The following is a 52,008-nucleotide window of genomic DNA, read 5'->3' as shown; positions in this document are numbered from 1 at the left end:
GCATTATTGAGGCACATTTAATTAGGTCAGAGACTGTTGAATTTGGTTGTTCACTGTTGAATGTGATTTTTATGGTGATGGTCGTTGGGTAGCTACTCTTCCTTATTAACTCCCAAGTACTTTCTTGTCTTATTATTTTTCTTGTTCTGTCGAAGGATATCATCAGACATGGGATCTTGATTTATTGCATATGTTTTTTTTTTTTTAATTCAAGACTAGAGTGGACATGGTATTTTAAAACCCCATTATAAAATACAATCTGAATTTAAATAATTGGATTAAAAACAAATTTAAATTCATCCTAACAATTACAAATTGGAACTAGACTTTGTTATATGCTTTGAAAATTATATGCAGACATGACCCCCTAATTCATAGATTTTTCTGTAGCAGTCTCAAAAGATAAGCAGTGTTATGTGGTGCTTGTAGTTTCTGAATTGAATCATAAAGTGCATTGGGTGCTATTCCTATATAGGAATCAATGAATGAGTTCATATATAAGAAAAACAACATAGTTTAGAAGAGTAATTTATTTTTTAAAGAATTTAAAATTTTAAAAAATTTACATTAAAATAATTTGTTTGAATAAAGTAATTAGAAATAAATTAAAATTTAAGAAATTTTGGAAGATATTTTAAATGAATAAAATAGAAGAATTTTACATACTCTAAAAAACTTAATTTTAAATGGATGAAATACAAGAATAAAATAAAATATTGTAGGCCGAGCCGATTCGGTTCAACCCAGACATAAGGTTAGTCTCAGTCAGTTCGAATCGAAGGTCAAGCCGACAAGTCAGTCCGAACTAAAGGTCGAGTTGAGTCCGTCCAGACCGAAGGTCAACTTAATTCAATCTGAGCCAAAAGTCGTGTCGTGACGAGTCGACTTGACCGAATGTTGAGATGAGTCGTCTTGGGTCAAAGATCGATATAGTTGACTTGTGTCAAAGGTTAAGACAAGATGTTAACGAAGCACACTTTCTTGAAGTCTTGTTAGGAAGACTTTCAATACATGGACCAGATTATACTTGTACGATATGGTCAAAAAGACTAATCACCAGTTCTGATACCATTGATGAGACTTTTTTAGGGAGGATACAACACAAAAATGAGATCTGAGTCCAACTACAAATGAAATTAACACTACTTCCAACCAAAAACCTTAAGACAATGAATTTATGAGTCTTCATCTTGATATAATACTCAACTTTTTCATTTTTACCTAATGTGGAATCTAGACTCATACTAGCATTCTCAACATCGACCGTGGTCAAAAACAAAAACGAGTCTTCTTAAGTCAAACGTGTTACTAAGTCAACTTAGACTTAAGGGTAGAGCCAGGTTATCCAAATATTTTAAAAATAAAATTTTCCCTCAACAAAAGTTAAATTGTTTTATATAAAAAAATTGAAATCAACCTAAATGAATAATTTATACTTGAAAAATGGTAAATCTTCCCAATTTATCACAATAAAAAATTACAACATCTCTAGCATAAGAGTGTGTGGTAAGTTTCGGCTGTTGTTCTACATTTATTTTATGATAATCTAATTTGTTTTTCAGCATCTTATCTATGGATTTATGTCTTCAAACTAACTAACTAAGATTATACATGCAAAAATTACAAAATAAATTGGAAATTCAATGAAGAATTTCTCCCAACGGTGCTATAATAGTAGTTCGAGTTCGGATGATAATCCGAGTAGGCGGAAGACACAAAAAAAATTTAGATTTTTAATAAACCAAACTTCTCAAAACTTTGGATTCTATGTATTTTCGGGAGTCTATGCGTTTTTGGTAGACCGAGATTATATTGGTGAACAATGATTTTAACATCTTGATACCTTAAAGTAATATGCATTAGGTAAACAATTAAATGATTAAGTATTAATAATGTATTAGGACAACATAGACACACTTAAACAAAGTGTATTAGTTAAACAATTAAATGATTAAATATTAATAATGTATTGGAATGGGACAATTTAGACACTTACTATGTATTTGGTCATATGTTAGAAAATCGATTTTAGCTTAATCGGAAAAACTAATATTACTTGCACGTAAATTTTTTAGTTCTAAATTGATTTTAAAAACAAACATACACCAATTATCACTACAACAAAAATAATTTTTATCGGAAGTTATTTATGACATTCTAAGGAGTTTTAATCCCCACTAAAGGAGTTACCAGAGGTTTCTTTTTTTCCTAGAAAAACTAGCGTAGTTAATAGATTATCAGCGGTTTTGATTAACCCCTGGTAAAGTAGCACTTACCGGTGGTTTTGAAACCCCTGGTATTTACCGGCGGTTTTGAAACCCCTGGTAATTACCGGCGGTTTTGAAACCCCTGGTATTTATCAGCAGTTTGAAATCCCTGGTAATTATCGGCAGTTTTGAAATTCCTTGTATTTACATGCGATTTTGAAATTATTGGTAATTATCGACGATTTTAAATCCTTTATACTGTATAATAGTACTGAAAGTTCCTTTTTCACCCATGCAATGCAATTCATTATACATTCATGTTTTTACTTATTTTTCAAATTCCCTTAATTTTATTTGTTACACTTTTTTAATGCATATAATTCATAAAACATATGATAAGCAAAATTTCTAACATTTTTACATTTGTTTATAACTAGATATAACATTCATAAAACAAGGAACATTTCTATAAGTTTAAGGTAAATAATAAAATTCAAACATTCAAACTAGTAAAATATTACAATATCAATTCAAACATAATGAAAGTTTAATAAAATTCTTCAACTATCAATCTTGAGTTGAATATTTTATTTCTTGATTAGGAATACTCCCTTGATCAGATACCTAACATAAAAAATAATCATAATTAGTAACATCCTTTACCGTATAAAAAATAACATTTACACACAAAAAATACTCTTTTGTTATATGTAGAATTTTCTCAAGTGGAAGTGAAAAGAGAGAATTACAGCAAATATTAGTAATGATTGTCGAGAATTTCAACTAATATATCTAATACTTTATAGTATTGTAACGTTAAAAAAGAAGTACCTCTTATATGGCCTTGTCCTTGAGAGCCTCAATTGCCCTTAAAGCTTTGATTTCACCCTGAGAAGTCGCTACTTCCTTATCTTTCTCTGCAATGATGATCAAACACGATTATTAAAATATAAATTTAAGAGAACCAAATATATCCAAAACAAATTTAATCACATGACCTTTCATATGATACCTTATACGTAACTTACTTTTTCATATATATATATATATATATATATATATATATATATATATATATATATATATATATATATATATATATATATATATATATATATATATATATATACCAAGCACGTTTATTTAAGTTTTATATTTGTAAAATTGATACTTGAAAGTTTTCCAAGTTTATCACTTTCAAACAAGTAGTTTTCAGAGTAGAATTTATAATGCAAACGTGTTTGGCATACTATTACAATCAGACACCAGATAAGTTAATTCTGAAGCTCTAAAATTTTACATTATACATTTGTAGATCATATTATAGTCCTGATTCTTTCTTGAAGTTACCTGTGACAAGTCATCAAACACACTCTTAATTTAGGAATATTTGTAATACTTGTTTAAAAATTATAAATAAAATACAAAATCATGTTTCACTGAATATTTATGGTTAAATTTGAATCTCAATATTTAACGTCAACAAATTTTGATAAAGCATACTTATTCGCTTAACATACATCAAAAGGGTAAATATAAGATAACAGAAAAAACAAAAAAAGAGAGAGCATCTCAATTAATAATTTAGAGGTAAGGAGGAAGACACTATTCTTTTAAAGTCATATCCTTATAGGAATAGTTGGTGTAAGGAATTTATTATAATATGTGGAAATGATTACTAAAAATAGTGGAAAAAAGTTTGTTGGTAAAAAACACTTCTGGATGTGATACTTTTGAGTAAACCTTTTTTGAGGTTTAGAGATGTTGCCCTTAGTTGTATGGTTAAAATATCTTTTTGGTTCCAATTTTCGTCAATTTTTTTTAAATAGGTCTCAATTTTCATCAACTTTTTTCAAATAGGTCTCAATTTTCGTCAAATTTTTTCAAATAGGTCACAATTTTCGCGGGGTGCTCAAATAGGTCCTAATTTTGGTCAATTTGATTCAATTAGGTCCTAATTGGGTAACGCCGTTTAAATTGATAACGTTTCATTGTACAGTTGCCTTTTCCTTGCTACGTGTCCGTGTTTCTTTACAATGAGGTGGTTAATTAGTGGGTTAAACACATTAAGTTTTTAATTAAATGCAAATAATGAAAATTAAAAAATAAAGTCTTGGGGTTTATAAAAAGTCGAAGAAGCCATCTCGTATGTGACCTTGCTCATGGTTGGAACGTTGAAGCTTTGTTGCAGCTATGTCTCGGACCCAATCATCTTCTTCATACTGTAATAACTGCGTGCAGCGTAGTGTTCCCTCTTCTCGCACCCAAGCTTTAAGACCTATTTGTGATTGTGGGGAAGCTGCAGTTCTGAGGACAACAAGAACTCCGAGAAATGTGGGTAGAAAGTTTTGGGGTTGTGCTAACTACAAGGTAAGATTGATTTAATTGCTATTATTCTGGGTATGTCTGATTTAATGAATCTTTTATGTATTTTCTGTTCACCAACAACGCTAGAGTGAAGGTGGTGGTGTTTGCTGCAATTTTTTTAAATGGTGGTATGAAGACGTTGATGAAGAAAAAGAAGTTATTATTGTGAACCAAAACATGAAGATAGAAGATCTCGAAAATGTAGTTAGGGCTCTGAAAAAAATGGTTTATTGTATTAGCAGTAGTGGTTAGTATTGTTGGGTTGATAAACGTTGTGATGTTGGCGTTGATGCTGAAAGATTGACAGAAAAGGGTTGTAATTGTGAAGGTAATGATGTACGAAGTTTCCAAAATTATGAATGAATTAAGTTATTTATGTTCAATCAGGTCCTCAATTGTGTTAGTTTTGTTCAAATAGGTCCCTACTTTTGTAATTAATGTTCAAATAGGTCCCAAAAATTTGTAATTAATGTTCAAATAGGTTCCAAAATTCTAAAAAAATTGTTTAATTAGATTGTATACTGGATAAAATTTTCCTATTTAATAATGTTTTCAATAGAATAAATTGCATTGTAACTCGTATAAGAATGTCAGTACTAATAAAATTTTAATTGATAAATAACCAAAATCCTCATAATTGTGATTAAACAAGTTGTTCTCCTTCACCATAATCTTGAATTAACCAACTTACAAAATGAAAAAATCTGTGATCCAATTGATCCAAAAATGGCTAATGAATTTTACAAAATAACAGCCATCAAAATTCAAACTTAAAGACCAGATTACATAAACAGTAAAAGGTCGCTTAAACAAGTTTTTCAGACTGCACAATTGGTTAGTTCTTGACATGGCTGGATTGGTTGTGGAGGAGCAGAAGTTGGTTCCTGAGATGGCTGGGTTGGTTGTGGAGTAGCAGAAGTTGGTTCCTGAGATGGCTGGGTTGGTTATGGAGGACCATCAGTTGGCTGTGAGGACTGTCCTTGTGTAGGCAGTTGTGGGCAATGTCTTCTATTGTGCCCCAGTTCACGACAAACTCTGCATCTTTTTCTATGGCCACCTTTTCGTAATTACATGTCATCTTTCCTCAACTCCCATTGTTCCAACCTTCTCTTTTTCTTGGGTCGCCCAGGCATAATCCTTTTATGTGGAGGCATGACATCTGGGAAATCAGTGGTGGGCCACATGTTTTGTCCATTGATAGGGTAGATAATGGAGTTGTACATCTCTTCAAAACTTGATTTCCTGAAACATAGGGGGATATAATCTTCTGCATTCAAGTTCAAGAACCTGATGGCAGCAAGTGCATGGCAGCACGGGATGCCAGTTATCATCCACTTCCTGCAGCTGCAATCTTGGGTGTCTAGGTTTACAACATACTTGTCACCTACCACTGATAGGTGTGCAACTTCAAATACTTTCCCCCCAGCACAACTACATTACAATTCATATACACATATCATATTCTACAGTAGAAATCATCAACACAGATCAGGTTATACATCAACAACACTTAAATAAATCATACCTTGGGATCCAATATCTAGTTTTTTTGGATTCTTCTTGTAGTTTGCTGTTAATTTTAGGACAGATTTGCCCTTCCATTTTTTCCAGCTTTTGTCTTTTAGATTGCCATCTCTTCATCATGTATATTCGTATGTCTTCCAACATTGAGATAACATGCTTGCTTCTAGCATCAACAAGCACACTGTTAAATGCCTCTGTCATGTTATTTACTACTATGTCAGTGACAGCATTCCTAGTGAATCTTGATCTGGACCAAAACCTGTGTATTAACAAACATTAATTATGATAAGTCAGTTTTGATATTAAATAGTATAAAATAAATGAGATTTCAATACATACCTAGGTGGTATAGCAATGAGGTACTTGAAAGCATCCTTATTCTCCTTTTTTATATCTCTCATTACCCTTTTCCCAAGCCACAAGGTGTGTCACAGTTGATGCCTTCCACATTAAGTTCTTCAACTTCTGGCTACCAAACCGTTTTCTGAAATTAGAGTACAAATGCCTCATACAAAATCGTTGCTCTGCACCAGGTAATAACTCCTGAATTGCAGGCAACAAACCCTGTTTCACAGCAGTAATATGCATTAAAATTAATACAATAGATGGCTATAAAATGATAAATGTGAATAAAAATAATTGCATGAACATATACAAACCTTTTGTTGATCTGACATAAATGTACATGCCCCCACAGACTTCAGGTCCTCCTAGATCATCCACTAGGATTTCCAAAAACCATTTCCAAGTCTCTTTGTTCTCTACCTCCACAATGGCGTATGCTAGAGGAAGCATATGGTCGTTAGCATCCCTGGCCACTGTAGTTAGCAACTCGCCCCATATTTCCCTTTGAGGAAGCAACCATCTAACCCAATAAAGGTGCGACAAAGCACAAAAGCATCTTTGCATGCTTTGAAACATGTGTAAAACCTACCAAATACAGACTCACCTTGCATTTCATCCACTTTAACTTTGACTGTGCTACCTGGATTGCATCTCAAAATTTCATAAGCATAATCATGTATTCTTCGAAACTGTTCTTTGAATGACCCTTCCACTTGGTCTGAAGCTAAGGATTTTGCCCTACGAGCCATAGTCACTGAAATACTTGTATTCCACTTCCTCAACCCTTTTTCTCGCACATCCTTAATCTTGAATTTAGGATTTTCTATCAAAGATTTCTCTACCTTCTTACGCAGCCATTTTGCACTCATAATCTTAAGTTTAAACTCCCTAGAACAGTTATGCCTATCAACCACTTTTCTTAGTTGCCATGTCTTGCGTAATGGAATATATGCAGCAGATGCGGACCATTCACATTTTCCTTGTGCCCCCATACATTTCACCCTCACTCTTTGTTTATCATTTTTAACCCATCTTATGTTTCTACCAGAATGAACTGCATAAGTTATTATGGCTTCTTGGAAATGTTCCTTATCTATGAAATTTGTGCCCACATCCCACCTATAGTCAGCCATGGAATTGGGCATGACAAATGTCCCAAAAGGACCACAGCTGCCCCCTTCATCACCTGAACTTTCATCAACACAACCTTCATCATCACTTTCATTAAGACTAAGGAGGTCATCTGATTGCCATTCATCTCCTGTTGTCTCTCTATCCGAAATTACATAATTACCATCTTCCTCACTGTCACTGTATTCCTCTTCCTCACTTTCATTCTCTTTTTCAATATGTTCCACCTGGTTAGACTCTTGCTGATTATTCACCTCCACACTCCCTTCAAACAAATTATGATCACCATTGTCCAAACTGATCTAGACATCAACAAGTCCCTCATCCTCATGTTGAACTCCTTCCTCACCCCTTAAGTGAGATTGCACCTCACATTCACTTAAACCATCACCCCCCATCTGCACTTCAACCTGAACCTCATGAACCTCCTCCTCAACCTCCATATTAACCTCCTCATGAACCTCCTCATTAACCTCCTCCTCAACCTCATTTTCAACCTCCGCCTCAACCTCCTTTTGGACCTCCTCCTCAACCTCATGTACCTCCTTCTCAACCTCCTGTACCTTCGCATTTATGTGACTGTCCTCTCCACTCTCTAACTCAGCCCCACAAAGCAAACCCTGTCGATCCTCTAAGTCATTTTCCACAACTTCTGCTTCAGATATACCATGCACAACAAACATATGAACCTGGCCATAGTGTTTGGCAATGTGCATCATATTTATTGCACTTTTGTCATCCTCCAACTTATACATGGCATTCTCTATTGCATACCATAACTCCTTAATATTAACATACCCCATTTCCCTTATTTCCCCTACCACCTCAAAATAACTCCACCTGTTTGGGTCACAACCCCAAACAGTGGTTTCCCCACCTATGTAATTAATAGGACCAAACTGTTTAAAAAGTCCACCATGGTGGACCACAACTTCGAAAGTGTCATCACACATTACACACCACTTTTTCAAACAAGTGATATCTGGCAAATATAAAAAACATTTGTAAGCAGGGTCCACAAACACATTTAATATGGCATAAAACATTTGAAACAACACACCCAAGGTCCACGAACAAAAAAGGGACCACAACTTTCAAACAAACCGCATCGACACTGACAAAGCACGCACACAACCGCAATCCACTAACAAAGATGTTCAGGACAAACGAGTGGGACACTACAACGAAAATTAGAATGCCATACAATAGCAGACAATGACAATACAATAGCACAATAAAACAAACAGAACCGCTTTCGAAAAAAACACCAAGCCAATCGCAAACGACCAAAAACAAAATCGCAAACGACCAAAAACCAAAAACGAAATCGAAACCGCTAACGCAATAGAAAACCTAACCTAGTATCGATATCTGCGATGAATTGACGATGATCCCGTAGCAATTGCACACCACAAATGAAGTAAATTTCCTTTTCAATCTTTCCCCCAAATTTGAGCGCAGGTAACCTAAATCGCCAATTCCTTCAGCACAAACCTAAACATGTTTAACCTCTTTTACTTTTTAATCGCGCTGCAATTTCTTTTTTATTTACCTTTCTTTCATCTTTTTTTTTTCGTTAAATCCTCTTAATTAAAGACTTAATGTGTTTAACCCCCTAATTAACCATCTCATTATAAAGAAAAACTGACACGTAAGATTAGTAAATGGACACGTAGCAAAGGAAAGCCAATTGTACATTGAAACATTATCAATTTAAACGGCGTTAACCAATTAGGACCTAATTGAATCAAATTGACCAAAATTAGGACCTATTTGAGCACCCCACGAAAATTGGGACCTATTTGAAAAAAGTTGACGAAAACTGGAACCAAAAAAGTATTTTAACAAAAAAAATGAAAGTTTTTGCATGTTTCTCAACAATTAAAGGTGCAGGGTTTTATATATTCAATGGTTACAAGAGTTTAAAATGTTTGTTTCATTTTCTAATGGTTAAATACGAGGTAACAAATATGAATAGAGTTTCTGAAAAATTATGATTTCAATTCAAGTATTATATGAGTATATATATATATATATATATATATATATATATATATATATATATATATAATATTTTCCTTTTTTTATTTTTTCCATTAGTATTAGTAGAATTTGAAATGAAGAAATAGTTAACAAAGTTATTTAAATAATTTAAGTATTTACATAGAAAGAATTAGTTTATTTATAAATTGTTTTACAATTTTTTCTTATTTTTTATTTTAAATTTATGATTAAGTTAATTTTATTTATAAAAAATTCCATTCCATATTGTTTGTCTAAAAGCATTTATAAAAACGTGGTCAAATACTATCTAAATGTATCATAAAAAAATAATTTTATTTATATTTTGATATTTAAAATTAAAAAATATAATAGCAAATTATTATTTTTAAACATTCCATCCTTCTGAACTAAACAGGTAAAAGAGAGGATCTTCTCCATCCTTGTATTAAAATCCTCATCTTAAAATTCAACATAATATTATATTTAATTAAAATCTCTTTTAACTAAATAATTCCTCATAGCAATAAAGCAGTGCGAACTGTAAAAACTAAAATATTTTATTTATGTGTATCACAATAAAAAAATATTAAAATAGTCAACAGATGAAATACGTCAAGCCTATAATAATTCATTTTAAATAGCATCACATGGTTTGTGCATGTGAATATAAAATTATGAGTCCCATCATGATGCCGTGAGCAAACTAATCATTGATACATGTTGAAACTAGTAAAAATATTAAATTAAGTACAACGTTAAATATTTTAATAAAATACTATTATTATTAGGACTCATTTTATTAATCTCAAATAACAATTTAATATTTTTTTTCTTTTTTATGAATTTAATAGTTATTCATTATTTATTTAGTTAGTATACAAATAATTATTCATTCTATGAATTTGTACGTAACTTTATATAGATCACTATTTTTTTTATTCAATCAAATTTGTTAAACTATAAAATAATTTTTATAAAAGCAATTATAAAAGTATATAATTTGTATTATTTTTTATTATTAAATAATTTTTATTATAAATAATTTTTTAAATTTAATAAAATAATTATTAAAATAATAAAATAAATAAATTTTTATTGACATCATTAAAAACTACAAATAAAAATATAATTATCCCAGTTTAAAATAACATTTACTTGGAAGAAGTATAACTGAATAAATATATTATTTTATTTTGTTACCTTTATTTTAATGTTTAATTGATTGCAATGCAATAATATTTATATTTTAGGTTAAAATTTTTATTTTTATTTTAGTTGTGTCAATTCAGTTAATATTTTTCAGGTATTAATTTTTATCAATTTTATTCAATTTAGTCTTTTTTTTCTAGCTGTTCACATAATTAATCTTAATGAATAGTGATCATCACGTCACTTAGTGATTTTTTCTATTTTTTCTTTATTTTGTAGAGAATTTTTGCCTGTCAATTCATCACTGTGTCACGTGTTAGAGTCAATAGTGACCGTCACATGTCAATCATTAAACTGTGTCTACGCACAGGTTGATATTTATTTGTGTTTTTTATGTTAGTAAATATATATTGTATTAAGAAGAATTTAAAGGTCGAGAAAATAAATAAATAATTATTTTTAAATTTACAATTAAGTGTTGAATAAAATCATCGTAAAAAAATGATTTATATATTTAATTATTGTATGAAGAAACTCGTCTATTATATATTGTAAGACTTCTCGTCTAATCAATGTATAAATATACTTGTCTAATGAGTGTTTTTAGACTCATCTAATTAGTATATTAATAAAGTAGTCTTTTGTGTATTAGTATATTCTCTGTTGGATTTTTTTTTGTGTTGTTTCTCTAGTGTGTCTTCAAAATACACTAATGACCACTGATTTTAAAATTTTAAAATATATTAAAAAGGTTTTTTAAAGTACCAATACAATATAATTTCAATACAATATAATTTTAATGTTCAACAAAGGATAACATAAAAAAACTTAGAAGAGAATATGGATTTTGTATGAGCTGGCTCATTTAATTCTTTTTTATATCTCTAATCGTGTATGAGCAAACTCTTGTAATGCGTATTACTAAACTTGTATATTTAGTGTAAGGACAAACTTGTCTAATATGTATCACAAAAGTGGTTTAATCGTTTAGTTAACAAAGTCATATATTTTTATTAATAAAATTTTAAAATATATTAAAAAGGTTTTTTAAAGTACCAATACAATATAATTTTAATGTTCAACAAAGGATAACATCAAAAAATTTAGAAGAGAATATGGACTCTGTATGAACTGGCTCATTTAATTCTTTTTAATATCTCTAATCGTGTATGAGCAAACTCTGGTAATGCGTATTACTAAACTCATATATTTAGTGTAAGAACAAACTTGTCTAATATGTATCACAAAAATGGTTTAATGGTTTAGTAAACAAAGTCATATATTTTTATTAATAAACTCATCTAAATTGTGTATGAATAGGTTTATCTATATCTATTGTTAGACTCGTCTAATCACTGTATGAATATTCTTGTATAATGTGTGATGTTAGACTTTTATATTTAGTTTTTAATGATGTCAATAAAAACTAAAAATAAATATTCTTGTATAATAGTTTGTATTTGGATTGTATTAAAGTTTATTTAGATTTTAATTAGAATTACAATTTAGTTTTGATTGAAAGAAAAATAAAAAATAATATTTTTTTTAGTTAAGTGAACCCGTGAGCCAATCCGTTTGACTTGTCAACTGATTCGAATTTTTTTAACTCGCTAAAAAGTGAGTCGGATTGGATTGGCTCATTAAATCATCAACCCGTGGTGGGTCAAGTTAGGTCGGGCCGGATTACCCATTTTGACAGCTCTAATAAAAACGACAAAATGAAATCTTGCTTACTAATTTATTAAAACTTGTTCAATATATAAATTACAATTTCTCATCATATAAATGGAAACAACACAATATTTAATAATAATAAAAGAAAATGAAATATATGGTATTCTATTAATGTAAATAATAGTAAAAGATATATAATATCTTTATCATTAAATGATTTTTATCCAATAAGTACCAATGCTTTTCATTTATTTTAAATATTTTATTTTAAATTAAACAACTATTTTACATAATAAAATATTTATTAATTCTTGAAATATTTTTTTGAATAAATTAAACTATATAAAAAATAAACACAATGCAATAAATATTAAAAGCACTATAGTAATTAAATGTGTTTTTGATATTGAAATAAATAATAATAAATAAAAATAAAAATGGAATTTGTTTTTTTAAATAATTTTTTAAATTAAGCTACTTTTATAGTAACTTTTGGACATGAAGTTTTGAAATATTTATTAATTATTGAAATTAAATTTTGCTTAAATTAAACTATATAAAATCAAACATAATCTATTAAATATTAAAAATATTGTAGTAATAATATGTGTTTTCAATAAATAAAATAAAACTAAAACTAATCATATATTGTGAAACATTTTTTAATTATTGAAATGAAACTTTTTCTAAATTAAACTATATAAAAGTTAATCATAATTCAATAAATATTAAAAGTATTATAGTAATTATATGTTGTTTTAATAATAAAATAATTAGAAGAATTAAAATAAAACTACAAATAATTAAAATATAAAATAATAATAAAAAACACTTCTAATTAAAATAGTTATTTGGAAATATAATTTTTCACATAATAAAATAGTATATTACTAATTATTTTTATAGGTTTTTTGGATATATAATTTTCACATAATAAAATAGTTATCAATACTTATATAATAAAAAATATATTGAAATATAAAACAGAAATTAAAAAATACATATAATTAAAATACTAATCACTAATAAATTAGTTTATAAGGTATTATCGACGATATATATTTAAAAATAATTTAATTTTTTAGATAAAGAAATTAAAAGATTGTTACCATAAAGAAAAGTGAAGTAAATAGAAAAAAGAATCACAAGAAAATAAGAGAGTGTTTGTGTCACATAAAGAAAGTAGTTATTGGAGAAAGAAAAATGAAAAATGAAAATAAAAAATTTAGTTTTTTATTTTTAAAAAGTAAATAATATAAAAATGACCAAATAATTATAATTGTGTATATGTGTCAATAAAAACAAACAGATAGTGTAGTAATTTTGATAGTATCTTCTTTTCTCGTTTCTCAATATATAATAGATATAATATATATTTGGTCCCTATATTAATTATTTTTATTCAATTAATCCCAATTTTTTATTTTAAAATGGAGTAATTTTGTGTCCTCTCCAACATCCAACTTGGGACCAAATTTAATTTTTATATAAATGTTAGGTTAAATGACACAATTAGTCCATATTTTTGTTAAGTTTTATCAATTTAGTCCAAATATTGTTTTTTTGTTTAATCAGGTCCTAATTTTTATCAGTTTTGTTCAAATTTGGTCTTTTTTGCTGATTCCGTTTAAAGAATTAACAGTGATGAACAATGATTCTCATGTATCAATTTGTGTGTTTTTTTTATTTCTTTTTATTGTCCACGTGTCAGTCCAATAATGTGTCACATGTTAGAGTTCATATTTTATGTTTAATTTGGTCTTTATATTCGTTATTTTTGTTCTTTGTTCCCCTCCAAACTTAGACCAAATTTAATTTTTATATAAATGTTATAATGATGTTTTTATTAAAATTTAAATTTTTATTAAATATTTTTGGTGTAGGATTACAGTTAGTCAAAAATTTTAAATCAATGATATTAATCCTTTTCATTCTAATTTTAAACTAAATTGAATTTTCACCTTGAGCTCATTGAATTTTCACAAAAAAAAAAATCATCCAACTAGGGTCTCACTCACTTAGTGAATAAGGTCACAAGGAGCTTATTTAACAAACTCACCCAACAAACCCTTGTCACCCATTGAGTAAGACCACTCTTGCTCTTTATATTTCTTGAAAAACACTTTCGTCCAAGGATCAATGCTTGTATAGCGAGTCTACATAATCATTATAGACGGATTTGATATATCAACTTACCAAGGGAAATGGATAATTATACTTATTTATCATGTTAAAATACTTACCTTTTAACTCAAAAACCACCTTGGTTGTAACCACTTATCAAACTCGTAGATCAAATTCGAAAAATCATATTGCAAAATCCACATACAACTCAATTCAAAAATAACACTTGAAATTTAATATTTCTAGTAGTCATAATATAACAATGTAATCATCATAGCTACTCTACTCTCAATTACACATTTTAAGTATTATTTAATTTACTAGCTTCCCTTACCTTGTTATCAACAATCTAGCAGACAAGTGCTCCACAGAGTTCAACCTTCACATGGTACTCTGATAGTACAAAAAAAAATAGATCAATTATTTGAACACACTCCCATAACCAAAACAAACAAAGATTCACTTTGAGTTACCTAAAGTCACAAATAAGTACTAAAAGGTCACATGCAACGGAATCAAGATTGACTTAGAAAAAAGAGTAGACGGTGAACTTATTCTAATCACACTTTTGATATAATGATTGCGTTACTCTCTACACCAAGAATCTCGAGGTGAGTTTTGATCTTCAAAGAGACGAATAATGAAATCAACAATCTAGAAAGAGTGCAGAGGAAAATTGTAGAGTAAAAGTTGTAGAGATATGATGAGTTTTATAAAATGAACTAGATTAATATAAATTTATATTTAAAATAGTTAATTATTTTAAAATTATGTTGATAAAGTTAAGAAAGATATTTAAAACGTTGTAGGTTTATTTACAATATAAAATTTAAAATGTTTATTTAAATTATTATATAATGATTTAGAAATATAATAATAATTATTAAGTTACATGGTACTTGGTTTTTTTAATATTAATATAATGTTAATAATTTAAGTATATATGAATATAAATTTAGTTATAAATTCATAATTATATTTATTAATAGATTGTTAGAGGATTAATTTTTTATTTTTAATATAAAAATCTTATAGTTTATTTTTATGAATATTTTTATTTTTTATAAAAGGAGATTGTAAAGAAGTGGGAAATAAAGATTATTATTATATATTTGGTAAACTATACTAGGAAACCAGCTTGTAAAGTGAGGATAGGCTCTAACCTAATTCTGATACCGTGTTAGAAGCGAACTTTAAACCTAACTCAACCCTACAAAATCGACTTGTAAGATGAGATTTGCACCTTACTTATATATTTGAATTGGCCTATTTGATATGAGACTTCCAACAAACTAAACTAACTCTCTTAAATGAATTATAGTTTCGATTCAATTATCAATAAAATACATGTTATTTTATTTGTATTATGGTTTCATGGTATATTTTATTAGTTTTAGAGAAATTTTCATGACAGTTCTTAACATATATTTATATTGTAAATAATATCATTATATCAACATAAATATTACAGTATTAAGTAATATATATATATATATATATATATATATATATTTAATGGATTAAAAAATTCAAACAAACTCTTTTAATCAACAAATTTATTATAATCTAAGTAAGTTTTTTAACAAAATTCTATAAATATAAATTTATATTAAGATTGATATGTTTAAATTTGTTGTAAATCATTAAATTTAGGTTAAATATACATTTGATCTCTATTTTTGTTATTTTTATTCAATTTGGTCTTCATTTTCGTTTTATGTTCAATAAAGTCTTGATTTTCGTCAATTTTTGGTCAATTTGGTCACTTTGACTAACGGTGTTTAAATAGTTAACTTTTTAATAGTACATGTCACGTGTCAGTTCCTTGTTTTTCCCATTTTTTTAAAAATTTAAATTTTTTCTTAATTTCAAAAAAATTGTCCATGTGTCAAGTCATAATTGTGCCACGTGTTAATGCTAGTGTCACTTGTCAGTTTGTGTTTGTATTATTTCTTTTTGTTCAATTTAGTCTCGATATTCATTATTTTTGTTCAATTTAATACATATATTCGTTATTTTTATTTAATTTAGTCCTAATTTTTGTTAAAATAGAACAATTTAATTTTTAAAATTGTCATTATTATTAGTTATTTTTGAAATTCAATTATAAATTATTATATTTCATTATAATAAATTGAATATAATTCTTAAATTCAATTGTTAAATAGAATATAGTTATTTAAAATTTTATTAAAATATAATTATTAAAATTTTAAAAAATATATTAACATTTGTAAAATTGATATTTAAACTAAAATATTTAATATTTTTATTGCATTTTAGATATAAAATCTAAAATATTTTATATTTAAATTTTAATTTTACAAATATTAGTTTACTTTTCTAAAATATTTTGAATATTTAAATTTTTTTAAAATATCAATTTTAAAAGTATTTTAGAATATAAATATTAGAAAAAAATTTAATAATTATATTTTTATAATATTTTAAATAATTATATTCTATTTAGTAATTAAATATAAAATTTTTATTCAATTTATAATGAAGTTTAATTTATAATTGAATTTAAAAAATAATTAATAAAAATGTCAAATTTAGAAAAAATTAATATATAATTTATATAAAAGATATTAAATTTGGTGTTAATTTGAAATGGACGAAATTGATTTATTTTAAAAAAAATTGAAACTAAATTGAACAAAAATAACAAATATAGGGACTAAATGGATCAAAACAAATTAACACAAACACAAAGTGACAAGTGGCACTAGTATTGACACGTGACACAATTGTGACTTGACATATGGATAATTTTTTTAAAATTAAAAATTTTATAAAAATTTAATTATTTTAAAAAATTAAATTTATTTTAAAAAAATTAAAAAATCAGGAGTTGACATGTGACATGTATTGTTAAAAAACATTAACTATTTAAACATCGTTTGTGAGAAGAACCAAATTAACCAAAATTTGACGAAAATGAGAACTTAATTGAATGTAAAATAAAAATGATGATCAAATTAAATAAAAATAACGAAAATAAGAATAAATGTATATGTAAACCTTAAATTTATTAATATTAATAAGTGTGCATGTGTTATAAGCGTGCATGTGCCAGTTCAGGAGAAATGAGATTGGAGAATTATAAACCACTAAAAGAAATCTTTTGTAATTTTGAATATAAAGAAACATCATATTTATAGTAAGTGTTTTCTATTTAAAATAATCTGAAACAAATATTGAGTTACTCTGTGCAAAAGTATTTTGTTTTCTATATGTAAGATTTGAACAAATTAAGCATAGCGAAGTTTAAGGACGACCTTAGTAGATTCTATTTTAGGTTAAATATATTTTTTTGTTATTTAATATTTAACGAAAATTTAAATTAATCTTTCTTTAAAATTTTAATCTAATTTAATCTCAAATTTTAAAAATATTTAGATTTAGTTATTTTAACTTAATTTTGTTAAATTTATTTACGTTCCAAATATATCTCATGATAGTATTTGAGTTATTTTTACCGTTTGACATATTTTCAGCTAAGAAACATATCTGAAACATCAAATAAACTTAATAAAATTTGGTTAAAAATATTAAATACACACATTTTCTAAAATGGAACATTGGACAAAATTTTTGAAAATGAACTAATTCTAATTTTTACTAAAATTTAAGAGATAAAAAATATATTTAACTCTTCTTCTATCAGTTCAAGTATTAGAACTCCTCCAATGTAATTCTCGCCGCTTTTCTTTTTTGTAAGATTTAATAAAATTTTTAACTCGATATTAATTATAATAATGTAATATTTTTTGTTTATTTTTAATTTAATCTAACTTTTATATTTTTTAAAGGATTTAGTATGATTTTTTAATTAGATTATTTTTAATTTAGTTTAGAAATTATGAAATAATATTTGTTAGTATAATTATTTATCCTTTTTACGTATTTATTATCTATTTCTTTTTTAATTCTAAACACATAAAAAGAATAAGACTGATCTAAAAAGATCACATTAATTCTTTATATTAAATAAAGATAAGTAAAACATAAATAAATAAGCACTTCAAATAAAAATAAAAGTACTATTACTTTATTATTTTTGTAACATGGCATTATTTATACCTGGTAAAACTTTCACATCAAAATTATTTGACATAACGTAAAAACTTCATTAAAAGAAGAACGTGAGAACTTTATTTAAAGAAGAAGAAAAGAGTACTATAAAATTTGAAACCTAAACACATGCAAAAAAAGCAAACGCCAAAAATTAACAAACCCAAATTTTCAATTATTTGAATCCAACAAGCTTAGCACAGAACCTTTAAAAGTTTTAGAATGTTCAAGTTCTCTTCCTGATTATTATGTGAAATCCTCGGTGAAAACCGCAAACAAAAATGGTTCAAAATCAATTACAAGATTGTAAAAGTACCAACTTTCACAAAGAAATGGTCCTTGGGAGGGGTCATCAAAAGATGAGTTGTTCTTGTTGCAGACATAACGACAATGGCGAAAATGGTTGGCACCAGCTCCAGGGGAAAGTACCGACAGTGAACTGAGGAGAGAGGGAACGATGATGAGAGGTCACTGTCGAGAACAAACTAACAATTTTACCATTGGAACCAACTCACCCAACAAGTTAAATTTGCATATCGAGTCAAAGAAACATCTACTATAGCTTCTACACTTCTTCATCAATGGCTTCCAATGGAAAAAGCCAAAGCAATAATGGCCTCGAGCATGCAGAAAAGGAAGTGGTGGCTATTCTGGTACCTTTGCCAGCACAAGGCCATCTCAACCCGTTTCTCCACCTCGCACGCCTAATTGAATCACACAACATACCAGTTCATTTTGTTGGCACAATCACCCACATTCGTCAGGTCACACATCGTTACCACAGCTCCACTGCAAACTCAAACATTCATTTCCATCGCTTTGAAGTCCCTCCCATTGTTTCTCCTCCTCCCAACCTCAACGACAATGCAGAATCCAATGGTTTTCCCTCTCATCTGCTTCCTTTCTTTGACGCCACTTTCCAACTTAGGGAGCCTTTTCGGGAACTTCTTCAGTCTCTATCATCTCAAGCCAAAAGGGTCGTAGTCATACATGACGCCGTCATGGCTTATGTTGCACAAGATGCTACACACATGCCAAATGTTGAGAACTACACTTTTCACTCCTCGTGTGCCTTTTACACCGCCCTTCGCCTTTGGGAGGAAATAGGAAGGCCCAAAGGCTTGCATGTCCCAGAACCGATTCCTTCTCGGGAAGGATGCTTCCCACGTCGATTCGGGGACTTCATGAATGCTCAAAGTGAGTTCCACCAGTTCAGTGATGGCATCATCTTCAACACAAACAGGGCAATTGAAGGTGATTACATTGAGTTTGTGGAGGGTGTGAATGGTGGCAAGAAGGTTTGGGCTTTGTGGCCATTCAAGTCTTTAGCCGTTGAGAAGAAAGATTCAGAAGGAGTTAGGCACTCATGCGTGGAGTGGCTTGATAAACAAGAGGCAAATTCAGTTATATATGTGTCTTTCGGGTCGACAACAACTTTGACGGAGGAGCAAATCCAAGAGCTTGCAAGAGGGTTGGAACAAAGCAAGCAAAAGTTCATTTGGGTGCTGAGAGATGCTGATAAAGTAGACATCTTTGATTGTAATGCGGCAAAAAGGCATGATCTTCCAACTGGGTTTGAAGAGAGAGTTGAGGGCATGGGGCTTGTGGTGAGGGATTGGGCACCCCAATTGGAAATTCTGAGCCACTCTTCAACAGGAGGGTTTATGAGTCACTGTGGATGGAACTCTTGTTTAGAGAGCCTGACCATGGGGAAGCCAATAGCAGCATGGCCTGTGCATTGTGACCAGCCAAGAAACACTATTCTGATAACACAGGTGCTCAAGGTTGGTTTGGTTGTGAAGGATTGGGCCAAAAGGAATGTGGTTGTTAGTGCTTCGGTTGTTGAGAATGCTGTGAGAAGGTTGATGGAAACGAAGGAAGGTGATGAGATGAGAGAGAGAGCAGTGAGGCTTAAAAATGCCATTCATAGGTCCATGGATGAAGGTGCAGTTACTTCCACAGAAGTGGATGCTTTCATTGCTCACATCACAAAATAGTCCTATCAATTCATACTTGTTCCTAGTTGAATCTATCACAATTTTACAGTTCATCAAGTTATTTCAAAATAATGCACTCATCTTTCTGTTTCTTTAGACATTATAAAGATTTCGTATGAATGTGTGCTCTGCACTGCCCATTACCACTTCTGCATTAAGAATACTTATGACCTCAAAATCTTTGTAATTTAAAACAGCCTCATCTGGCTTCATTTTGCAATTTCTCAAACTGAGCCATGAGATGTTGTAATTGCTGTCGCTGGGCTCTATAGCTTTGCCCTAATACTTCTTTAGAGAATCTCAAATCTGACTTGATGTCTCCTAGTTCAAGATGATTTCAAACTATCAAATGCTTGAAATGGATAACTTTTGGCATTTAAATTCCTCAACTTCATGTTATCTACTCCATCTTTTGCCGTAACAATTCAATATCCCTTGCAGATAAGGTTATCTGCTAATAAAAATAAAATAAATAAAACTCCTAACAAAGTTTGATCCAATTTTAGCATGCTCCAAGGTTACATTTGTTGATAATATCACTTTAATAACCTCCAAATGCTTTGGAATCTCATGTAGGTGGTAAGATCCTACAAAATTTAATTCAGTAGAATGGGCAAAATTGCTTATATAGTTCATTTGGTTAGAGTAACACATAAAAGGTATCGGGTATTCCACTAGTAACATTTTTATTTTGAGGTTTTCTAAATTTAAAATTTGGAAGATTAATGATTTTGAGCTTTTTCTTTTGGGCTTAGAGAAGAGCAGCAAAGTGAAATAAGATAGGAAAATGATTTTTTGAATACTAGATTTTAACAACTTTCTCTTGAAATCTTAAATATCATTTTTTAAGTGATTTTATCAGTGAAGTTTTGGGGTGTGTTATTTTTAGATGGTGCTATTAGAGAGTTAATAGAGAAAAAGGTGAAAAAAGAAAAATATTAGATCTTGGGAGTTAAGCTAGGATGAGAACAGAGAAAAAGATGAAAAAAGAAAAATATTGGATTTTGGGAGTTAAGCTAGGGTGAGAATAACAATCTAAGTAGGAAAATTTACATTCTTCTTTTCTTTTCTTGCTTACATGTGTACATGATGAGTTAGGTTAAATTGTGATTCATTTTGGTTAATTATTATCTTGAGGTTTAAAATAGTTTACTTAAAATATATTAAAATTCCAAAAACTTGATAATTCATTTAGTTATAGGTTTTCGATGGATATTACGAGAAAAATGATATTTTGATAAAAAAATTAATTTCCATTAAAATTAAATGATGGTATAAGAGTTTTAAAATAAAGTTTTTTTAAAATTTACAAACTTTAATAGCATCCCACCAAGTTATTACATAAGTCGTATGAACAAACTTTAAATTCAAACCACAAAGTGGATAACATCACAAATTTATTACATGTGTTGTTAACTGAAAGCGTCATCTAACTTGTTCAGATTTCTTTAAATAATTTCACCTAATATTTAAGGACATACTTTAATCAAGATTATATTTAAGGCCATACTTGAATCAAAATTAGGGCTATCAGATGTGTCTAGTCTTTAACAATATTGAGGTATATGAAAAAAAATAAACATGAAAACTGTACAGTATGACTCGAGCCTAACTAATAGAAACATAATGGACAAAATCGGAAGCAAAACGCAAAATTTGTCTCCGCGTGAAACAAAGTGGCTGCAGACAGACTTCCATGTTTGCAAATTGAACTTGGGTAGTGGTTGGCAGATCATGCCAAGTATGCTCTCTGAGATTCATAAAACTCTTACGGATTCTCGCTACAAAATAGAGAAAAAATTTATAAGCTAAAACCAAAAAATGACGCCCAAGAATATACATTTATGAAATGTTTGAATATGATTCAAAATATAACACTTACATCTTGGATAGATTAAAAAAAAAAATAAAGAGATAAAAAAAATACCTATTTTAAGAAGTTCTTGTAACATTTTGAGCACCTCCTGTCTTCTGCCCATGAATCAAGCTGAATGCAGACAAAGAAGTAAAAAAGACTAATTAGCAAGTTTGAGTGTAAAAAAGACTAATTAGCAGTTCATCATACGAAGAAAGAATCTACAAGACCGAGGGAGGGAAGGAAAATAAAAAACAAGAACCAAAACAATAGTAGAAAAAATTGCAAATAAAATAACATTGTTCCAACCATAACAAACTTACTCGTACTATCCAATCTCTCCCCACGTAATATCCTTGACAAACGTTATCTTGATAGAATTTTCAGTCGATCAAGAGCACATATTATTTCATGTTCTTCAATTTTCATACTGATCTTTCCTGATGACTAAGAAAGAAATATAATTAAATAATACATCCATTGTATAATATGTTAACAGAGCAATAACATCTACAACAATAGTCTCATCAACAATAGTCTCATCCACTTATAAAAGAGGTAAACAAAAACTGAAAATAAGCCACAAAGTGAAGCATCCATTGAGAAACTAGTAACATTCCATTACCATATTTCAACCCAACCAAATCTATTAGCTTGACTATGTATGCAATAAGCCGTTTACTACTTTATGAAGCCAAAAAAGAGAAAAAAAAAAAATAACATATCAGATATTCATGCTAAATGAGCATATGTATATGTGCAGATTGTAACTATGCTCACTGCATAAGAAGTATACAGTGGATAGTAGACAATCACAAAAGTACTAAACTTTTACCCCACACACATAATTTTGATTCATTAATGAGATAAGTTATACTAATGAGGGTAGAACCTACTTGTAAAGAAATAACTTGCTCTAAGACGTTATCCAAATTTTCCTTGAATAGAGACAAAATCTGTCGTATTGTAACGTCCTTGTGCATGAACAAAACAACAGAAGTAGCAGCATTCACCTTATTCACGCAGTTCCTTACATCTTGATAAGATTTGTCAGAGTTTAGTAACAAGCTACAATCATATATAACGGATCCCATTTTCTTCAACACAAGATTCAAAATTTTATGGCACCGGTCAAACATGAAAAAACAAGGTAAAATATAAATAAACCGGAGGCTGAATTGATCGGGAGGAGGTCTTTGTTCATCATCTTCTGGAATGCACTGTGATCAAGTGAAATTTAGAATCAATGAAAGTACTCAAATCAATTCATATAAAAAAATTAAGATCCATTTCTTCAGAAAATAAAATAAAAGAAAACTCATAAATTACCAGAAGACTTACTAGTATCAGAAAACATACTAAGGAGTCTAGCAAACATTTAAACATGAAATTTTATATATATATATATATATATATATATATATATATATATATATATATATATATATATATATATATATACACACACACACACACACACATATACATAAAAAATATATAAATTAATCCAAGTTGTCAACAAAAATTAAAACCCATTTCTTTCATAAAGAAAAATATGGCAAAATACACTTACCTGCACAACATCTATCAGATATTCTGAAAGATGATGGCCTAGAGTGGCAATGCTTTGTTCAGAAAGTCTTGTGGGCTTGGAATCCACTGTAACAAGTATTCTCAGAAGAGAGTATCTATTATCCAAAGAAGGCTTTTGTGACTGTGGTACAAACTCGTATGAGAAATCATTCTTATAAGAAAATTCTAAATAGAAAAAATTGCAATGTAAAAGAAAATGTGTCAACTTACTATCTGATCAATAATCAATTTCTCTATCAACCGTAGAACAATTGCATTGTCCCCCATCTGTTGAATGTATGAGCAAACAACAGCTGTCATTGACATTAAAGTTTGGCGAAGTGGGTCACTCGTAAAACCAGATGAACCAAATTCTGCAAAATTAGAAGTAATAACATTTCTCAATCTCTGGTGTCTGAAGATTGCCAAAGTAGGTTTAGAAAGATAAAAAAATATAGATAATTTCGATCACCAAAGATTACTCAAGCAACTTCTTATTGCTAACATGTTATGCATACATACAATGTCAAATATTTTCTTCAATTAAGTAACTTTGCCAGCTAGAGCATGGGAAGAATTCCATATAAATATTGTTATTTACAAGTTACCAAGAAGCAAGATAAAGATGGCAGGAATGCAAAATTGGCTGATTACAGATAGCAATGTAGTAGTATCCCAACTACTGAGCATTATGGACAAAAGCACTTAATTGGAAAAGTGAAACAAGATATGGATAATATCAAATGTTATACAACAGGTAGTCCAAATAAATCTTTGTAAGCTACCAGGAGGAACTTTGAAACGCGAGACCAAGGTGATTAAAAAACTCAAGTAATCTGCAATTTCTACATGGCCCTCCCTATAGGCTGAATGGAGAATCTCTATGATCCTAAATAAGACATAGGAGTCTAGATCATCACCTGCAATAGTACCAAAAAAAATAATATTCAGAAGCTTTAACCCAGAAATTTTACAGCCTTTATATCATTAGTACATAAATCCTACTTATACTTAAAAGGCAATGGTTACACTGAACATTAAAAATGTTAGTACAGGAAGTGAGGGAAAATTGCTGTACAAAAAGTATGATCCATTGCTTTAAGCTATCAAAACACTTATTTCACAATAACATCACTAAGCTTTAGAATTAAAACAAAAATTATTACAAAATGGAAGAAAAAGGTTGGAAACTTATTCTGCTCAAACAAATGTAAATGATAAACCTTTCAATAACTTAAATTAATCAAATTATTCAACATTAGGTATGCAAATGATAGTAGGTATGAAGAAAAAATTACTAAAAAAAAAAAAAAATCGTGTTAGTGAAATTTTTAAACGAGTCTGAAGCTTACTTAGGCAACAATAGACTATTGACTTTAATATAGGCTGGTCCAAATGAGAGAAATAGTAAAGGGAACATAAAGAGAGAACTTGAGATTCTCTAGGAAGCCTGAGAAAAGGACCATAAGATATTTGTCCTGCAACGTGAAAAAAACAAAAAAATTAGAAGCCAAAAAAATAACTCACAGGTGTTGTATTATTAATAAGGATGTCAACATCATGTTCATGTTTACCTCCCTCTTGATATGTACAGTAAAAATCTTGCAACGACTGCTGCATGTTGTCATACATGCAAACAAGTGCTGGATTCCAAGCACGCTGCCCAATACGATGTAGGAGACGTAACACAGCCTATGATGAACATAAAATGTTTTAGGTAAAAGGAGATATTAAATTGCAGACTTAAGATAAATGCAAAGGCAGATTAATCTCTCAAAATGCAGTCAAACCACGAATTTAAAATAAGTCTTCCTTATCAAATCAAAATAATAACTACCTCGGAGCAGGCTGGGTGATTATCTCCAAGCTGGATAAGCAACAGAGGGAGATATCCAGTCCATGCACGTAAAGCCTCTTGAAGAACTATATATTCTGGATTGCTTGTCCATGTGGGAATCATGCTTTCCATCTATATTTGGACCAAAGACAAAAAAAACACACATTAATCTTGAAGGAAGGAAATAAATTGTTTTCAAATGATTATCCAAGATTCAAGAATTTCATTTCAATAGTGTTCTCAGAACGAGATGAATCCAAACTCACGTAAGTTAACACATCTTCAATGGCAGAAACACAGGCATTCAGCAAAGAACCTGGCTTGCTTTCCTTAAATGTCAGGGTAAAAGCCTGCAATGTCACAAACCTAGCAACATCAACACCTTTATAGGAAACAAAAAAACATCATAAACAAAACGTCGAGGAAGATGACAACCAGAAAATTAGCTCTTTCAATTTCTATTCTAATTTCAGTAGTTGATATATTTTTGCTTATAATAACAAAAAATAAAGTCACACTAGTTTATTGTTTTAAAGAATTAACAACTGATGATAAAATCTTGTTTTCACCATGTTTTTCCCAGTCTCTAGGATAAGAGAGAACAATTAGAAACAGAATTTTGTAATTATTGTGGGAAACAAAAAGGAAAAAAATGTCAGCAAATATAACAAGTCAATATCCAGAATTAATGGCATTCACGTTCTAAGAAAAATGAACTAGAATTCATTCAACAAGTCAGACCTGAAGAAGGCGTGATGTCCAATCACCTGTCCCTCGTGAAACAAATTTCGAAACAAATGGAAGGAGTTGAACTAAATGCTCTTCCCAGACAGTCTTAGCAGACTGCGTAGCCCAGGAGAACTGTATAATAAAATTCTAGCCCATTTCAGCCATAGAATGATCACAATTTTCAACTTAATGAAACTTCAAAAGTATAATATGAGCATATCTATCTAACCTTCCCAAGCAGAGCATTTTCAAAAAATTCAAGAAATCTCTCCAACAAATGTGGAGGAAGACTCGTCCATTCATTTAACTCAAAATATATTTTGGCAATGACCATGTTCAAGTCAAGCAACCTATCACAATCCTGCAATAAAAGAAAAAAGAAAAAAATCAGTTTTTTTGAAATTAAAGGAATATCACAATCCTGCTGCTCCCCACTCTCACAAATGGAACCAAATCACAATAACACAACAGAAAAAGGGTAATCCATCACAGGAAATTTACACGGGTAAACTATATTTATCTTTGGAATATAAACTTGACCTTAACCAAATTTGTCGGCTGGTGACCAAAGCAAACTCACAAATCAAGATCAACTCAAGAAAGGTTGCAACTTTTAATATTTCAATTACTACTCAAAATATTGATAGAAGCTTTTGGTTAAGATATAAATATATGTTCTTTAAAGTATACCAGTTGGAACACTAGACAAGCCTTTCCAAAAGTCACATTTCTTCAATCTAACAGTTCAATGGATACATGATACAATTGCCTCCCCTCAGAGAGGAAAAGAAAATATTTAAGAGAGAAAAGGGAACATAACAATGAGAATTATATATCCTCCTTGGACCTAATTAGAAAAAGAACATGACTTTTGTCGGGGAAACCTCCTCCTTCTGGGTACTTAGTGTTACCTTCTAATAAAATTCTTTTTTACAGATATCAACCAACAGCAGCAAAATAATGAACTTAGCAAATCAAATTTATGTTGATTGGGTTATCAAAGGGGAAAATAGCTAATCCGAACAGTTCCATATCCTCTTTAGACCACAAATTTACAATTAGTTTCTACTCACCAGTCCCCACTAAAGGGTTAAAAACAGACACATACCCTTGCTGAAAGATGATCAGTGGGATTGAGTGGAAAAAGAGAAAATAATTTCTTCAAGAGTGCAGAAGAGATGCTAACATCAGCTACATCAGGTCCACCTTGAGAACTTGGAGATTGTGATTTCTTGTCAGTCCCATAAGCAATAGACCTAACTATAAGATCTATGCTATGAAGGAGGGATGCCATACAAGCAAAAGACTTCCCTTCAAGACTTTCCATCGAATGAATCGATGGAATAAATTCCAGGAAAATATTTATTAACGGTGGAACTAGATCCTTCAAATTCTTTATGATAATAGAAAAACCTACACAAACAGATGAAGCATAAAATGGGACAGTCAAACGATCAGTGAGAACATCAAAAGCTTTACAAAGCATTTAGAATTATGCTTCAAAAATTGCATTGTTAGGTTATCATACCATTTGAGTTCGTAGACATTTCATCGTCAAAGGCATGCAATACCCTTCGGCCAGTATCATCCTATTAAAAATACAAAATATTAAAAAAAATTGATGAGTGAAAAAGATAAAATAACGTTAGCATTAACCGCAATGAGATATTTCACACAGCAGAAACTTATCAGGACTGAAAAGCAAAAAGTTTAGATCATAAATTATAACTCATAGATATGTACTTATCCAGATATGTAACGTGTTAGAATCTGTGCAAATTAGAAAGTACAAAATGTATCCTGAGAAAAAACTATGGGTTCCATATGCACATATTTCGTCAAATTTAAGCACGACACTGAGTATAAATGGAATGAAAAAAAAAATTGCTAAAATAAAAATGCAGAGTGGTTTAGGCATAAAAATACCAAAGCATAAATTAAAAAGATTGAACAGAGCATCTACAATTATACTTTTTATACATATCATGAAGCCTTAACAGCTAAATGGAAATAAAATACCTTATTGCGCAAATCAGTTTGTGCTTTATTCCATGGAAGGAGTGACAAGCATCGAACCAACCCAGAAAGAGCGTCCTTTAGTTTTCCTTTCTCTTGTAAATAGTACTGGTTCCTCTTTAGAATATGCTCATAATTCAGAAAAATCTGTTAACCACACAACCAGTAAAGTGAATTTTAAGCATCAAATACAAAAATACAACAATTACAATTCCAGTGGATATAGAACTCAATTTCAGGAACAATTAAAGAATAAAAGTACGCAGATGAAGAATAGAATAAAATGGTGGGCTGGGAAATATATAATAGAATGATGGCACAGAAACCAATCGGTAAAAAAAATGGGAAATAGAAATGCAATAAATCAGTGGGTTTTGCCAATACAACTAAGAAAAATACTACCACAGCAACTTGTGAACGACATTTCCTAAATTCCTCAAACAAGTGTTCAATCAATAGTGTTAAGAAGTGGACTTTAATCCTAACTAAACCCATGTTAAGAAGTGGACTTTAAACTTAACCCAACCCCACTACATTGGCTTGTAAGGTAATGTTTGTATTACATAGCCACTTATATACTCTAAATTGGCCTTATCTCTAGTCGATATGGCACTTCCAACACACCCTCTCCACACCGAGGTGTATACATCTTGTGTGTGGGATTAGACATTAATGGGTGGTCCGATAGAGACCCGATAGTAAGTGGAATAAACCCAACAAACAACAAATCTCCCGATAGCGAGTGACACAATAAGTCAAACAAATGACAAATCTTTCTAGAAAAGGATCTAATTATGGCTATGATACCATGTTAAGAAGTAAACTTTAAACCTAACTCAACCCATGCTAAAAAGTGAACTTAGCCTAACTCAACTCCATAAAACCGGCTTGTAAAATGAAGTTTGTACCCACTTATATACTCTAAATTGTAAAATGAAGTTTGCACCCACTTATATACTCTAAAGTGACCTTATCTTTAGTTAATGCTGGACTTCCAACAAGTATTATAATTAAGGTATCATCATAAAATTTCAGAATAATAAGAATCTTTAATTTATAGACATTTCCCTCAATTAAGTTTCAACCTATTGTCATATGTGGATCAAAGTTCTACAACATCCACATATATTGAAGCATTTACTCATTTCTCTTCCTAGTGTTGGGCAACATTTCAGACAGAAAATAACGTAAAATTCAAAAATCATTAGCATTATGACTAATGTTTTGACATTCGGTCAATAAATAAATATAAGCTTCTTGGCAGGGGTGGAAGTAAAATCCAATTACAAGAGCATCAGAATGTTTAACGAGCTCATAAATGCTACTAATGCAAGAGAAAAATCCCCTTCAGCCCCACCCTATTCTCCCACCCAAAAATACTCTAGACCAAAGAGTTGCATTTTAAAAAGAATTTAATTACAAGTATCGATCCTAACATACAGATAAAGAAATTTAGAATATGACAAATAATATCACCTTTTCTGCATACAACGGTGTGAAGGAAGGAGGATAGAACTCGAGCATGAGATCAAAAAAATCAAATGCCATCATCCGGACGTCAGCCGACAAATGAGTCATTGCATTAAAAATGTACGGCATCAATAAAGAAACGATCAACTCTTGATTGTCCTACAAAGTATAGGACGGGAGAACCGATTAACAGAATAAAGCAAATGAAGTCTCAAGAATCAACTTTAATGTAATGATGTAGTAATATAAAGATTACTGGATACGTCAAGCAAAAACAAATTATATCCTCATAATCAGAATTGAAGAACAATAAGGATAACAATAAGCCCCAGAGTATTACAGCCAGCCATCTTGATGCATGATAATATAGATTATTAACCAGAGGCCATATAACAAAGCATAAATCATGAAAAAGAATCAGCATCATTTACTTTTTCATAAGTGATGAAAAGATAAAAAAATTCATTGGGAATATGAGTGTATCATCCTAATGTGTTAGAGAAGTGATTCAAGCAAATAAAAAGAGAAGTACATCTTTACAGCAAGGTAAAATCACAACTTTGAAGAGATCATATAATGATTTCCGAACTACTTTATCATCATCACCAATGCGCTCACGAAGTTTTTCTACAGTAGCATACTTGTGCGACTTCTGTTCAGCTGGATGCCTGGCGAATAAATCCTTAATACCCATCAATGCATCTGTAGTTTAGGATGTGGAAAAGAGAGTATTAACATGAGGATGACCAAATTTAAATGAAAATTCAAATGCTTAAGTTCCTGGCATTAATTTAAATAAAGCAATGGCATTAATTTAGGGAATTACAATTCAAAAAGAATGAGTACAACAGAAATAGGAACCAAGCCAACACATTAAAGCAATCAAGATATGCCATTAGACTAACTTTCATACGATCCAAACAATGTGAATAATGGCTCCTTAATTTTATTTTTGACAGGTTTGCAAATTAATACAAATATTGGCAGTGTTCATGATCTTGATTTAATGGCTTCAGGCTTAAATTCAAACCAAAATGAGCTATCATTTCTAAAAATTTAAAACAAAAACAGAACCAAGGCTTTGCTTTGGTGTTTCAGCTCCAGATCAAAGCTCTGGCTATTTCAATCCATAATAATGTTCTGTTGATTATATTAAAACAAAACATATTGAAATTGTAATAAATAAGTAGAACTATCTAAGTTGTTCATACATCAATCATATTCCCTCCACATGTTAGTAGCAAGTGCACAAGCACAAACAGGCCTCTAACTAGGTTAATAGCTTAACAAGATAATCTCTATTGTACTAAAATTTTTTGTTCCACTCAGCTAATCAAGATTAATCTTTTTGAAAAATTTATTGGTTCTAAACATACAAAATTTGTTCTGTAGAGAACTAATGACACTAATATGCACATTGAAAAGCAATACATGATGACAATATACTAAAATAAAAATATACCTCTACGAACTTTTGGATTGTGATGAGATGTTTGCTGGAGAAGTTCTTTTAAGGTCAAACCTTTCTTGTTTACAGCCAAACCTGCCTTCTCTGCAGCCACACTCTGTTCCGGCAGAACAATTGCTGTTGGAGATATGTTGGTAAACTTATTATTTCATGACATTAAAGTCATTCATAAACAAAAGTTATAAAACAATTAAAAAGAAATTCCAATCCATGCATCTAGTTTTAATTTCATTTTGGTTTATAAAACCAAACAATTCATAAATAAACATGTCATGAACAGAAAATATTTTAATTTTGGAGAAGGGTACCTTTAGATTTAATCTCAGTATTTGTTGTATTCTTAGGTGGTGGCAGTTTCTTCCCAATCTTTCGCCTTATTTTCTGAAAATTTTGAACAAGTGATACGTTAAAAATGCTTCAACAAGAGTAAGAGTTACAGATAAAGAAAGGAATGTAATAAAGTTGTGCCAGAGCCATAGAGGAAACCTTAAAGTCAATGCCATGCTGTTTCTTCGAGTTGGCTTTAGAACGTGTCATCTTGCCCTAATAAGGAGACTAAAGAAGCAAAAACAATAGCTGAGTTAGATTTTATTGTCATTCACTTTAATTCAAAGAAAAGACAAGAAATATGAAAAAAAAAAAAAGCAGCTTCAATGTAACTGTAATTTGAGAGTGGATTGGAGGTGAGATAGTGATTTTTAATATATTCACAATGCTGTGCCTTTGCTCCTTGTAGTAGCACAGTGGCAAGAGTGAAATATATCCCAATCAAGTTTTATGGATATGGGAAAATATCGGAGACCCGAAATTCAATTCCTTTAAGAAAAATATATCGGAACCATAGCGATTTATGGCGATAACATCGCCACCGCCATGTTGTGGCAGCAAGGCATAACTCTGACACCGATTTCCGCCGAAAGTAAAGAATGAGAAGAATGGAATGTTACCAGAAGATAGGGTCTTCTTCTACGGTGACGACGCTGGTAAATTGACGAGAACCGCAGAGGCTCCGAACTTCAATGGCGGCCACTACGCTGTGAAGTTTTGTTTGATGCGGCGGCGGCAGCAACCAAGCAAAGGGTTTAAAAGAAAATAAGCTAAAAAATATTGAATGTTCATAAATATATGAAAAATATAAAAGAATAAATAAAAATATTTGTTAATATTCTCTTCTCCACTTTTAATTTTATTTTTAAGAGTTAAATATATTTTTTGTCCCTCGAGTTTCAGTAAATTTTGAAATTAGTCCCTTTTCGAAACTTATATCAATTTAGTCTTTTATTTTTAAAAATGTATGGATTTAGTCCTTCTTACCAAAGTTTAGTTTATTTGATTTCAAACGCATTTTATGATAGTATTTGAATTATTTACGACACACTTTCGTTTCAATGTTAACTTAAATATTATCATAAAATACATTTAAAATGTCAAATAAACTTAACAAAATTTGATAAAAATGACTAAATTCACACATTTCTAAAGATAAAAAACTAAATTGGTATAAGTTTCAAAGAGAGACTAATTCCAAATTTCGCTGGAACTTGAAGTCACTGAAACCTGAAGAACCAAAAGTATATTTACCCTATTTTTAATTATTATTTTAGAAATTAATTATTTTTTAAATAATTTATTTTTAACCGTTATTTTAAACTACTTTTCTATTCATTATCTTAAAAAAATTATTAATAATTATTTTAAAAATATTTTTCACATATATATATTTATAATTAATATCTAATAATTATTTTAAAAATTAATTATATATTTTTTTATTGATCTTAATTTAAATTTTTATAAAAATAAAAAAATCGAATACATAAACGCAGACGCGAAAGTACCGTATATTTGTTAGTATTTAATAAAAAGTATTTTAATATCTATCTCTAAATGTGTATTAGAAAAACCATTCTAAAAATTTCACTATTTATCATCAATTAAAATATAGTCTGTTTTAATTTATGATAATTAGTAATTGAAAAAGAAATCGACTTACAACACACAATGCACTCGATACTTATTATAATTTTTAGTATTATTTAGGATAAGGAGGCTAAATAAATACCGATAAAATATGCTTTTTTTCTGATTTTGTATATATTACTAATTTTACTGTGAATAACCTCTTGGAATAATTATTGACAAATGATATTGAAAATAATTTAAGAGATACTAATTGCACGTTCTTCCTTGTAATTCTTAACGTAAATAATATTTTTATCTTTATTGCATATAAAAATCTAGAGATTACCTTTTAAAGTAGAATTTTTATTTAAAATTATAATTAAAATATCTTTTTTATTATATAAATACATAACACATACCGAGCAGCCAAAAAATGTACATAGAATTTAGGATATATTAGGGTTAACCCTGTTTTCATTTTTATTTTGTATTTCTTTAGGATATATTAGTGCTTGGGTTTTGGGAAAAAATAGTATGTGAGTCCTTGAATTATCTATTAATGGGAAAAAATGAATTATTTTGTTTTCTATTTTACGATATTTAAAATAGAACTTTGAAATATAATTATCATTTTTCATCAAATTTAAACTGTTTAAAGTTTTTAATAAAGTTCAAATAGTAAAAGTTAGTTTTAAAAATATTTGGTTTAAAATATTTCTCAATTAAGTATTATGGCCAACATTCATTCAAAAAATATATAAATTCTAATTAACTAGGTATTTTGATGTTAAGATTTTTTTTTTACCGACCCATATTTCAATTGCATCAAGAAATATACCGTTTAAATTGCAGAAGGCAGTTAAAAAGAATAGTTTTGTCTTATTTGCATAATCTAATACATATTATAATATATATATATATATATATATATATACATATATATATATATATATATATATATATATAAAAGAACAAGAGATAATCTATTATCTATTATCTATTATATTATAATATATGTATTATAAAAAGAGATACTAGTGATAATATAAAAAAATAGAAAATTTATTTTATTATGTATTTATAATATAAGAATAGAAGATACTAAAGGATTTATTTTATTATCTATTTTTATTTTGTTAGACAAATATTTCAAAAAGTTAATTTTGTTAGTATATTATTACTTTATTTTTTTATTTATATTTATTTTGCTATCATATGTATATAGGAAGTTATTTTATTTTTAAATTAGTTTATCCTAGAAATATATTTTTTATACTATTTCTTTCGGTTTTAATTTTATGTTTTTATAATTTCTAATTACTTTATAATTTAATGATTATTAAAGAATAACTTATCTTTAAAGTATTATTTTATTTATACTTTTCTTATATTATATATTTATAATATACTTATATTATGTATTTATAATATACTTATATTATGTATTTATAATATACTTATATTATATATTTATAATATAAGAAAATAAGATACTAAAAAATTTATTTTATTATTTATTATTTTTTTTTTTACTGTTCTGACCCATCCAAGTCGGTTTTGCAATATCATTGGGAATAATCACGACCATATTCTTAAGGTATTGTATGTTTGAGAACGTGGAGTCCCGTCATAGTTTTATTCTTAGAATGCATATTAGAAGGTAAAGAAAGTAAGAAGTATTAAGATTGTACTTAACCCCGATTCTTAAACAAGATGAAATTTATTGAGTGTACTAAAACATTAACAAATATCTAAATGAAAAAGTTAAATTTTTTAGTATATTATTAATTTATTTTTTTTATTTATATTTATTTTAATATCGCATATGTACATAGAAAGTTAAATTTATTTCTTTATTCATTTATTTTATTTTTAAATTGATTTGTCCTAAATATAGAAATAAACATTTCTACTATTTTTTTCATTCTTAATTTTATTCTTTTATAATTTCTAATTACTTTATTTAATTAATTATTAAAGAATAACTTATTTTTTTAAGGTATTACTTCCTTTTTTATACTATTTTTCTATTTATCTTTTTATGATTTCTAATTACTTTATCCTTTAATAAAAATAAACTTAAAAAAAATTACTTCTATTTCTTAAAGTAATATTATATATATATATATATATATATATATATATATATATTACAAAAAAGTGAATATTTGTGACAATTAAAATTACAAGTTCTAGCAGTTAAAAATCTTTACAAATGACATTTTTTACGGTTTAAAAAATTGTCAGAATTATGAATGTCAAAAATAGTTTGTGACAAAAATATTCTAACTGTTGGTATTGTTGTCAGAAGAGAAAAAATAATAATAGCGGTTAAAAACCGTTACAAAATGTAGTATAATTTGAGTATATTTTATTATGTTTTGACGGTTCAAAATCGCTACAAAATATATCAAATTTTGACAATTAAAAACCGTCACAAAATATATCACATTATTGACGTAAAAAACCGTCACAAATAACATTTTGATAGTTAAAAATCGTCACAAAGGACATTTAAGCTTCTCTTTCAAGCATTCCCTTTAAAAAAAAATTAAATCTCTTTTCACTGTGTTACTATTTGCTTCAGATAAACCCATACAGAAAGGAATAACCAATCACATCATGACCATTTGAAATTCTCATTTTATAAAATTGTTGTTGCTATCAAATTTGGACAGTTCTTTCACAAAAATCACAATTTCCTTATATAAAAATAACAAAAAATTAAAGATAATCACATAAAGAGTAGTTTTGATATATATCTTATATAATGTGTACTTTCGAACTATTGTAAATTCAAAAATGTAGTTACTAAAATGATAAAATTTAAAAAGTTTTTTTTATTATGAATGATATTTAAATTTAGAAAATAATAATTAAGAGGATAAAATTAAAAAAAACAAAGAAATCTATATAGATTATAAATTTTATTTTATATTCGTTGAATTAATTTAATAAGACCAAATCAAAAAGTTAAAGATAACAAATATATTTATATTATAATTAGATGAGACTTGGAATAAATATTACATATACATTGAGAATATTTATAAAAATATATTTTCCTTTTATTTATTAAAATAATATTATATTTATTGATAATTCAAATTATTTACTCTAGCATATAAAAAAATATTATATAATAATTTTATCTTATAACAAAAATTTCAAAAATAATTTACAATTATCTTTTTTATATTCAATTATAATATAAATATTCTTATTTTTTTAGTATATAAAAATTAAACATGTATTATTTGACAAACAAACTAGCACTAATCATATACACACAAAAATTGGTATTAGGGTTGAACTTAACCAAATTTATTTTAAAAGAAATAAATTAAAGCAACTTTTAAGATGAAAAATTAAATTAGTTTAAAGTTTTGAACAAGGACTAATTCCATTTTTAATTAAAAGTTAAGAGAAAAAAAACATATTTAATTATTTAAATAATTATATTTATAACAAAATAAATTAAAACATTACACTTAATACTTCATTTCAAAGATTTATATTAGGGATGTCAATGGGACGAGTAGTAGCTCTCCCGTACCCTATCCGACTCGCTGGATAAATATTTGTCTCGTACCCATGTCCATATTTGTGTGAGTATCCCTTATACGGGTAATATTCACGGATATCTATGGGTACCACGGGTATTTTAAAAATAAATATATTTAACAAGATATTTTAATCATAAGTTCAAATAAAATATAATACATAACATTCATAAATTTCAAACAAAATCCAACTAACCTATCTAAATAGTGTTGAATGAAGGTTTACAAAAGAAATGGAATTTTTTTTAAACCAATTGACAAAACATAACCCATTGAAAATCAACGTGTTAATATTTTAATAATGTTTTTTTTTAACTTAAATTAGAGTATAACATGTACGAGTATGCACAGGTACACATACTATGATACTAGTATTCGCTTCGTTAATATGAAGGTATAAAAAATACGTGTACCCGTTATCCACGAATATTCATTTTTAATATTCATTTTCTACTCGTTGCAGGTTTTATCCGCAAATATCTTTGGGTACAGTTTTTTTTACATCCCTAGTTTAAATTATATATTTGTAAGAAAAAACACTTCTTAATATTATAAATTTTTATTTATATTCTTTGAATTCACATTTTAATATTTTCAACTTGAAAATGTAGACCTTATAAGATAATAGTAAGAATGAAATGAAAAGTAAAAGTAAATAAACTAATTGTTTTAAAATATACCACAAATATATTAATATTATTAGATGAGTATATATATATATATATATATATATATATATATATATATATATATATATATATATATATATATATATATATATATATATATATATATATATATATATATATATATATTACACTACATTGATTAGACGAGTCTCGCAACACACACTAAACAAATATAACAAAACATTATATGAGTCTAACAATATAGACATTACATGAGTTTGTCCACACATTGATTAGACAAGTGTAACAGAAACAATTAGACGAGTCTAGTCATACACAATAAATGAGTTTGTCCACACATTAATTAACGAGTATAACAAAAATTATTAGATGAGTCATTTCATATATTGATTAAATAAGTCTAAAAGTGCATTGATTAGACAAGTATAACGAAAAATATTAAACGAGTTTGTCGATACACTAATTAGACAAGTTTAACAATACATATTATGTATAACAAAAAAAACAACTAATTAGATGAATCTATATAATCAATATAGACGAGCTTGTCCATATAGTCATTAGTGAAGTATAGAATAAACATTAGAGGAATCATTCCACACACTAACTACATGAGTCTAGGAATACCCATTAGATGAGTCAGTCTACACACTAATTAAATGAGTATAACAATAAATACCACTGAAAAGACAAGTTTAGTAATATTCATTACACAAGTTTGTCCATACACAAATTATACGAGTCTATGAAAACATTTGACGATTTTGTCCATTCATTGATTAGACGAGTCTTGCAATACACATTAAACGAGTATGCACATATATTGATTACATAATTGTCTCCATATACTAATTAAACGAATCTAGGAACAAACACTAGACGAGTATGTTTATACATTCATTAAACAAGTCTAGCAAAATACATTAGACAAGTCTGTCCATACACAAATTAGATGGGTTTATTAATACACATTAAACGATTTTTTCCACTCTTTGATTATACGAGTTTTCCAATAGACTTTACACTAGTCTGAATATACACTTACTAAATGAGTTTAACAATACATGTTATACAAGTGTGTCCCTTTATTGATTAGACAAGTCTAACAATACATATTAGATGAGTTAGTCAATGTATTGATTAAACGGGTAAAGCAATACACATCAGACGAGTCATTTATATATTGATTAGATGACTTTAGCAATATATATTAGACAAAATCTTTTCACACACAAATTAGATAAGTCTATTAATATACATTAGACAAGTTTGTTCATTCACTAATTATATGAATCTTATAATACACATTAAATGAGTTTGTCTATATATTGATTAGACGAGTATATAAAAGAAATATTAGATGAGTCATTTCATACATTGATTAGATGAGTCTAAAAGTACACATTAGATGAGTATGTCCATACACACTACTAAAAAATAGCATTTTAACGACCACCTATTTCGGTCACTAAAAGGCTTAAAATCGGTCGCAAATCATTTAGCGACCAAAATTATGTAGTTGCGAAAACCCTGGTGGCAAACTCATTAGCGACCGAATTAAGTATTAGTTGCTAAATAGCCACCGAAATTTCGGTCGCTAATCTGTCACTAGAATGATTGGTCACTTCTTATTGTAGAGACCAATTTAGCCACTAAAATTTCAGTGACTAATTCGGTCGCTAAAATGACAAAAATTATTAATTTTAAATATATAGCAACCTTTATTTTTCGGTCGCTAATGAAATAATTTTTTATCTTAATAAAAATATCTTTTGGTGACTAAATCGGTGGCAAAAGTAAAAATATTTAGCAACCAATACCACAAAAATTGGCAAAAAACAACAAATCAAATATTCAAACGACTAGAACAATTCATGAACAAATAAAGAAAGAATAATTGGAAAGAAACATCCAACTTGTATTAGAGAAATATGAAAACAACACTACAAAGTTTTTAGAATCTGGGAACTAGCCCATAGAAGACTTGAAACGTGCATAGAGCCATGGAAACATTCTGTGAAAACTAAACTAAATGACACATGGTTCAACTAAACTACCAACTAATTAATCCTACAAGTAAGTCAATTAGCAGGTAAATTGACCCTTCAAACTCCTTTATTCAACTCCAATCCAACTAGCAAGTGCATATGGCATTACTTGAAGTCAAAGTGTTTCTTTCTCTTTAACTTGGTAACAGCATGTTGTATGTGTGTTGATTCAGTAGGCTCTGAGTAAGTGCCGAAATATTGAAGTAATAGGTGTTGTTTTCCACATTAACTTGTTGAATAATCCACAAATAAAGCAAAGAAGGAATATTGGTATGTAAATCAACACTTGGAATTAGGAGAGGCAGTCATAACATAATATAAATTACAAAGATACAATAAATACTTATTAATGACCAAAGAATAAACAAAAAAATTACTCACGCCAAAGCAGTCCAGTTTTCTAGTTGTTGCAATCTGGACCAGAGGATTTTGTTTATAGCACTAGGTACAATCCACTCTAATGCAACACAGGCACCAAAGAAATGAAACTGCAAATCTGTCATTGTAGCCACAACAACACCAATGGATACTACCGTTAATGCTAAAGCCTGTAAAGTTTCAAACCAACTCAGTTGAGTTTCAATAATAATAAAGCAAAATAAAACAAATGAGATAAGTATGAAAATTCTAAAATCTAAAATTAACTGTGGAGAATAACACATCATTTACTTATGAAACATAGAATACAAGCAACATTGTAGCTTGTAATGGATATTTGAGAGGCATGATCTCAGACTCCATCCCTTGTGAAGCTACCAAACTACGCAATGTGGTTAATGCAGGGCAACCTTCATTAATAAAAGGAATAGGCTAACTAATCAAGGGATGCTAAAGCAGAAATGCTAGAGGCATGAACATTTCATAACTAAAGAATCAAGAATCATTAAGCAAAGACAATGTGAAAGATTTTAAGCTTTGACACAAAAAGAATATACCCCCAGTGATAAAATGAAAAAGTTAAACTAATGGAACATGGTGGATTCGTTTCATTTTAGTTTTCTCATTCAAAATGGTAAAAACTGATATTCCGATTTTTTGCAAGGGGAGATCAATTACACGGTACAACCATGAAAGTGAGGATCAAACAAGAAAAAATGAAGAAAATCAGTGAAAATATAAGGAACTAAAACAATCTTACGATGCTAAAATTCTTGATAACCAAGGATAAAACACGTACTGGGAAGCAAAAATGTATTGCATTCAACCTCGGAATTTCATCAAACACGTACTGAGCAGCAACAACATCCCCACGCCCCGTTATGAGTCGATCAAAATCTCCTGCACCATTAACAATCAGTGTGAGAAACAATTTTGAAAAGTTGAATTGGAAGTGAAATTAATAGGGAACTTGCTTCAGACGTTGCAACACCAAACGGCATCGATGTGGCCACGGTAAGTGCCGAGGTGTTCGCCGTTGTCGAAGAACCAGACAGTAAGTAGGGTTGTGGTCCTTGGCACAGGAGAAGAGGAGATTGTCGTCCCTATTGTAACTGAGGAACGTGAGTGGCCTCTGGTGGCCCTTCATCAAAATCGACCTCATCTTCGGTTAGGGTTTTATGCTGCCGCGAATTTGAGAACAATCGTGAAAAGGTGGAGCCACTGAAACATGAAACATGAAATGCGAAATCTAAAAGAGGTGTTTGAATCGAAAACCGAAAACCTAGAATCGAAATACATTTGGTACAGAGAAATGAACGTGCGTTTGGGAGAACAAAAGAAGGAATTTGTGTTTGGATACAAAGAAAGGAGTGAATGGAGGGAGCCCATGTACGAGCCTAGGTTGAAGGCTCCCTTTTGTAACTGTGAGCAGCAGAGTTGAGAGAGGAGTTCATGGTACATGCTTCAATGGAATGAAGTGGATTTCATGCTCGTAGTCACGGCAGCTGTAGTGGAGAACAAGGTAGGAGAGGTGACTTTGGGAATGAAAGGGAATTGAGGATTAGGATTTAGAGGATTTGGTGGCAAAGAAGGGTAATAGTTAAAAAATGAGAGGAATTTTATATAAGAAAGGGAGAGACTTAGAAAATTAGAAAGCGGGAAAAAAGATAAAGAGAAATTAAAACGTTACATAAGATGAAAAATATAAAAAAAAAGTGTTTTATAATAAAATAATACTTTCAAATGTCATATTTATAAATAATAATATAAGAATTAAAAATTGACAACGCAAAAATTTATAATGATAAATACGTATTAATTACTATGTATCTAAATTAAGTATTTATAAATTTGTTTTTAAGTGAATAAATATTCTTTATAGTCATTAATTATTAAAATTATAATTTCTAGTTATATTATAGTGAACCTATAATTTATAGTAGAGATAAAAAAATATTAACCTGGAATCTTATAAAATTTAGTTAATCCAAAATTAGTTTCTAAATTTAAATAATAGTAACTAAAATTAGGAATCCAAAAATTAGTTTTGTCAATAATAGTTAAAAAATATTACATCGTAATTATGTAATTACAAAATTATTTATTAATAAATAATTATTTTGTATGGTCATTAATTATTATAAATATAGTCTTTAATTATAATACAATTTCTATTAATAATATAAGTTATTTTATACATCAAGAATGGAGAAATTAAGATCTTGAAAAAAGTTATGTTATTATTCTTCTTTAAGGAACAACAAATTACAAAAATAACGTTATAATTTATATTAAATATTAATCTAAAATTTATCATCTATTAGTTTAAACTAAGTAAGTATTGATTTTTATTTTAAATAAAAAATAAACAACAACAAATTATAAAATTAAATAATTTAATTAATTATAATTTATGTTAAATATTATTATAAAATTTATTATATTCTTAATTTAGTCTGATTAAATAATTTATATTAATTTTATAGAAAAAATGTTTATGGATTTAACTTCCTAAAATTTTCGGTCCATATTCAGAGGTAAAAAAAAATATTAACTTATAATCTTACAAATTTAGTTACTCCAAAATTTGTTTCTAAATTTAAATAATAGTAACTAAAATTTTAAGTTTCTAATAATATGGTAATTAGGAACCCAAAAATTTGTTTTTGTCAATAATAATTAAAAAATATTACATCTTAATTACGTAATTACAAAATTATTTATAACTAAATAATTATTTTTTATGATAATTAATTACTATAAATATAGTCTCTAATCATAATATAATTTTTATTAATAGTATAAGTTATTTTATAAATCAAGGTCGGAGAAATTAAAATTTTGAAAAAAGTCATGTTTGTGTTGGATATTGTTCTTCTTTAAGGAACAATAAATTATAGAAATAAGTAATTTAATGAGTTATAATTTGTATTAAATATTAATCTAAAATTTGTCATCTATTAGTTTAAACTATGTAAGTATTGATTTTTGTTTTTAAATAAAAAATAAACAACAACAAATTATAAAAGTAAATGATTTAATTAATTATAATTTATGTTAAATACTATTATAAAATTTATTATATTCTTAATTTAATCTGATTAAATAATTTATATTAATTTTATAGAAAAAATGTTTATGAATTTAGCTTCTTAAAATTTTCAGTCGCTAATTCGGTCACTATATATAATGTTTACTAATATAATATTTAATTCGGTTGCTAATTTGGTTGTTAAAACATTCTTTTTAGCGACCAAATATTTTTGGTCGCTAATTACCATATTAAAAATAATTTAGCGACCAACATATTTTCGGTCACTAATACAATTTTATTTTAGTCGCTAATTCGGTGGCAAAAATATTATGTTTAGCGACCAAAAATATTCGGTCGCTAATAACTATATTAAACATATTACAAATTTTTTGTGTCTATTTTAGGATTATTTTCGTCGCTAATTCGGTGGCTAAAACATTACATTTAGCGACTAACAATATTCAATCGCTATTTTTGTCGCTATATGAATAAATTTTATTATATACTGATTTGGTCGCTATTTCGGTCACTAATCTGTAACTACTTTTGTTCGGTTGCCATTTCAGTCACAATTTGCGACCAACGTTTTTCGGTCACTAATGTTGGTTGCTAAATTGTGTTTTTTTTTGTGGTGACACTCATCAAACGAATCTTGTAAGACACAATAGCGAGTTTGTGCATTCATTAATTAGACAAATCTAACAATATACATTAGAGGAGTCTATTCATATACATATTATATGAGTCTATTCATACACATATTGAGTCTATTAACATACATTATATGACTGTATCCTTTCTCTGATTAAATGAGTTTTGCAATATACATTAGATACATTTATTTATATATCGATAGGATAAGTCTAACAATACACATTATGAAAGTATGTTCATATACTGATTAAACGAGTTTGTCAATGCACTGATTAGACAATCTAACAATACACATTAGATTAATTTGTTCATACACTAATTTGTATTTTTAATGAATCCACTCTACATATTTTTGCATATCTTTTATATTTTTAGAGAATTTTATCTACATTTCTACACATGTTTTATCCTTTGTCTTTTTGCAAAGTATAGTATTTATATTTTTAAAAACATATTTACTTTCTACACATGTAAATCATTTTTAGGTTGATAGTATTCAAAACTTAATTCTAAACTTAAAAATATTTATTATTTCTTTCCTTAACCTCTAAATTGATTTTAATAAAAAAATATAAAAAACACCAATTCTTTAAAACTAGTTTATTAAAAAAAAGTGTGCTCCACATCTATTTGATGTTTATGGGAGATAGGAAGAAACAACTTGATCAAGATGAATGATATAAAAACAACTTGAATGAAAAGACAGACGAATAATGGATACCAACAAAACCATCACAAAACATACTTAATAAAGTTACATATTGAAATCAAGGTAATCACTATTACCCGTTTATTATTGAAAAGTGGAATAACAAAGATTGTCATTTTTCATGACACACAACATTGAAGTCCATGACTTGTTGATTGTTGCTGAGCATACTGTAAATTGCAACATGTCTTTAAGTCTAGTCCCATTGGTCATTATCAGGGAAGATAAGGTCAGACATATTAAAAGTTGTCTTTCCATCAGGTTCAACAACATCATAAGGTGAATCTTCTCCAAATTCACTTGGCATTGCCCTCCAATAAAGACTAGGTTCCCAATTTGCTTCTTTAAGTACATCCAATATCTCTTTTGATACAACCTTACTTCCCACATTTGTCAAATGAATTCCATCACTGAAAAATAACCAAAGCCCTTGATCAAAATATTGAATGTTTAGTACAGTAATAGCATATTACATCAGTTTTTTCGACTTATCAGTTTTATAACCAATGTTGTATCAAACTATGTAATAAGTGAAAATATATTACATCGATTGTCAAGAACTGATGTAATAGAGAAAACAGATATTACATCGTTTATTCTTGGAAACCGATTCAATTGGGGGCACACAAAATGAAAGCATATATATACTTACATGAAGCAAACATCTTGCCAATTATCGATTTTTTGAATAGCAGACCACAAATCAATGCCCTTGATATTCATCTCACGAGACACCTCCATGCATGCTTCTGCATATATTCTACAAGCTTCGTTTGTCCTCTCTAGTTCTCCCAGTACACTGATTTCACTCCAACAATTTATTCATCCTTTTAAGATCATGTCACAATTCTAAAAGAAATATAATAAATAATCAATTTATTACATGTTGTGAGGGATTTGTGCCTCATTGATGGGAGGAGTGGTAAGAAATATTACGCGAGTCTTCTCAGACAAGTTCTGTGAATCATTATGAAACTTATCAATATAATAAAGAAAACCTAGTTTTGTGCATTAGGTAGCTAAGAACTTGATGATAAAAATTAACAAAGAATGTTTACCTTCACATGCGTAGCAATCTTTCTCATATTTTCCTTGTATTCATCTAGAGGAACATGAGGACCAATGCCATTTGGATTTGGTATAGAAGAATCATTTCCACCAAAGTACACAATCACCAATGATGGTTGTTCTATGGCATCCTTTGTTAAAAAATCATGATAATACCAATGTTATGTAATTAAGAATCCACACATTTTATTAAAATAAAGAGAATAATTAATTTACGAATAAATAAAGTAAAATAAAATTTCATTAAAATTTGAAAATATATTAAAATAGATTCAAGATATCACGTGTGCAACATTTCAAGCTCATCTTACCCATAACATTTATATTCTGAGGTACATTTATTTAAACTTTTCATATTAAAAAAAATGGTTAGGGGGAAGTTCACATTTATTTATGAAGAAGGGTAAGAAAATTGATTTGAAAAAAAGTGAAAAGCTTTTTGAACACAAGAATTTAGCACTCAGATTATGAACATACCTTGGGAAAAATTGTATCCAAAACCTCTAAAGCACGCCTTGAATTCCATGCAGCATATCCTCTCAAAACTATATCAGCCTTTGTCATGCACACATTAAATTATCATTGACAATGCATTATTAGTTATCAAAAAGCATATATAAATGTAAATTCATTCGATTATTGTTATCATAAATGTAAGTTTTTCAATAGTTCTGATGCAACTTTTATAATAAACTAATTTTATTGAACATTATTCATAAAAAGGAAAACAATTTCACAATTTCGATTCGAGTTTTTATTTCCACAAATGATAAAATGAACAATTTTAGTTATATAAGAAGAAATACATAATAATGCACGTATATTTATTATGCATGTACCTACAACAGGCAAGTTTTATATTTAAACTCATTATGCTGAGTAAAAGCTCATATATTAATATATTGTAAGTCAACGTAACGTAAAGGGTTTTAGTTATCTTATGCGCATGACTTGGGTAATCATTATTATCATGCATAAAGATTTTAGTGATCTTATTCGAATTCGAAGGAATGAAACACAAAGTTGTCTATAAATTTTTACGTGATAATAAATAATTAATAAATTTGAAGATATTAACATAATTAAGATGTGAAAATTTATAGTTATGTCTAATATAATGTTATTTAAATGTTGATAATCTCAGAACATTAATTTGAAGAATAAGAAAAAAAAAAGAGGGTTAAGTATGATTTTAGTCTCCGAACTTTGACTCAAAATTGGAATTTGTCTTTGTCTGACTCTTCAATACATTTTGGTCCTAAACTTTAGAAATGAATGAATATAGTCCTTTTAACCCAATTATGTTAATTTTTTTTGACGTGTCGAATGCTTTTCATATTAGTATTGAAGTTTTTTACACTGTTTGACACATTCTTGGTTCAATATCTACCGAGAAATATGTTCGACACTTCAAAAAAAATTAACGTAATTGAGTTAAAATGACCATATTCATTCATTTGTAAGGTTTAGGAGTCAAAATATATTAAAATTTCAAACAGAGATAAATTCTAATTTTAAATCAAACTTGAGAGACTAATACTTAAAAAAAAAATACCTTACGAGCGTAGACGTGAGAAATAGTAGCTCCCCAACCTTCATAATAGCTGTATTGAACAATGGAAGATCCAAATAACACAAACTGTGGCCTCGATGGTCCTATCATCTTTCTTCCTCTTTCTCTTTCACTTTCTCAACCACAAACATATAAACCAAAGCAATGTCTGTCACAATTTATACACGTTGTAGTAACCCACGTTCTCGGTTTTTATATTATATTTATATATAAAATTTCATCCAAAACATAAATCACGTTAGTTATGAATGGGAACCAGCTCAGATTTAAATAAATATCCATTACAACAGTCACCATATAGGATTATAAAAAGGAGTACATACAATATTTTCCTTTCTTGACCAAAGAAAAAACATTATTCAAAATTTAGAACGGCAACACTTGTTCAACATGCTGAGTTATATTTTTTTATATAATTTAGTTATGGTTATAGTTTTCGAGAGATTGTAATTCTATATATATGATATAAATCTTATACATATAAGACATTTGACACCACTTTAATCCTAAAATCTTAAGATAATGGTGTTATGGGTTTTTATTCTTATATAGTGTTTAACTTTGTCTATTCTATTTAATGTAAAACTTTGACTCACACTTAAACTATTTCCAACACAATACGATAATATCATTTCACAATTTGTAACAAAAATTAATGAAAAAAAGTTGTTTTCTTGAATCTGAAAATGTGCAATTTGCCATTTTCTTACCTTCACATGGGCTCTGTTTGTTTGTTTTTTTGTTTTTTTTTTTACGTGAATAAACAAAGACTGGTTGATTATGATCGATTATAATAACTGACTGTATATATAATTAATATTAAAAATTTGACTTTTATAGTTTTTCAAATAAACTCTTAAAAGGTTTACCTCTATACACACGTATATACATAGATTGAATTGATTGACCTAGTTTAATTTAATGTCTTAGAAATCATTTACCTAACTACCTGCTCCTGATAAAATAATTGTGTGAAAAAAAAAAACCTTAGAGTCTGCATTATTGTTGGTTGAGAAATACTTTGATTACGATATTTTTGTCACAAGTGAGTCGATTACGAAAGTTTCGGAGTTTGACAATTCATAAAATCTTGTCAGTTTTCACACGATGAAGGTATCTTATATTTATCTGTATAAAACTACAAACTAAAATATATATTATCTGAGTTGTAACAACCTAACTTACTAATTGTAGATGATACATTAAATTATTTGTTTATTTAATTTATAACTATCTTTGTTTAGGTAGGTATTCTAACATCATATTTGTTAATCTTAGTTGTATTTGATTAATGGTGTCTCCAACCTCATTAACATTTTATATTTAATAATTATATGTAAGTGGTGGAGTGTTTTTGACTAATTGGATTTAATCTTTTCTTGCTATTTAATATATATCTTTATTAGTTTTCTAATGTAAATACATTTTTATTTTTCTTTCGTTATAAATAATTTTGTTCTTCTCATAAATTTTCTTAATTTTATGTTACCATTTGTACAAAATAATATATATATATATATATATATATATATATAGATATATAGATATAGATATTACCCAAGATAAAATAATATTATGTTATTAATAACAAAATTTATTTATTCTAACTAGTTATTACAAAATTTATTAATATAAATAAAATAGAGTTTATTCATGGATATATACAAATATATGTAAATGTATTATTTGCTTTTAATATTATATTATTTTACATATATTTGTTCTTATCTTCTTATTTTACTTCTTGTGCATGAAAAAAAAAATCAATTTAAATTGGAAAAAGTCTCAAAATTTTCAAATCCATTCTATGTAATTACTATAAAAAATTTCCAAGAATGAGTCTAAATACAAACATCATTGGTAATTCAATCACTTTTTAAAGTAATATGATTGTCAAGAAAAAAAAAATCAATGTAATACAAATTTCAAATAATAAGATTCAAAACCTTGGTCAATATAAACAACACAATACTTTTTTTTCCTTTTGTACAATACTTAATCAAATCAAAAATAGACCATAAACCATCTCTATCACAAATAATTACACAACCCTTATCATATTTTAAAATTTCCTTCGTAATATATAGTTTTATTTTCACCATTACAAAATTTTGGCTAATATAGTAGTTTCTCAATCAACACCACGCCAATATTAACATGTATCTAACCTAATTTTTAGTCCAACAAAAAAAATTCAAGTTTTCCAACTTTTACGTATCTTTTTAACTCAAATTAAACTCAACTGATTAAATCAATTTTGTACCTTAATTCACTTGCTTGTCAATAATTACTCCCAAACTTAAAAGTTTTAACTTGCTTTTAAGAAGCCTGATTAAAAAATTAAACACATAACTATAGACTAAGATTAACATAAATTCATCTTAGCTCAAATCATCCAAACAAAACTAACAATACAACCTAGAAATGTGTGAAAAACTTTATTAAAACCAAAACGTATCCAAGCCATGTTATTTTGTACCTTGCTGCCTTCTAATATACGAAGAAATGGTAAGAAATTGTATCATAAAACTAGAGAGAAGCTAAATGTTTTAAAATTTAGAGAAGTAAAATGATTTATACAAGTGAATAGTGAATTTAATTTCCATCTTATATAACTTTTACAACATTTAAATTATACTATACCTAGGCTGTCAGGATCGATATGGCTAATTACTCGGTCTGAACCGCCAACGACTAGTCTTATCATAAAAAGGAATAGTTAGTTAGTTAGCTACACAAAATAATAACACATACATAACGGTTAACGCTGCCTACTTCAAGAATAACACATGAGTAAAAGCTGCAAACTCCAAACTTAGGAAATAACAGTCGGACTTCTAGTGTCATATCACAAACTTGGAACTTGGGGCTGGTCCAGGCCCAGTCAAAGCCTGAACATTGGCCCAACGCAATAAAAAGGGGCCCAACCCATAAAAAGGGTAAAACATAGTTAATAACTCTATAAATACATGTGGATCACAACCATTAAAGGTACACTTTCATTAATTCACTAACATGTGATTTGACTTCTAGGAGTCTTTGCTGACTTGATAGTCGGAGTCCTTTCCGCATGTAACCCCCTGAGGGTCCAATCCGCCAACATTAAAAGAAGACGCATCTAAACTAAGTAACCCGTCCAACAAGTTAGTAATTGGGATAAGATAAGATTTGTGCTTCTTGATAATCTGTTATTATTTCCGCATGAACATACATAATAAACTATTCAATTTCCAACTAACTTTTTATTCCCTTTAAACCTATCAAACTATTAGCAGTTAATTATTTTAAATCGCTTTTAATTAGTTTTAATTATTGTTTAGCAGTTATAATCTGTGAATAAACCAAGTCAATAACTGGACCTATATTTTAGGGACTGAAGCTATTTTCTAGCTCAACTATTAGTCTGTTATCCCATTACTTTATGCGTGAGTAATAGAGCAGTTACTTTAGTTTTTTTATTAGCTTTAAATGTGTAATCTGTTTCAGTATTGAATAACAATTTTCAAGTACAAAATTTCAAAGCATATCTTGTTAAACGTTCACATTTGGTATCAGAGCTCCTTTATAAGGGCCTGAACCAAAACCAGAGTTAAGAGAGAGAAACACTAAGGGAGGGGTTAAACCATACATCGGGAGAGTGTGAGAGAAACACTGAAAGTGAGGGGTTTAAACCAAATATTGGGTGAGTGTTAAGAGAAACACTACGAGAGTCAAAGACAAAACAATGGCAGATTCTGGAAAGTATGTGCAGCCTGCTATTCCCAAGTTCGATGGACACTATGATCATTGGGCAAAGTTGATGGAGAACTTCTTACGATCAAAAGAGTATTGGCACTTGGTGGAACACGAAATTACAGACGTTTCTGATAAAACAAATGCATCTGAAGCTGAATTAAAGGCACTGGAGGAACAAAAACTGAAGGATTTGAAGATAAAAAATTATCTCTATCAAGCATTTGATAGAGAAATATTGGACACAATTTTAAATGATGAAACAGCCAAAAACATCTGGGATTCAATGAAGCAAAAGTTTCAAGGCTCCACACGAGTCAAACGAGCACAATTACAAGCATTGCGTAAAGATTTTGAGACATTACATATGAAGGAAGGTGAATCAGTTAACTCCTACTTTGGTCAAACACTGAAGGTAGCCAAAAGCATGAAGGCATGTGGTGAAAACATGAAAGAAAATATCATAACCGCAAAAATCTTGCGGTCAATGACTGCAAAATTTAATTACGTTGTTTGCTTCATCGAAGAGTCCAATAATATGGATATTATGACCATTGATGAACTCCAAAGCAGCCTGCTCGTCCATGAACAGAGAATGTTGCTCACTGTTGAAGAAGAACAAGTCATGCAAGCCGTGACTGATGACAAAAGTGGAAGAGGCAGAGGAAGAGGACGAAGCAGAGGAGGATCTTTCAGAGACAGAGGCAGGGGAAGACAATCATTTAACAAAGCTGAGATACAATGCTTTAAGTGTCATAAATTTGGACACTTTCAATATGAATGTTCTACGTGGGAGAAGAAGGCCAACTATACCGAAGTAGAGGAGGACAAAGTAGAAGAAGATGAGCTTTTATTAATGGCCACTACAGACCTCAATGAAGGAAACAAAACAGACTGGTTTCTAGACTCTAGATGCAGTAACCACATGAGTGGTAACAAGGATTGGTTCTCAGAATTAGATGAGACCTATCGTCATAAAGTGAAACTTGGAAATGACGCACAAATTGTTGTGATGGGAAGAGGCAGTGTTCAAATTATTCTACATGGTATCACACATGTATTTTCACATGTGTTCTATGTTCCTGAACTCAAAAATAATCTATTGAGTATAGGACAATTGCAACAGAAGGGATTAATGATAACAATTCAGC

The 52,008-nt window shown here is 28.7% G+C and overlaps 4 protein-coding genes across 5 annotated transcripts; 1 reads left to right on the top strand and 3 right to left on the bottom strand.

Annotated features, from left to right (window-relative positions):
* The first annotated feature begins 18,950 nt into the window (after positions 1–18,950).
* LOC114184257 (zeatin O-glucosyltransferase-like) lies at positions 18,951–20,742 on the top strand. The gene has a single exon (XM_028071545.2). The coding sequence runs from the start codon at positions 19,184–19,186 to the stop codon at positions 20,597–20,599; it is 1,416 nt and encodes a 471-aa protein (XP_027927346.1). The 5' UTR covers positions 18,951–19,183; the 3' UTR covers positions 20,600–20,742.
* A 1,335-nt stretch (positions 20,743–22,077) lies between these two features.
* Positions 22,078–32,649, bottom strand: LOC114185458 (uncharacterized). Of its 2 annotated transcripts, XM_028073186.2 has the most exons (22): positions 32,494–32,649; positions 32,033–32,101; positions 31,855–31,927; positions 31,541–31,663; positions 30,611–30,780; positions 30,085–30,237; positions 28,612–28,755; positions 28,121–28,181; positions 27,701–28,005; positions 26,822–26,953; positions 26,605–26,724; positions 26,130–26,213; positions 25,864–25,995; positions 25,601–25,718; positions 25,379–25,504; positions 24,812–24,946; positions 24,258–24,400; positions 24,028–24,168; positions 23,351–23,674; positions 22,778–22,901; positions 22,527–22,586; positions 22,078–22,380 (listed from the first exon to the last, which is right to left on the bottom strand). In XM_028073186.2, the coding sequence occupies exons 2-20, from the start codon at positions 32,081–32,083 to the stop codon at positions 22,821–22,823; spliced, it is 2,616 nt and encodes an 871-aa protein (XP_027928987.1). In that variant the 5' UTR covers positions 32,084–32,101; positions 32,494–32,649; the 3' UTR covers positions 22,078–22,380; positions 22,527–22,586; positions 22,778–22,820. The 2 variants fall into 2 exon arrangements, with proteins under 2 accessions (XP_027928987.1, XP_027928988.1); XM_028073187.2 differs by lacking the exons at positions 32,033–32,101; positions 32,494–32,649 and having other exon boundaries at positions 30,720–30,780; positions 31,855–31,878.
* Positions 32,650–40,086: 7,437 nt separating this feature from the next.
* On the bottom strand, positions 40,087–41,249 carry LOC146886054 (uncharacterized). The gene is made up of 3 exons (XM_085673284.1): positions 41,069–41,249; positions 40,887–40,987; positions 40,087–40,257 (listed from the first exon to the last, which is right to left on the bottom strand). The coding sequence occupies exons 1-3, from the start codon at positions 41,247–41,249 to the stop codon at positions 40,087–40,089; spliced, it is 453 nt and encodes a 150-aa protein (XP_085529410.1).
* A 3,187-nt stretch (positions 41,250–44,436) lies between these two features.
* LOC114183797 (GDSL esterase/lipase WDL1-like) lies at positions 44,437–47,263 on the bottom strand. The gene is made up of 6 exons (XM_028070936.2): positions 47,108–47,263; positions 46,030–46,107; positions 45,543–45,683; positions 45,368–45,441; positions 45,137–45,283; positions 44,437–44,894 (listed from the first exon to the last, which is right to left on the bottom strand). Exons 1-6 carry the CDS (start codon positions 47,213–47,215, stop codon positions 44,681–44,683), a joined length of 762 nt encoding a protein of 253 aa, XP_027926737.1. The 5' UTR covers positions 47,216–47,263; the 3' UTR covers positions 44,437–44,680.
* Between the last annotated feature and the right edge of the window lie 4,745 nt (positions 47,264–52,008).

This window comes from Vigna unguiculata, chromosome 5 (genome assembly GCF_037176805.1).
Source record: "Vigna unguiculata cultivar grain cowpea cultivar isolate G323 ecotype 2 chromosome 5, ASM3717680v1, whole genome shotgun sequence".
Lineage (NCBI taxonomy): Eukaryota > Viridiplantae > Streptophyta > Magnoliopsida > Fabales > Fabaceae > Vigna > Vigna unguiculata.
Note: the sequence above shows the minus strand (reverse complement) of the source record. Positions and strands in the feature narration are given on the sequence as shown.

Excerpts from the sequence above, each read along its gene's own strand:
- LOC114184257 (XM_028071545.2), top strand. The coding sequence starts at position 19,184 with ATGGCTTCCAATGGAAAAAGCCAAAGCAATAATGGCCTCGAGCATGCA.
- LOC146886054 (XM_085673284.1), bottom strand. The coding sequence starts at position 41,249 with ATGAGGTCGATTTTGATGAAGGGCCACCAGAGGCCACTCACGTTCCTC. Across the intron at positions 40,988-41,068 it reads ATGCCGTTTGGTGTTGCAAC|GAGATTTTGATCGACTCATA; the intron begins GTCTGAAGCAAG and ends TTAATGGTGCAG. Across the intron at positions 40,258-40,886 it reads CAATACATTTTTGCTTCCCA|GCTTTAGCATTAACGGTAGT; the intron begins GTACGTGTTTTA and ends GAAACTTTACAG.
- LOC114183797 (XM_028070936.2), bottom strand. The coding sequence starts at position 47,215 with ATGATAGGACCATCGAGGCCACAGTTTGTGTTATTTGGATCTTCCATT. Across the intron at positions 45,442-45,542 it reads AGATTGCTACGCATGTGAAG|AACTTGTCTGAGAAGACTCG; the intron begins GTAAACATTCTT and ends AATGATTCACAG. Across the intron at positions 44,895-45,136 it reads TGGCAAGATGTTTGCTTCAT|TGATGGAATTCATTTGACAA; the intron begins GTAAGTATATAT and ends GTTATTTTTCAG.
- LOC114185458 (XM_028073186.2), bottom strand. The coding sequence starts at position 32,083 with ATGACACGTTCTAAAGCCAACTCGAAGAAACAGCATGGCATTGACTTT. Across the intron at positions 26,954-27,700 it reads CTGATCATCTTTCAGCAAGG|GATTGTGATAGGTTGCTTGA; the intron begins GTATGTGTCTGT and ends CTTTTATTGCAG. Across the intron at positions 24,947-25,378 it reads AATAGTCTATTGTTGCCTAA|GTGATGATCTAGACTCCTAT; the intron begins GTAAGCTTCAGA and ends GTACTATTGCAG.